Source organism: Arachis hypogaea, chromosome 20, assembly GCF_003086295.3.
Source record: "Arachis hypogaea cultivar Tifrunner chromosome 20, arahy.Tifrunner.gnm2.J5K5, whole genome shotgun sequence".
Lineage (NCBI taxonomy): Eukaryota > Viridiplantae > Streptophyta > Magnoliopsida > Fabales > Fabaceae > Arachis > Arachis hypogaea.
Window position 1 is genome coordinate 113,298,841 of NC_092055.1, and position 72,089 is coordinate 113,370,929.

At 34.1% G+C, this 72,089-nt stretch overlaps 3 protein-coding genes across 3 annotated transcripts; 1 reads left to right on the top strand and 2 right to left on the bottom strand.

The window, feature by feature from the left end:
* The first annotated feature begins 19,771 nt into the window (after positions 1-19,771).
* On the top strand, positions 19,772-20,834 carry LOC112784956 (chitinase 2-like). Its single transcript, XM_025828342.3, has 2 exons — positions 19,772-19,918; positions 20,008-20,834. The coding sequence occupies exons 1-2, from the start codon at positions 19,804-19,806 to the stop codon at positions 20,832-20,834; spliced, it is 942 nt and encodes a 313-aa protein (XP_025684127.2). The 5' UTR covers positions 19,772-19,803.
* A 2,182-nt stretch (positions 20,835-23,016) lies between these two features.
* On the bottom strand, positions 23,017-26,313 carry LOC112782793 (nicotinate N-methyltransferase 1). The gene is made up of 4 exons (XM_025825391.3): positions 25,656-26,313; positions 23,874-24,210; positions 23,593-23,657; positions 23,017-23,465 (listed from the first exon to the last, which is right to left on the bottom strand). The coding sequence occupies exons 1-4, from the start codon at positions 26,034-26,036 to the stop codon at positions 23,166-23,168; spliced, it is 1,083 nt and encodes a 360-aa protein (XP_025681176.1). The 5' UTR covers positions 26,037-26,313; the 3' UTR covers positions 23,017-23,165.
* A 3,189-nt stretch (positions 26,314-29,502) lies between these two features.
* LOC112784665 (nicotinate N-methyltransferase 1) lies at positions 29,503-34,998 on the bottom strand. Its single transcript, XM_025827957.3, has 4 exons — positions 34,552-34,998; positions 33,405-33,741; positions 31,169-31,233; positions 29,503-29,969 (listed from the first exon to the last, which is right to left on the bottom strand). Exons 1-4 carry the CDS (start codon positions 34,930-34,932, stop codon positions 29,670-29,672), a joined length of 1,083 nt encoding a protein of 360 aa, XP_025683742.1. The 5' UTR covers positions 34,933-34,998; the 3' UTR covers positions 29,503-29,669.
* Positions 34,999-72,089: the final 37,091 nt, after the last annotated feature.

The window sequence follows — 72,089 nt, forward strand, 5'->3', positions numbered from 1 at the left end:
GTGTGCGTACGCACAGATGTGTGCACACGCACATGCTCTATTTTTTTCAAAAAAAATTTAGAGCTCTAAGGCACGAAACTTGAGCTCAACAAAAGGGTTTCAACCCCAAAACATCTTATTCCTCAAAAACACATGACCAAAACTAAAATCTAATCAAACTAAGCTTGAAACTAAACTAAACCTAAGCTATCTACAAGAAACAAAATGCAATGAATTGAAACTATATACAAAGAGAGGTTAGGAAGGTGTTACCATGGTGGGGTGTCTCCCACCTAGCACTTTCATTTATTGTCTTTAAGTTAGATAATTAAATGAAGCTTTTGCTATAGTGGCTTGTGCTTGAATTCTTCCTTGAATCCCCACCAATGTTTGCTTCTCCAATAGCCTCCGGTATCCCAAATCTTGTGCACCCAATCTTCTTATTGACTCATGTGATTTCATCCAGGTGGCAAGCAATTAGAGTTCTCACTCAAGCATTCAAACACCCTCCAAGATCTACTTACTTGAGAATTACACCAACCATTAAAGCAAAACTTCAAAGACTCAACTTCTATGAACCTAGGATCATGTTTCCAACCACTACCTAATTTTTCTTTATTTCCCAATCCACAAATATTCCTAAGTTGACTATCATTTTCAATTAAACCATACTCAAGTGGGATAAGGAAGCTTAAGGTTAAGAATGTTACCCACTTAAATGAAGGAGGTGATAGTGACTTAGGAGGAGGGACTTCAAATAGCTTTGGCAAATGGCAATGTGGGTTCCAATCCCTTTTTCTCTTCTTGTATGATCTCTACATCTTCAAATTCTTTAACCACTTCTTCTAATTCCTTGAATTCAACCTTCTCTATTTGTAACTCATTATTCAACCCATCCTCTTTCCCTTGGAGTTCCAAACTCTCCTCCACTCCACATGCTTCAATTGAAGTTAATACTTCACTTTCATCAATGGAAGTACTTGAATTGTTGGAAGAGTGTAGTGAGGCTAAGTGAGATAGGGCTCCGGCTAAGGTAGCCATGATGTTGTCTTGCCTCTTTTGGTACTCTTCTTGCTCTTGAAGGAAGAATTGAAGTGCTTCCTCCGTTGAAGGTTGTGGAAAAAAAGGAGGTTCATCATGTGGGAGAAGGTCCTCATATGTTGAAGGTGGTTTGACATTGATGAGAGTATTGAGGTGGTGTAGGGTATTGGTGTTGGAATTGTGGTGGCTCTAAGTATGGTTCATAAGGTTGTTCATGAGGCACATAAGGTTGATCGTATGGTGGGTATAGGTTAGGCTCATGTGGAGGTGTTTGGTGATAGTGTGATGTGGCTTGTGAGTGAGGGTGATCATAATGTTGAGGGTTTGGGTTGTATTGGTGTGCATCAAGAGGTGGAAAGTAGCTATAAGGATATGGAGGAGGTTCTTGCCAAGAGGGTTGCCTAGAAGCATATGGCTCCTCACTCAATTGATCCCACAACTCATGATGCATTCCATTATTGAGGTTTTCACTTCCTACAACATCATAACAACCAAACTCCAAGCCAAAAAGGTGAGAATTCATAGAGTAAAGAGGAAATAAAAAACAAAAGCTAACAAGAGAAACTAAAACAAACTCCTAACAACTAACAAAAGCAAACAAATAATCAACCAAAAACAAGCTATTCACAATATTCACATAAGCACAATAGCCAATAATAAGCACACATTGCAACTCTCCGGCAACGGCACCAAAAACTTGATGGATAGGAATTGTGCTGGTTTAGAATTTCACTATAGAAAAGAGAACTTCTTCGTTGATAACATAGTCCAAACCGGCAATGGAATCCCAATATCAAAGTTTAATTCAAAGATGTCACAATCAACACAAAATAACTGGGCGTTTTTAAGTCCCGGGTCGTTCTCCCTAGGAATTGCAATAGAGTGATCAATTATTGGCTATGAGAGAATGGGGGTTGAGATTGCAAGATGCACGAAATGTAAATGACAAGAAATTAAATAAGCAAACATTAACTAAATATCAAAAGGAATCAAACTCAAGGCAATTAAGCAAAAGAACGGAAAATTGAGGTGCTAAGGAACCTCTTGGCAAGGATTGAGAGCCAAGGTTACCTATCCTAGCCATTGACCACAAATACACGATGATTATGAAGAGTCAATCCTACTTAGTCAACCCTAATATCGAGAATAAGTCAAATAGGCATAATTAATCTCAATTCATAAGTCCTAGTCAACTCACTAATTAACTTAGTGAAAGACTAGCGTCAATGGAAACCAAATTAATTAACTACCCTAATATATCAATCAAGAATGGACATCAATGACTCAAAGTCACCTAAGTCCTCAATTCTAAGCCAAGTGTGTGAAAAACTACACTAAAACTAAACCAAGCATTTTATCAAATACTTGGTGTGCATGAAAATAAAAGCATATTAAATTCCAATAATAATTAATTCTAAAGCTAGCAAAAGCAAGAAAATAATAATAACAACTCAATTAAATAACAATAAACAAAGAAACATGAAATTGCATTAATAGAAATTCAAATTAACAAGAGTTCATTACAATAAAATAACTAAATAAAAGGAATAACAAGTAAAACTAAAAGAAGTAAGAAGCTAGAAGAAGAAATAGTAAAGAAACTAAATCAAGACAAGAATTAAAGCATCAATCTAAGAGAAAATTAACTAAATATATCCTAATTCTAGAGAGAAGAGAGGGCTTCTCTCTCTAGAATAACCTAAAATATTTTACTAAAGCTAAACCTAATTGCCCTCCTCTTGCCTCCTCTTGAATTAGGGTTGAAATAGCTTTAGAAATGAGTTGGATTCGGTTCTAGAGGCCCAAAATTTGCTGCCAGCGAATTGCATTAAATGAGGTCACGTGTTGGAACCTGTGCGTACGCACAGTTGTGTACATACGCACACTTGCTAATTTTTCTACTTGTGCGTACGCACAGAAGGTTGTGCACACGCACATTTGCTGAAAAGCTCCAGACTTCATTTCTTCATGAATTCTCCACTTTTACATGCTTTTTCTTCATTCCTTCAATCTAATCTTTTCCTTACAAGCCTGAAATTTCTCAACAAACACATCAAGGCATCAAATGGAATTAAAGTAAATAAAATTTAGCAATTAAGGGCCTAAAAAGCATGCTTTCATAATTAGGCACAATTTAGGGAGAGAACACAAAAACATGCTATTTCATTGAATACATGCAAGGAAAGTTGATGAAATCCACCAAATTAGAGCAAATAAATACCATGAAATGTAGATTCATCACATCCCTGTCAACGGCGCCAAAAACTTGATGGATAGGAATTATGCCGATTTAGAATTTCACTCTAGAAAAGAGAACTTCTTCGTTGATAGCATAGTCCAAACCGGCAATGGAATCCCAACATCAAAGTTTAATTCAAAGATGTCAGAATCAACATAAAACAACTGGGAGTTTTAAGTCCCAGGTCATTCTCCCTAGAAATTGCAATAGAGTAGTCAATTATTGGCTTTGAGGGAATGGGGTTGAGATTGCAAGATGCACGAAATGTAGATGACAAGAAATTAAATAAGCAAACAATAACTAAATATCAAAAGGAATTAAACTCAAGGCAATTAATCAAAAGAAAGGAAAATTGAGGTGCTAAGGAACCTCTTGACAATGAATGAGAGTCAAGGTTACCTATCGTAGCCATTGACCACAAACACACGATGATTATGAAGAGTCAATCTTACATAGTCAACCCTAACATCAAGGATATGTCAAATAGGCATAATTAATCTCAATCCAAAAGTCCTAGTCAACTCACTAATTAACTTAGTGAAAGACTAGCGTCAATGGAAACCAAATTAATTAACTACTCTAATATATCAATCAAGAATGGACATCAATGACTCAAGGTCACCTAAGTCCTCAATTCCAAGCCAAGAGTGTGAAAAACTACACTAAAACTAAGCCAAGTATTTTATCAAATACTTGGTGTGCATGAAAATAAAAGCATATTAAATTGCAATAATAATAAATTCTAAAGCTAGCAAAAGCAAGAAAATAATAATAACAACTCAATTAAATAACAATAAACAAAGAAACATGAAATTGCATTAATAGAAATTCAAATTAACAAGAGTTCATTATAATAAAATAACCAAATAAAAGGAATAACAAGTAAAACTAAAAGAAGTAAGAAGCTAGAAGAAGAAATAGTAAAGAAACTAAATCAAGACAACAATTAAAGCATCAATCTAAGAGAAAATTAACTAAATCTATCATAATTCTAGAGAGAAGAGAGGGCTTCTCTCTCTAGAATAACCTAAATCATTTTACTAAACCTAAACCTAATTGCCCTCCTCTTGCTTCCTCTTGAATTAGGGTTGAAATAGCTATAGAAATGAGTTAGATTCGGTTCTGGAGGCCCAAAATTTGCTGCCAGTGAATTGCATTAAATGAGATCACGTGCTGGCACCTGTGCATACGCACACTTACTAATTTTTCCACTTGTGTGTATGCACAAAAGGTTGTCCACACGCACACTTGCTGACTCTCACTTGTGCGTACGCACACATAGTTGTGCGCACACATAGTTGTGCGCACGCACATTTGCTAAAAAGCTCCAAACTTCATTTCTTCATGAATTCTCCACTTTTACTTGCTTTTTTCTCCATTCCTTCAATCCAATCTTTGCCTTACAAACCTAAAATCACTCAAAAATACATCAAGGCATCAAATGGAATTAAAGTAAATAAATTTTTGCAATTAAGGGCACAAAAAGTATGTTTTCACAATTAGGCACAATTTAAGGAGAGAACACAAAAGCATGCTATTTCATGGAATAAATGCAAGAAAAGTTGATGAAATCCACCCAATTAGAGCAAATAAATACCATGAAATATGGATTAATCACATCCCCGGCAACGACGCCAAAAACTTGATGGATAGGATTTGTGCCGATTTAGAATTTTACTCTAAAAAAGAGAACTTCTTCGTTGATAGCATATTCCAAAATGGCAATGGAATCCCAACATCAAAGTTTAATTCAAAGATGTCACAATCAACACAAAATAACCAGGAGTTTTAAGTCCTGGGTCGTTCTCCCTATGAATTGCAATAGAGTGATCAATTATTGGCTATGAGGGAATATGGGTTGAGATTGCAAGATGCACGAAATGTAAATGACAAGAAATTAAATAAGCAAACAATAACTAAATATCAAAAGGAATCAAACTCAAGGCAATTAAGCAAAAGAAAGGAAAATTGAGGTGCTAAGGAACCTCTTGACAAGGATTGAGAGTCAAGGTTACCTATCGTAGCCATTGACCACAAACACATGATGATTATGAAGAGTCAATCTTACTTAGTCAACCCTAACCTCAAGGATAAGTCAAATAGGCATAATTAATCTCAATCCATAAGTCCTAATCAACTCACTAATTAACTTAGTGAAAGACTAGCGTCATAGTGAAAGACTAGCGTCAATGGAAACCAAATTAATTAACTATCCTAATATATCAATCAAGAATGGACATCAATGACTCAAGGTCACCTAAGTCCTCAATTCCAAGCCAAGAGTGTGAAAAACTACATTAAAACTAAGCCAAGCATTTTATCAAATACTTGGTGTGCATGAAAATAAAAGCATATTAAATTGCAATAATAATAAATTCTAAAGCTAGCAAAAGCAAGAAAATAGTAATAACAACTCAATTAAATAACAATAAACAAAGAAACATAAAATTGCATTAATAGAAATTCAAATTAACGAGAGTATATTACAATAAAATAACCAAATAAAAGGAATAACAAGTAAAACTAAAAGAAGTAAGAAGCTAGAAAAAGAAATAGTAAAGAACCTAAATCAAGACAAGAATTAAAGCATCAATCTAAGAGAAAATTAACTAAATATATCCTAATTCTGGAGAGAAGAGAGGGCTTCTCTCTCTAGAATAACCTAAAACATTTTACTAAAGCTAAACCTAATTTCCCTCCTCTTGCCTTCTCTTGAATTAGGGTTGAAATAGCTTTAGAAATGAGTTGGATTCGGTTCTAGAGCCCCAAAATTTGCTGTCAGTGAATTGCATTAAATGAGGTCATGTGCTGGCACCTATGCATATGCACAGTTGTGTACATACGCACACTTGCTAATTTTTCTACTTGTGCGTACGCACAGAAGGTTGTGCATACGCACATTTGCTGAATAGCTCCAAACTTCATTTCTTCATGAATTCTCCACTTTTACATTCTTTTTCTTCATTCCTTCAATCTAATCTTTGCCTTACAAGCCTGAAATCACTCAACAAACACATCAAGAAATCAAATGAAATTAAAGTAAATAAAATTTAGCAATTAAAGGCCTAAAAAGCATGCTTTCATAATTAGGCACAATTTAGGGAGAGAACACAAAAACATGCTATTTCATTGAATAAATGCAAGAAAAGTTGATGAAATCCACCCAATTAGAGCAAATAAATACCATGAAATGTGGATTCATTACATCCCTGTCAACGGTGCCAAAAACTTGATGGATAGGAATTGTGCCGATTTAGAATTTCACTCTAGAAAAGAGAACTTCTTCTTTGATAACATAGTCCAAACCGGCAATGGAATCCCAACATCAAAGTTTAATTCAAAGATGTCACAATCAACATAAAATAACTGAGAGTTTTAAGTCCCGGGTTGTTCTCCCTAGGAATTGCAATAGAGTGGTCAATTATTGGCTATGAGGGAATGGGGGTTGAGATTGCAAGATGCACGAAATGTAGATGACAAGAAATTTAATAAGCAAACAATAACTAAATATCAAAAGGAATCAAACTCAAGGCAATTAAGCAAAAGAAAGGAAAATTGAGGTGCTAAGGAACCTCTTGACAAGGATTGAGAGTCAAGGTTACCTATCGTAGCCATTGACCACAAACACACGATGATTATGAAGAGTCAATCTTACGTAGTCAACCCTAACATCGAGGATAAGTCAAATAGGCATAATTAATCTCAATCCATAAGTCCTAGTCAAATCACTAATTAACTTAGTGAAAGACTAGCGTCAATGGAAACCAAATTAATTAACTACCCTAATATATCAATCAAGAATGGACATCAATGACTCAAGGTCACCTAAGTCCTCAATTCCAAGCCAAGAGTGTAAAAAACTACACTAAAACTAAGCCAAGCATTTTATCAAATACTTGGTGTGCATGAAAATAAAAGCATATTTAATTGCAATAATAATAAATTCTAAAGCTAGCAAAAGCAAGAAAATAGTAATAATAACTCAATTAAATAACAATAAACAAAGAAACATGAAATTGCATTAATAGAAATTCAAATTAACGAGAGTATATTACAATAAAATAACCAAATAAAAGGAATAACAAGTAAAACTAAAAGAAGTAAGAAGCTAGAAGAAGAAATAGTAAAGAAACTAAATCAAGACAAGAATTAAAGTATCAATCTAATAGAAAATTAACTAAATATATCCTAATTCTGGAGAGAAGAGAGGGCTTCTCTCTCTAGAATAACCTAAAACATTTTACTAAAGTTAAACCTAATTTCCCTCCTCTTGCCTCCTCTTGAATTAAGGTTGAAATAGCTTTAGAAATTATTTGGATTCGGTTCTAGAGACCCAAAATTTGCTGCCAGCGAATTGCATTAAATGAGGTCATGTGCTGGCACCTATGCGTATGCACAGTTGTGTACATACGCACACTTGCTAATTTTTCTACTTTTGCGTATGCACAAAAGGTTGTGCATACGCACATTTGCTGAAAAGCTCCAAACTTCATTTATTCATGAATTCTCCACTTTTACATGCTTTTTCTTCATTCCTTCAATCTAATCTTTGCCTTACAAGCCTGAAATCACTCAACAAACACATCAAGGAATCAAATGGAATTAAAGTAAATAAAATTTAGCAATTAAAGGCCTAAAAAGCATGCTTTCACAATTAGGCATAATTTAGGGAGAGAACACAAAAACATGCTATTTCATTGAATAAATGCAAGAAAAGTTGATGAAATCCACCCAATTAGAGCAAATAAATACCATGAAATATGGATTCATTACATCCCTGTCAACGGCGCCAAAAATTTGATGGATAGGAATTGTGCCGATTTAGAATTTCACTCTAGAAAAGAGAACTTCTTCGTTGATAACATAGTCCAAACCGGCAATGGAATCCCAACATCAAAGTTTAATTCAAAGATGTCACAATCAACATAAAATAACAGGGAGTTTTAAGTCCCAGATCGTTCTCCCTATGAATTGCAATAGAGTTGTCAATTATTGGCTATGAGGGAATGGGGGTTGAGATTGCAAGATGCACGAAATGTAGATGACAAGAAATTAAATAAGCAAACAATAATAAAATATCAAAAGGAATCAAACTCAAGGCAATTAAGCAAAAGAAAGGAAAATTGAGGTGCTAAGGAACCTCTTGACAAGGATTGAGAGTCAAGGTTACCTATCGTAGCCATTGACCACAAACACATGATGATTATGAAGAGTCAATCTTACTTAGTCAACCCTAACCTCAAGGATAAGTCAAATAGGCATAATTAATCTCAATCCATAAGTCCTAATCAACTCACTAATTAACTTAGTGAAAGACTAGCGTCATAGTGAAAGACTAGCGTCAATGGAAACCAAATTAATTAACTACCCTAATATATCAATCAAGAATGGACATCAATGACTCAAGGTCACCTAAGTCCTCAATTCCAAGCCAAGAGTGTGAAAAACTACACTAAAACTAAGCCAAGCATTTTATCAAATACTTGGTGTGCATGAAAATAAAAGCATATTAAAGTGCAATAATAATAAATTCTAAAGCTAGCAAAAGCAAGAAAATAATAATAACAACTCAATTAAATAACAATAAACAAAGAAACATGAAATTGCATTAATAGAAATTCAAATTAACAAGAGTTCATTACAATAAAATAACCAAATAAAAGGAATAACAAGTAAAACTAAAAAAAGTAAGAAGCTAGAAAAAGAAATAGTAAAGAAACTAAATCAAGACAAGAATTAAAGCATCAATCTAAGAGAAAATTAACTAAATCTTTCCTAATTCTAGAGAGAAGAGAGGGCTTCTCTCTCTAGAATAACCTAAATCATTTTACTAAACCTAAAACTAATTGCCCTCCCCTTGCTTCCTCTTGAATTAGGGTTGAAATAGCTTTAGAAATGAGTTAGATTCGGTTCTGGAGGCCCAAAATTTGCTGCCAGCGAATTGTATTAAATGAGGTCACGTGCTGGCAATTGTGCATACGCACACTTACTAATTTTTCTACTTGTGTGGACGCACAAAAGGTTGTCCGCACGCACATTTGCTAAAAAGCTCCAAACTTCATTTCTTCATGAATTCTCCACTTTTACTTGCTTTTTCTTGATTCCTTCAATCCCATCTTTGCCTTACAAACCTAAAATCACTCAACAAACACATCAAGGTATCAAATGGAATTAAAGTAAATAAAATTTAGCAATTAAGGGCCTAAAAAGCATGTTTTCACAATTAGGCACAATTTAGGAAGAGAACACAAAAGCATGCTATTTTATTGAATAAATGTAAGGAAAGTTGATGAAATCCACCCAATTAGAGCAAATAAATACCATGAAATATGGATTCATCAAATCCCCGGCAACGACGCCAAAAACTTGATGGATAAGATTTGTGCCGATTTATAATTTCACTCTAAAAAAGAGAACTTCTTCGTTGATAGCATATTCCAAACCGGCAATGGAATCCCAACATCAAAGTTTAATTCAAAGATGTCACAATCAATACAAAATAATCGGGGTTTTAAGTCTTGGGTCGTTCTCCCTAGGAATTGCAATAGAGTGATCAATTATTAGCTATGAGAAAATGGGGGTTGAGATTGCAAGATGCACGAAATGTAAATGACAAGAAATTAAATAAGCAAACAATAACTAAATATCAAAAGGAATCAAAATCAAGGCAATTAAGCAAAAGAAAGGAAAATTGAGGTGCTAAGGAACCTCTTGACAAGGATTGAGAGTCAAGGTTACCTATCCTAGCCATTGACCACAAACACATGATGATTATGAAGAGTCAATCCTACTTAGTCAACCCTAACATCGAGAATAAGTCAAATAGGCATAATTAATCTCAATCTATAAGTCTTAGTCAACTCACTAATTAACTTAGTGAAAGACTAGCATCAATGGAAACCAAATTAATTAACTACCCTAATATATCAATCAAGAATGGACATCAATGACTCAAGGTCACTTAAGTCCTCAATTCTAAGCCAAGAGTGTGAAAAACTAAATTAAACTAAGCCAAGTGGTGCGGAATTTAAAGTTCACAAATTAACCGGCAAGTGCACCGGGTCGTACCAAGTAGTACCTCTGGTGAATGAGGGTCGATCCCTCGAGGATTGATGGATCAAGCAACAATGATTGAGTGATTGGCTTAGTCCAACAAACAGAAAATCGTGTTTTAACTTTCAAACGCATTAAACAGTAATTCAGGAAATCAGAAACAAGAAGTAAACAAGTGTGAATAATATATGGAGAAACAGTTAAGGCTTCAGAAATATCTATTTTCCATATTGACTTTTCTTACTAACTATTTTAATCATGCAAGATTTAATTCATGGCAAACTGTATGTGACTAAACCCTAATTCTTTAGACCTTTTTAGTCTCCTCTAAAATTTATCAACCGCCAATTCCTTTGTCACTTAATTCCAATTAGAGGGTGAAGTTCAATTCTAGTTTATATGCCACAGAAATACTAATTACCCAAATATTAAAGGATTATATGTCACATATCCCATTAAGTCCAGATAATTAGAAGTTTAGGAGAAATTGTTTTCAAGTTGTTGTTCAAGTAAAGAGCTCTTCCAAGTTATACAAGAACTCAATTAGAAAGAGGGTCATACTTCCGTTCCACCCAAATTCATAAGATAAAGAACGAAAACAATTCTTGAATTATAAATCAGTACATGAATTAAAATAGAAAAATAATAGTATCAATCCATACAATAGACAGAGCTCCTAACCTTAACAGTGGAGGTTTAGTTGCTCATGGTTCAGAGAGAAAACTAGGATTCTGAAAAACTGTAAATTGCGGAATGAGGTCAAAGAGAAGAGAAAAACCCGAAGGACTGATTCTTTTTCCTTTTATATATAATCCTAATTAATGTAAAATATATTTTCTAAAACTAAAATAATATATTTTCCTATTTTAAAATAAAATACAAATTTAATCAAAATTACTTAATCATTCGTGCAAGCTCTTGGGCGTATATGGGGACCACTTGAGATGTTGAGGTCTACGCTGAACTTGGGAAATGATGAGCGGATAATTTATACCATTTTGGCATTATTTTTACATAGTTTTTAGTATGTTTTAATTACTTTTTATTATATTTTTATTATATTTTAATTACTTTTTATTATATTTTTATTAGTTTTGATGCAAAAATCACATTTCTGGACTTTATTATGAGTTTGTGTATTTTTCTGTAATTTCAGGTATTTTCTGGCTGAAATTAAGGGACCTGAGCAAAAATCTTATTCAGAGGCTGAAAAAGGACTACAGATGCTGTTGGATTCTGACCCTCCTGCACTCGAAGTGAATTTTCTGGAGCTACAGAAGCCCAATTGGCGCGCTCTCAATTGTGTTGGAAAGTAGACATCTTGGGCTTTCCATCAATATATAATAGTTCATACTTTGCCCGAGGTTTGATGACTCAAACTGGCGTCTAAACTCCGGCCAGAGACCCTTTTCTGGACTAAAACGCCGGAACTGGCACCAGAACTGGAGTTAAACGCCCAAACTAGCACCCAAGATGGCGTTTAACTTTAGGAATAGCCTATACATGTGAAAGCTTCAAAGATCAGCCCAAGCACACACCAAGTGGGCCCCAAAGTGGATTTCTGCACTATCTGCACTTAGTTACTTATTTTCTGTAATCCCTAGTAACTAGTTTAGTATAAATAGCACTTTTTACTATTGTAATCGAACCTGAGGAGCTCTAGACGTTTAGTCCTTAGACTTGGAACATTTGAAGGCTGGCCATTCGGCCACGCCCAGACCTTTTTCTCTTATGTAATTTTCTACGGTGGAGTTTCTACACCTCATAGATTAAGGTGCGGAGCTCTGCTGTTCTTCATGAATTAATGCAAGTACTATTATTTCTCTTTCAATTCACGCCTAATTTTTCTCCAAGATATACTCTCGTACTTAATTCAGTTAAGTCAGAATGAAGAGGTGACCCGTGACAATCACCCACTATCTTCATTACTCGCTTAGCCAAGATCCGCGTGCCTGACAACCACAAGCAGTCTACATGATGTTCAACGTAGTCATTGGACGACAGCCGGAGTATATTATCTTGGGTCTCTAATTCACGGACCGAGTCCGTGAGATTAGGATCTTCGTGGTATAGGCTAGAACCAATTGGCAGCATTCCTGAGATTCAGAAAGTCTAAACCTTGTCTGTGGTATTCCGAGTAGGATCTGGGAAGGGATGACTGTGACGAGCTTCAAACTTGTGAATGTTGGGCGCAGTGACAGTGTGCAAAATGATAGAGAGATCCTATTCCGACGCTAGTGAGAACCGACAGATGATTAGCCGTGCGGTAGCTATACCTGGTATTTTTCATCCGAGACGAGAAATCCGACAGTTGTTTAGCCGTGCAGAAACCGTACCTGGTATTTTTCATCCGAGAGGATCATACAGCTTGCCATGGAAGGGAGCACGCATGGTTAGAAGAAGACAATAGGAAAGCAGAGGCTCAGAAGCAACAAAGCATCTCCAAACGCTTATCTGAAATTCCCACCAATGAATCACATAAGTATCTTATTTTATTTTATGTTTTATTTATCTTTTAATTATCAAAACCTCGTAACCATTTGAATCCGCCTAACTGAGATTTACAAGATGACCATAGCTTGCTTCAAGCCGACAATCTCCGTGGGATCGACCCTTACTCACGTAAGGTATTACTTGGATGACCCAATGCACTTGCTGGTTAGTTGTGAGGAGTTGTGAAAAGTGTGATCACAATTTCGTGCACCAGGAAACTTCAAGTTCAGTGTAGAGGAGGCAGTATTGATTCACGCTTTTCCCAAGTTCAGCGTGGGATGTGGCGTGTGCTTCCCTGGGAGTTTTCAAATCCACGCTGAACTTGGCAGGGGCCAAGTTCAACGTGGAGTGGGCAGAGTTTGCTGGAGAAGAAGTGTGCACTATTATACATCGTTGGAAATCCCTAGAAGTTAGCTTTCCAATGCCGCTAGAACCACGTCAATTAGACCTCTGTAGCTCAACTTATTCCTGGTTGAGTGCAAAGAGGTAGGGGTTGACAACATCATTTGCTTTCTTCCCTTTCTGGTACAAAACTCCGTCGAATCCATCCAAATGCTACCTGAAATAAATAGAATTGTACACAAATCAAAGTAGCATTCATAGTGGCTAAAAGGTATTTAAATTTTGATTGAACTCAACAATTTGAATGCAAATTCACTAGGAAAAGATAGAGAAGATGCTCACGCATCACCAAGCATTTTATCAAACACTTGGTGTGCATGAAAATAAAAACATATTAAATTACAATAATAATAAATTCTAAAGCTAGCAAAAGCAAGAAAATAATAATAATAACTCAATTAAATAACAATAAATAAAGAAACATGAAATTGCATTAATAGAAATTCAAATTAACAAGAGTTCATTACAATAAAATAACCAAATAAAAGGAATAACAAGTAAAACTAAAAGAAGTAAGAAGCTAGAAGAAGAAATAGTAAAGAAACTAAATCAAGACAAGAATTAAAGCATCAATCTAAGAGAAAATTAACTAAATCTATCCTAATTCCAGAGAGAAGAGAGGGCTTCTCTCTCTAGAATAACCTAAAACATTTTACTAAAGTTAAACCTAATTGCCCTCTCATTGCCTCCTCTTGAATTAGGGTTGAAATAGCTTCAGAAATGAGTCGGATTGGATTCTGGAGGCCCAAAATTTGCTGCCAGTGAATTATATTAAATGAGGTCATGTACTGGCACCTGTGCATACGCACATTTGCTAATTTTTCCACTTGTGCGTACGCACAGAAGGTTGTGCGCATGCACATTTGCTGAAAAGCTCCAAACTTCATTTCTTCATGAATTCTCCACTTTTAAATGATTTTTCTTCATTCCTTCAATTCAATATTTGCCTTACAAGCCTGAAATCACTCAGCAAATACATCAAGGCATCAAATGGAATTAAAGTAAATAAAATTTAGCAATTAAGGGCCTAAAAAATATGTTTTCACAATTAGGTACAATTTAGGGAGAGAACACAAAAGCATGCTATTTCATTGAATAAATGCAAGGAAAGTTGATGAAATCCACCCAATTAGAGTAAATAAATACCATGAAATGTGGATTCATCACTATATCAATAGCAGCCTGATTGATAACACAGGTAATTAGAGACATCTATTTCATCAGCCATGGAGAGATGTCTTCGAACCACCACCTACGCAGATTAACAATCCCAACCAGTCGAAGGAGCATCAAGTTGTGGATGACGGAGCCTCATGTTCAAACCCTCTGAAGTCAAGAAACAACTTTCACAATTGAAGGAGTTGAGCACCTTGTCGACATTTAAAGGCTTTAGTTTATCATTATACACCTTGAAATCGACATGCAATCGACATGCAGCTGTTCAACATATAAACTCGAATCAGCCTTGATCACTTTAAGTTTCCCTTTATTTGTCCACAAAAGGACACTTTGATGCACAGTCGATAGTATAGTCCCAGTACTATGGATCCAATCGTGTTCCAATAACGCATTATAACTGGCTTTCGATGATACAACCACAAAGACAATATTTCGATCGTAAGATCCAACTTGCATACAAGAGTCACTAACCCCTTTGCAGGAGTAGAAACTCCACTATAGTCAGTCACATAAATGTTGGTTGGGATCAGATCATCAGGATGCTTTCCAACTTTCATTAACATTCTCTCTGGCAATAAATTTATTGTCGCTCCCTCATCAATTAGAATCTTATTTACCTTAATTCCACTCATAGAAGTTATGATATGCAGGGACCGAAGATGAGACTTTTTTTTTAGTAGGCCTCTAGAAATACCCCAGCTCATCCTCATATCGAATGAATGAGAAAATCTCTTCATCTTCTACATCGTAATCTTCACATGGATTCCCCTTATATTCCTCAAAGTACTCATTTGGGATTATCGAAATGGTACTCACCATCTCATCATCACCCTCTTTGAAATACTCTTCATCTAAATCATCATCTTTCTCTTTGTTGACCTCTGGGGTTATCATCATAGCTTTGCCTTTATCAAGCTTAGCAAGAGATGGGATCTCTTTTGGGTATGTTTCCCCATCGACCGGAACTACTACCCGGGAATGAATAGAAGGAGTTTCCCCCTTGACTCAATCACCTTGAGATACCCTTGGTATTTGACGTCCACCCCTTCCTCTTTGGTTTCTTCTGGCTCGACCTCGGAAATAAGGATAACGACCTTGAGGGAGGCTTCGATGACCCCATTGTGGGTTACACCTGTATTGAACATCTTTATTACAAAATTCTCGGCAATTTCATATCCATTGTACACTTAAAGCCTGCGAATGGCTCAAGGGTGCAGAAAGATTTCTCTAAGGAACACCAGAACTCTGTCCCTTTACTCTTTGAGTTAGTTGCCTCTGTTGAACTTGCTCTTCTTTATGAGCTAACTCTTTCTTCATTCTTTCTTTCTCGAAAATTGCTATAGCTTTTGCATCAAATACTACATTACATCGAGGACATAGAGATACGTCCTGGTCTTTCAATTTTTGTTGCATTAAAAACTCCAATAGCCTATCACCAACTCTAGGATAAACCGCTCGAACACTAGACTCGAAGTCTCCTAGACTAGTATCGAAGTCATAAGAGAAACCAACCATATTAACATCAAAATATGGTTTAGCAAAACTAGCTCCAGCATTGAAAGGATTAGAATCAACCTTCATTTCTTTCTTTCCATCATCGAATTTCAACCTCCCTTCCGTGATTGCTTCTTTTATCAAGTCCTTAAAATAGACACAGTTATTAGTCTAATGGCTAGTTGCTTGATAAAACTTACAATAGGGTTTCCCCTTTAAATCTTTTATCGAAAGCAAAGTCCTGCCTTCTGGTAAGATTAACTGTTTATCTTTAAGCAATACATCAAATATTTTATCTGATTTCGAAATATCAAAACTGTATTTCTTCCCACTCTTATGTTTCGAATCACTTAGTGTATCAAAATTCGAAATTTTCTTAAGTAAAGAACAAACATAAGGTGGTCCTTTCTTTAATTCAGCCAAATCGACTTCCGCTTCGAAATCAGATTCCTCACTTGAGGATTTCATTGCAACATATGACACCTTCTCTTTTCGAGAAAAAGATTTACTTTTTAATTTTCTCTCATTTTGATATTACTCCTTTTCTTTCCTAAGAGTTTCAACCTGGCGTATCCTTTCAGCCAAATGGGCCAAATCAGGTATGTGGACATTAAGCAACTTTTGATGCATATAAAAATCTAGCCCCATCGTTGCCATCTTTACTACTTCACTCTCAGGGAGAGATACATAACATCGACTTCGAGCATTTTTTAAATGAATCATGTAATCATCAATTGTTTCTCCATCATCACATTTTAAAGCCACCAAGTCGATAACTGTTATGTTTAATTCTCCTCTATAAAATTGAGACTGAAAAGTACTTTCCAACTGTGTCCAAGTTGTCATCGAATTAGGCCTGAGATTTGAAAACTAAGTAAATACATTCTTCGTTAACGAAAAAGGAAAGAACTTCATTTTCAAATTTTCATCATTTGCCAAATTGCCTATCTCAACCAAATATCGAGCAATATACTCAATAGTTGATTCACCAACTTCTCCAGCAAATTTTGTGACTATTTTAGGATTTTTTTACCCCTCGAGGCACTTCCGCCATTTGAACAATAGTAAGAAAAGTAGAGACAAAATAGATTTGATTCATAAAATCCACATTGAATCCAACCCTATTGAGCACATCCTCGACCATTCTTGTGATCTGATAACGTTCACCACCTTGATTGACTCGCAATCGAGCCAACACATCATCAGCATTTTGGCCACAACGAACCATTCGAGAATTTTCCCTGCCCATGAGTACATCATCGTTTTCATTTTTAAATAAATTTTCAATGCCCTCATAATTTCCTCCCATATTCTGCTTATCACCCTCATCATAATCGACAATTCGAGCGATCTACTCTACTTGTCTAGCAAACCACTCAAACTTTGTCTCATGATCTACCATCATAGGGTTCAAGATTGTAGTCATTTGTTGGGTTAACCAGTTAACCAAATCATGATGAATTTCATCGACATGTTGTCAAAATGCTGCCACGGTTGAACATTATTCGCCCCAACTGTGCTTCCAAATTGAATTGGAGGAGAAAAACCACCTATTGGTGGAGTGTAACCTGGAGGAGGTCATAATGAGGCCAACCAGCAGTTACTAGGAGCTGAGTTTGTAATGTGTTACCACGTGGGCGTGTATTACACCCATTATTCCCTGTTTGGGAACTAGTAACCACCACACTTTTATTCAACACATTTTCTTCCGGACGTGAAGTAACATTCGCCGAGGATTGTGCAACTACTAGCATAGTGTCACTTGCAGATGAACCACCATTAATATTCAAAACCTCGTCTGCCATGAGTACAATTCTTTCAGTTTTTAATTGCATATATTATGACAACATATAATCATTTGACACACTTAAATTTTTAAACTGTCCCACTGGACATGTCAATTTGTTTTATTGATTTTTAGCAAATCAAAAGTGGTTTGATATCTAGTAGTCTGGGAACGAAACCTACTCCTCTGTGAGTATCAGTTTTCTAAAGTGCATCAAAGGACCTTTTCGATTGAATAAAACTAAAGAAAATATGAAAGATAAACAAAATAAATCTTGAAAATAAACTGACTGAATTTGAAATAAATTGCATTGAATTTAAATGAAACAGGAGAATGCTTTCGATTAGATCAAAGAATTTTTGAAATTGAAAATAAAGTACTGAAACGTAAATTAAACAAGAAAACTAAATGTTGTTCGAAAGATAAATTTGAAGAAAAATAAAGGTTACAGGAAATGTAAATGAAAATTTAAAAACGTAGAATGAAGCTTATAGAAAAATGACTCGAATACAGACTCAGAAAGTCTCTGGGATGTAAGTGTGCTTGAGTGTTTTTTTGAAGTAAAGTTCTAATCTTTTCTTCATCAATCTTTCATCTATTTATAAAAAATTCTGACCAATCAGATTCAAGAATAACTTCAACGCATGCTAGTCTTTGAATAACCATTCCCACTCTTTATATATAATGTGTGTAATTGCAAAAGGAGACCTCTTTAATAAAGACACTAAAAATGTCTTTTTTTAAAGTCGTTTACATATGTCATGTTATTATTTGATATTTTTATTAAACCGGTTAATAATTTATTTTTTAATAAACTAAAACAAAATCGGTTTATTATAGCAACAATAATAAATTGAATTGTCCGCATTATAATTATTAAACCCGGTTTGATCTGATCGATTTATACAATTTAAATCGAATCATGTTTAAAAGAAAGAAAAAAAAAGCATGACTTTATTCGAGTGAACCATCTCGTGTTTATCGCTTTATTCGAGTGACAATAAGGCATGTACTTATTGTTGAAACCACGTCATTATGATTATGAAGTGTATATAGCATGGTTAAATATGATTGTGTATGATTTCGTATTGTGGGGTTTATTTGATTCATAAATCATACAGGATATTCTCGTAGAAAAAATGAGAGGAATGATTTCTGTTGGAGAAGGGACAATATCTAGGGTTTTGCTAGACTTTAATTAGTTGTTTAGGCTGAAAATTTTTTGCTCTTATATAAGGCAAAACACATCAAAATAGTGGCAGAATTCTACTTCACAGGAATCATTCCAATTGAGAGTCCCTCGACAATCAATATAGTAGACCATTGTAAAACTATTTTAATTTCTCAGCTAATTAAATTTAACTATTCAAATGATCATTCATGCAGTGCATAAAAAATTGAATATATTAGTTAATGTGAGCATATGATTAGATTATAGTGAAAATTAGGTTTATTGATGTTACTATAAATTAGATTGTTCATTCAATGCACAATCTGATCCGGTCTAATTATGTAAATGGGTCAAATTGAACCAGATCTAATGGTTATGATATGGACAATTAAGTTTATTGATATTATTATAAAGACCAATTTTTTTTTTAATCTTTTAACTATTAAACTGGTTTATTAAATGCATCCAATTATAGTTTGACACCTAAACATCTTTAAAAAAAGTATTTTATGGTAACTTTATGGAAGCATCCCACCGCAAAAATCATCTTCGAATAACCTTCCTGAGTGCATCGACTAGCTCCTGTTTCTCATTTCTCGACAAATCTTTCTCGATATAATCCTTCATTCTTCGAAATAGAAATCCATTATATTTCGAATTTCGTATTTCTCGAATCAAAATATTTTCGATCAACACATAGATATCATTTTATTATAATATATATTTTTTTTCAAATTTTTTGCCGCACACCTGCATAATACCACCACCAAAAAGACAAAATTTGGGATAGGCAAATAGATCAGAAGTTGTTCCAAATGGACAACAAGGATACAGAGTTCTTGAAATATTCATCAAATATATATATTTTAGGACGGCCAACCTAGCCGAGGAATCATATATATAGCCATAGGTTATGGTTTACAGCTATATGCACAATTACACACACACCAATTCATACGTAGAATAATGCTCCAAAATCAAGCCTTAATATTCAATATGAATGATGAACATTATCATCGTTTGCTCCTCTTTATAATGGTAGTGATCGTATCCGCTGCGCCTAACCTACAATCTTGTGATGGTAGGCAACGTATCTTATTTATTAAATTCAGTCTTTTTTTTTTTCTTTTAAACCTTTCAATATCATTATTTACTTGATTAACATTTCAGGTGGAAAGATAATGATGGAATACATAGGAGCAACAGGGGCACAAGTAACATTCAATTCAGTTCCAATAGAAGAAGGGATTGATTTCCATTTCATTCTTGGGTTCGCCATTGATGCAGACGCTTCCGGCAATGCCCAAAACGGAAAGTTTTCGGCATATTGGACGGAATCGTTGACACCCGAATCTGTTGCAGCCATTAAGGCACGCCATACCAATGTCAAAGTCTTGGCTAGCCTCTCTGGTTGGAGTCTGCACGACAAAGTCATACGTTGGTATGACCCAAAAGACACTCACCTATGGATTTCAAATGCATTCTCATCTCTAAGGTCTTTAGCACTCACTTACCACCTTGATGGCATAGACATTGACTATGAAGTTTTCCCAAGAAATAAAAACTATACTAGTTTTGCTTATTGTGTTGGTGAGCTCATAACTCTTCTGAAGAAACATAGTGTTATTTCTGTGGCCACTATTGCTCCCTATCACCTAACTGTTGAAGCCTATATGGAACTCTTCAAAGGTTACAATAATGTTATTGATTATGTTAACCATCAATTCTATACCGACAAAGTTTTGACTCCTCAAAGGTACTTAGAAGATTTTAATATTCGAGTAACGCAATTTGATAGGAATAAGTTGCTTCCTAGCTATGAAGTCAATGGAAGGGGTATTCAGGGGGATGCATTTTTTGGAACTCTGAGTTTGTTGCAAGAAAATGGATTTGAGGTCGGAGGCATTATGATCTTCTCAGCCGATGCATCTTCTTCCAACAACTATTTATATGAGAGAAGATCACAAGCATTTTTGCTCAACTCTACCGCTACATGAAGGATAAAATAAAGAAAAAGTTGAGTTATATATTTATGCCTGCGGACCAAAGGAAAGATCATGAGTTCCATGATTGAGAGACATTAGTTTAGTCCAATTCTCCTGTTTTTTAAAAGGGAGCTACTCAGATAAATAAAGACGTCTAAATCGTTGTTTTTTAAAGATGTTTTCTAGTAATTAAAATTTAATACATATAATTAATTAAACCGTATTATTTTTGTTAAAATTAGGTCAGACAAATTAATTTAATTAAAAATATAGTAAATCAAATCTTGAATTGATCTAAATTAATATTATTTTTTATAATTACAATATTTGATTTACTATTTTTTCGGTTAAATTAATTTGTTTGGCCTAATTTTGCCAAAAATAACACGATTTAATCGATTATATGTATTAAATTTTAATTACTAAAAAACATCTTAAAAAAAGATATTTTAGACGCCTTTATTTGAGTGGTTCCTTTTAAAACATACTGAAATTGTCGAATTTAGTCTTGATATATGGGATTTTTTATTTAAATAAATAAAATAAAAGTAATAATTACCGAAATAAATAATTTTAAAAATATTTACCGTTTTGCATTCCCTACTCATATCTCGTTTACACTATAAACGAGATGAAATTTTATGTATCTCGTTTACATTGTAAACGAGATATGACCCTGCAGATCAGACTGCTAGACAACTATGCACTCCACCCACCCTCCAAACCTCCCTGAACACAACAAAACAGTATTGCTTAGACCATGTCATAGACCTACTTAATATATCGCATTGACACCCATTTTTAGCTTGACGACACTGCACATGGTACTTTAACCGGTGCGACTCGATCATCCGGTATTCGGCGCTCCTTCGAATACTGTAGTTCTTCACACCCTGAAGCACTGCCTCTCGACTTCTAAACTTGTGACCGACCCGAAACTCTACACCGTCGTCTAGGTTGTAATCCTCTTCCTCCGTGTCAAGAAACGGAGTCCTCTCGTGCATGGCGTCCATATCCAGACTGTGATAGTGAGATGGAAGTGCCGAAAGCGTCGGAATTGGGAGAGGTGGAGGGAGGACATGGCGCGCCACAGTCTGAACAGGTGTCTCCGGAACATACTCATCCTCATCCCCACTATCGGACAAGTCGCTGTCCATACTGTCCGCTACGTAATCCTCGTCTGACTCCTCCTCGCCCTCCACTGCCTCATCCACTGGAATGGTGACATGAATGGGCGGTGGTGCGAGGTGTCGGTCGTCCTGTACATAGGTCGAGTGTACGGAACTCCCATCACCACTGTGTCCCACCTCTGCTGAAAGCTCCATTACCTGCTCCACCATGATCCTCCCATGGATGTCGACCATCAGTCGCACATGCTCGTCCCCAAGAAGTCGGAATAGTCGAAACCGGAAGACTCCGTTACCCATGGGTGCCAGCAACCTATATGCCACCCTTCCGATTTTCCTCGCTTGTGTACCACCGAGCTTGCTCAATATCAAACTCTTCAAATCGGACAACGTCTCCACACGCTGAGTGCGAAACAATATCGGATCCTCACACTCAAATGTCACCCCGTTGTCGCCATTTCTCATTCGACAATTGGCATATATGTATGGACTATCACTGGCCATTATTTGTGAAAAATATGAGACACAAAAAGGATAGAAAAAATTTGTGAAGAATACCAAGGATTACACATCCTTTTATAGCTATTGGAATTGTCTTCCATATATCTCGTTTACACTGTACACGAGATGAAATTTAATGTATCTTGTTTACAGTGTAAACGAGATAAACGTGGTTTAACTGACGTGTCATATCTTGTTTACACTGTAAACGAAATATGAGTAGAGAATACAAAACGATAAATATTTTTAAAATTATTTATTTAAGTAATTATTACTTTTATTTTATTTATTTAAATAAAAAATCCTGATATATGACTTTAGAAAACTTAAAGTTGTTAATGTGTAATCTATCAGTATATGTATATATTAGACAATTAATTTTTAACACTTTAGACAACACTATTAGTTTAATAGATTTAGCTAAAGACACCTTATAGTAGTGTTAAATGTAAAAAAACTTATATTGAAAAATTAAAATTTTTAAACTTTCAAAGTATATAATGTTCAAAAACTAGAATTTTTTTAAAAATACTAATCTCTTCACTAATATGCTTAAAACACTTAACTTGTTCATAAAAACCATTATTAGTACCCAGTAGAATGTTCTTAATTCAATTATTCATGCCCATTATTTATTAATTCACGATTCGCCAAGGACATGATTAACATGACACTACTACACATATAATACTAAAACATGATGTGAGCCTTTTGATCATTTCTGAAACTCAAGAACAGACATGAAAGGATCAACATAGAAGGCACGGCAAGAAGAGAACCCAGCAAAATTGGCAAGATCTTTGAATTGTTGTTCGGTTCTCTGCTTCCCCTTAGGATTGTACATTGTCATGTTGTACACGTCAGCACCAAGTAATGTCCTTGTTCTTTGACTTTCATCCGTTGACTCTGGCAGCACGGGCTCAACAACAATCAATTTCCCTCCATTTGGAAGTGCCTTGTAACAATTCTCAAACACCTTCTTGGTATCCTCGTCCGTCGATGTTGTAACTAGCCACTGAAACATTTGATGTATATGTATTGAAATTTTCCATGTTAACATCGAATTGTAACTATTTCAAGTTAAAATTGAATCTAGGAATATTTGTTTGTAATAAGACTGAAATTGAGAGAGTGAGAAAGACCTTTAAGAATATAGCATCTCCATTGGGAACAAATTCATGGGCGTCACCACCTACATGGATTATTCCTAAAATGCACAACGGGACACACATGTTAATTAACTAGTCACAACAATGTTTTTTTATTAATGTGTCAAATTTTTACAAATTTATTATCAAATTACCATTTTTTTTTAAAAAACTAATTATCCAAATGCCATTACTAGAACACAAACACCCCAATCCTATTTGAATATAGATTAAGCCATGTCCATAACTAAAAATGAAATAGGAAACAAGAGAACCTGGAAGAGGTGGTGCATGAGCAACGACATGGGGCAAATCGAAGTTGATGCCCTTACGGATATTAGGGTACCTTTGCATAATCATTTCTAAACAGTCACCATAGTTGCCACCAACATCAACCAATGATTCAACACCATTGAATCCATCATAGTTCTCTAGCATTTCCCTCATGAATGGTACGGACACACTACGCATAGCCTTGCCAAACAAGTTTATCATATTCGGCCTTTTTGAGTAGTAGCTCATCGCTCCGTCGCCGTTAGCCTTCTTGAACGGCACCGTTGTTGGATCCTCCACTGCCTCCGCCACGAATGGCCAAGTATTTATCAAAGCATCCTATAATGCCATGCATAATTGCATATTCCCAAAATGGTACATTTTTTTTTTATTAAATGTGGTTATAACAACATTAAGCGATATTATGTCGATGTAAAATTATATATGTGAAGGGGAAAAATTCCGAAAAAATAATGATACTTTTTGTTAGATTAATGTTAGAGAATCCCATTTTTTTAGTTATTCTTTTTAAAATTATTTTATTTATTTTAAATTTTAAATTATACTCTAAATCTTTTAAATAATAAAAAATTTTAAAATGAAGAAAAAACTAATATTAACCAACCAAAAATTACTTCTCATGTTTTTTAAATCAACTATGCTATGTGCACACTAAAATCAGCTATTAAAATCAGTTATCAGTATAAAATACATGTTGGAATACGAAAACACATTGAAAATAAATTAAACCACATATATATTTATACACAAATATATTAGTGACTAATTTTAGTGATTGATTTTGATATACAAATAATATTTTTAATTTTTTATTAACTCTTTAAATTTTGGTACAATAAGAATTTATTTTTTTCTGGCAGATATACATTAGTATTTCTTGATAAAATAACTAGACTTCTCTGTCAGGTACTAACTAGTGTCTATCAAGTAATAGTTAGTATATTAAAAAAATTTCACATAAAATGCTGCTAAAAATTTAAATATAACATTGTTTATTTTTATTTGATAAATTTAATCAAGGAAAATTAAAATGTCAGGTTATGCTTGTACTTCAACCAAAACGAAAATGTAATAATACTTTCATTTTTTTATTATTTTATTAAGTGATCAATATTTTTTACATTTATTTTATATTTAAGTTAATACTAACTAAATTCTCATATTTTCTCTTAAAGGTATTAAATCTCTAATAGTTTTTTTTAGTGCGTTAAAAATATCAAACCAATTTTTAAGAATTAAAACAAAATAAAACATGTCAAATATAAGTCAATAAATATTTTGTTTAGACTAATATTAGGTAATCAATTTTTTATCAATATTAAATAATTTTTTAAAATTATTTTATTTATTTTAAACTTAAATCTTAAATTATAAATTAATAATTTTAAATTCTATTTTTTTAAAATTAATTAATTATTAAAAAGAATTTCTTTTATTTTTTAAATATATAATGGAAGACAGAATGCAATGTGTGGATGATATTCAATCCTTTAGGATTTGTGGGGGATATACAATCAGACTACCATCATATCACACACACATACAGTATCACCATATCATAGATTATAAATTTGCCCGTGACTACCGACGTATAAACTTATAAATATCTTAATATTTTATATTTAAAAATCTAAAATATTTTAAAAAATTCAATTTCTTTTCGAAAAATCCCATCTAAACACGCCCTCAATGGCGGTAATCAAAAGCTTTAACATAAAAAATAAATTAATTAAGGGGCAAAAAAGACAATTTAGAAAACAAACCTCATGATGCTGGAGCATGTAATAGGCATAGGATAGACCTTCATCATCATCAACAAGGGTTTTACCAATGTCAGTTAGGGTATACTTCCTCTCACCATTTGGGTTGAGATGCTCAAAAAAGATGTTAAAGCTTGTGAGCAAGCGAAGCATGCGTTGAAGATTGTGTGGATCAGCGCTACCATGGGGATGCACACGTGTGATAATTTCCGAAGCGGAGAGAGGAGTGTTGGAACCTTGTTGCCAAATGGTTTGAGGGACTTTCAGTTTGATTATGGCTACCAGTGACATAGGAACACTAATCATGTGTGCCAATTCGAAAATTGCGAGCCTTTCTTTACTTTGAGACTCTGGTTTCGTAACACCACCATTTGGCAACTCCATTATTATTGATTTGAGGATTTCGTTTTCTTCCTCTTTTTCTCTCACTTTCTCTTTCCCCAAAATCCAAATGAATTTTATTATTTTGTGATATATATACTATTAAAGGAAAAAAACACACTTAGGCTAATGCTTTTTTATAGATTGAAAAATTGTTGTGGTTTTCTATACACATCACATCGACCGCTCACGCCCTGCATTGATTCGCGAAACATATTTTTTTTATTTTTATTTTTTAAATATAATTTTTATTTTAATTTTTTTATATCTTAAAAAATACGATTGCATTTTAAAAAAATAATTCGTTATTAAACGTTGAAAATAAAAATATATCTAATTAATTTATTTTTAAAATATATTTTTAATATTTTAAAATATAAAATTATATTTCAATTAAATATACAATTTTAGTTATTTAATATTTTTATTAAGATAGTAATTTATTTTTATACGTATCAAACATGAAATAAATTATTATCTTAACATAATTAATTGTATTCATATAGATGTATTAAGAGATAAGATTAGAAATATTAATAGTTATCCCTTTATTCATTATAACACATTTAATTCAATGAATACGTTCCGTTCTGTATCAAACAAAGAAATCAATAAATAGTCAAATACACTTGTTCAATTCTAAATTTTAAAACTAAATTGACTATATTTTTATGGGTTCTTTTCTCTCATTGCATTGTTTCTAACATTATTTACTGTACTTGATTTATTTAGCTGAATAATATCTATATTAAGAAATTATGTCATTTCTTTTTGAAATTAATTAATAAAATTTTATCTTTAAAAAAATTGATTATATTAAAAACAATTTCACTACGTTATTAACAAAGATTCTACCAATTTCTACCAATTCTTAGTTATAGTTGTGTTTAATAAAAGTGTCTTTATAGAAACCAAGTTGGGTTGGTCTAGTGGTTAGCTCACTAGTCCACTTAAGCAAGTGTTGGGGGTTCGAATCTCGCCTTGTGCATGCAGTAACCCATTAGCCAACGGCAAACCCTTAAATGGAGCTTAGTACCGCGACGGATTAGTCCTTGACCTGCCGGGTTGGAGCTTAGTACCGCGACGGATTAGTCCTTGACCTGCCGGGTTGGGGGATACCGTGGGAACCAAAAAAAGTGTCTTTGTATATGTGTTTAATAAAAATATTTTTTTTTATAGTTGTGTTTAATAGAAGTGTCTTTATAGATGTATCTCCTGGATGTATTTTCTTATACATATATTTAAAATATAATAATTAATTATTATTGACAATAAATTGACAGGTAGTATATTCGTATCCTGTACTTTTTCTATTAAAAATTTTATCTTTATTTTTTTAAAAAAATGTCTATATAAACTTGTTAGAAAATAGAAGACCTCGCAATAACATTTGGTGGGAGAAAACGGAGGAATTGGCACATTAAATAACTAATGGTAGAAGAAAAAAAAATCATGCATAAAAAGTTAGAAACTGATAGTAGAAGGAAGAGGAGAAAAAAAAAAGTCCAAGACTAAGAGAGATTCTAATGTTAAACTCAAAATCCAAAATCCTGTGTTTTGGATTAAAAATATTTTTAAAAGTGATAATTAAAAATTCTGAATACAAGAAAAATACGTTTTCAATTTTATTCTATATTTAAAAAAAATATTTTTAATAAAATATTTTTAAAATATTTAATCAATTATATTTTTATGTTTTATTTTTATTTTTATTAAAAATGAATATGAAAACGCCCAAACCAATCACTTTTTTTAATGCACATCATCGATTAATCTTTTTATATTAATATAATTTTTAATAAAAAGATATATAGGTTTAATTTGTTTGTTAGATATAGAAGCAAAAATTATAAAATATTTTAATAAAATGTATATGATATTTATTTAATTTTTTATTTTCTTTTCTAATATTAAGTTATTCATGTATTTGTTTTAGGGAATAATTTTGATGATTAAATTAATGTTTCATTTTCAATAAAAATTAACTAACGTTATATGTATTTAACATTAATATATATGTAAAATTAAACTCATGCTAAATATATTTTCAAATAATAAATAGTATCTGAGTATGATTTCTTTCCCAAACCAAAATCATTGAAATCAATAAATGGTTAACATTAAAATGAGACTTACCATTTTCGGGAATAGAATTTCTTGCATTAAATACTAAATGGTTAAATCCCATTATATATTCAATTTTTTGGTAATTTCTTTTTGGAAAAAATAGTTAAAGCCCAAACCAAAGGACCACGCAGCAAAGTGAAAAAAATAATCATTACAGTAGCATGCTGCACTCAGATTCAAGTCCCAACTTTAGCTGGATATAGTTTAAAAACTCATAGTCTAAATGGAATATAAATTATCAATTTAATCAAACATATAAAGTATCTAACCATTATCAATTATCATTTTTATTGAACCGAATTTTTCTCAATTATTGTGTCCACATCATCTTCCACTCCTTCAACCCACCAAAGATTATAAAATTAATACCAATCAATAATGTTGTTTTCTTCTTCCCACTTCAAGTAATCAAGTTCCCTCGCCACTAACAAACAAACCGCTTATCTTGTTTACACAATATATTTACAAATATGATACGTGATACACGTGTAATAATAAATGTGTCTTATCTTTTTATTGATAGTGTGAATAAAATTTATATAACCTTATTTCATTTATATTATAAACAAAATAACTAAAACAATATAAATCAGTAAAAATATTATAAATTATCTATTTTAATAAATAAAATATTATTTTAAAAAAATTCCTAGAATACTTTATAACAAGTTAAAATTAAAAAATAAAACAATATATTATAATAAGTGTCGTAGTTGAAGCATTTTTCATATAACAACAAAAAGGACCCTAGCAGTTCACCAAAAAAAAAGGACCCTAGCAAAAAAAATTTTGAGATTAAAGGGAAGGATTTAAAATTTAAGGTAGAGTAGTATTATTTTTGTATAAATGTTTGGGTTAAATTTTAATTTAATTTTTAATATTTTATTTTGTTCTAAAAAAATTTAAATAGGTTCAATGTGATTTTACTGTTAAATTTGATATTAATAATTAATGAAATGAGTAACGTAGACATTAATAAAGTCATTAATTAAATTATATCTTCTATAATGTGTTAAAAAAATATAACTAAAATTTTTGTGTAACACTTCTCCTTAATTTTTTTTATAAAATTTCATATTCTAACAATCAATCATCGTTTTAAAATCAAAGAAAATTTTTTTATATCAGTGATGTGATGGTTCGTAGATTGATTTTACTTATATACTGAAATCGAATGCTATTAGCTTTTCAATATGCGAATTGTTTGCATCAAATTTAATTGTGAGACAATATTGAACCCACTTAAAATTTTTTTGGGATTGAAATAGAACATTTAAAAGTTTTTGAAATTGAAATAGAATATTTAAAACGTTAGAGATTAAATTAGAATTCGTCCCAAAAGTTAGAGAACAAAATAATACTTTATTCTAAAATTTATTAGGAACAATCTCAAGAAGTGTATTCATAGTTACTGTTCCTAATAATAATTATTTGTGCCCATTATTTTTGATGATTCATCATAAGTAGGGACTTAATAACAACATGCATCACATACGTTACTTGAATGGATCATTTGTGAAATTCAAGCACAGCCATGTAAGGATCAATATAGAAAGCACGAAAGTGAGAAAATCCAGCAGAAGTAGCAAGCTCTTTGAATTGTTGTTCAGTCCTGTGCTTCCCCTTGGTTCTATACATTGTCATTATGAATATGTCACCAGCAAGCAATGCTCTTGTTCTCTGGCTGTCATCCGTCATCTCCGGCGCCACCGGCTCGCAAGCGATCACTTTTCCGTTCGCTGGAAGCGCCTTATAGCAATTCTGGAAAACTTTCTTGCATTCCTCATCTGTCCATGCTAACAGGACCCACTGCATGCTCATACGTGCATTACTGATTCATCAGTTGATGTATTCAAATAAATTTCTTATGTTAAACTTATTAGAGAAATTGCAAATTTTGTTATATAGATATAGAAGTTAGTTACAAAATTTCTGCCTTAATTCTTTAGTACTATTTGCATTGTTTATTAATGATTGGCCTCTGTATTCATCATTTGCTATAAGTTCTTTAAGAGATTACTTCCTCTAATTTATAACAAATTTATTTTTTTTATACATATTCGTATATTTAAATATAAATTAACCTAAAAATATATTTATGAACTAGGTAAAGTATAATTTAAATTATCAATCATTTAGACAGTAATAGTTTGAATTTTCTGAAAAAAATATAATTGTTTAGCACTTAAAACCAATCATTTTATAAAAATGATTTTGCTAGAGAACTAACCTTTTCTAATCAATAAACAGCCAACAAAATAATGAATAAACAAATATTAAAAAGGAGAAAAAGATAAATTTAAAAGAAAAGAATAACGTTGGTGGCTTATTGTTGGTTGAAAAAAAAAGTTAGTTTATAATCTCTTCCCCATATTTAAATGAAAACTAATTTCAAATTTTATTTAAGCTGATTATTAAAATGTTTCGATTTTACGTATGCTTTATTATCTAAAAAAAAATTATACTCCTCTTCTCTTGTGTTAATGATACTTTTTTTTTCTCTATTTATAAAATATATATTTTTTTGTGAGAATGAAATCATCTATTTTTAGTCCATTTGATCAAAATATTTTACAACAATGATTATAATAATTATATATATAAATTAGTAATGATTATTTTATTTTTTCAAATTATAATAGTAATAATAATAATAAATATTTCTTATGATTATAATAAATTTTATTTATTTTTAACATTTTATCACATAATATAAAATATTTTAACATCATTATAAAAATATTTAAATTTTTATATATTTCATAATTAATGATACAATATTAAAAATATATAAAATTCTTAAATTAACAATAAATATATATTCTATATTATTATAATTATTATTTAAATCAACCAAATAATTATCAACAATTTATTCATATAATTATAATAATTATTAAAGGATATGTATTTTGGTCAAGTAAATTATTTTAACCTTTCAAAAAGTAATATGTATTAATTATAAAAAGGGGAATTTCATTTTCTATTTTCTAAATTAAGAGGGACACCTTTATGAAGATGGCATCTCCACTAGGAACAGATTCAAACGCGTCGCCACCCACATGAGTTACACCTACAATATAGTATGAAAATTTTAAGAGTAAATTAATATCCCAAAAAGTAAAGCAAAGTGACATAAACCAATATAATTAGTAGGCAGGTACGTAATAATTAAGTGAAACTAAAACTTTCTACCACCACTTTAGAGTTTAAGTTCCACTTTAAACGTGCATAATGCATGTATAGGTAAAATTAATTAACTAAAAAATATATTTAAAGAAAAATTATAAATGACCAACATTTTTTTTTATTTTTACCTTATTTTTAAATCAATACTAAATACTAACCAACTTTCTCTTTTTTATACTAAAATGTCGGCACCTAAAATTTCTCATATTTAATTTGTAATTCACAACTTAAGGTACATGAGTCCATTTATCTTATGCATGGTTCTAAAAATTGGACCTAATTGACTGATTAGACCATTCCAACTGCAAATTGAACATTAGTACAGTTTGATTTATTGTAAAAATTTATCAATCTTAAAATCGCTTGTAAACTACTGAATCAGTCAATTTTTAGGTAGACAAATCGAACCAGGATTCGATCGATTCTCATGAAACGTCATCGTTAAAACCTGACCTCAATTCCTCATTTAAACCTGACCCTAATAATCTAGTACACTCTCCACTTCTCCAGCATTGTTATAGCTCTCTCCACTCCAGTTCAGAGTCCAGTCTCTCCCTTAACCCTCACTCAGACTCAGCTTCTCTCCACTCTCCTTCTCAGTGCCGCTCAGCCCTTCCACCGTTGCCATTCCTAGCTCACCCTTTTCCTCCCTTACGGTCACAGCGGCCGTTATTCATTGCTCATCGTCTATCGTCGCACTTCGAAGCCGTCGCCCGTCGTCCTCTTCGAAACTCGCCCATCGCTCGTAGTCGCACTTCCAAACCGTCGCCCATCGTCCTCCGCAGAACTCGTAGTCGCTGTCGTCCTCCGTGATGCAATCAGCACAGTAAATAGTTGCATTCCTCCACATCCTTTACCCAGCTCTCTAAAACTTTACTTCTAGAATGTAGATGTCTCAGATAAATTATTTGGTTTTATTTTTCTTATTTACATTTAGCTGTTGAATTTTTACTTTTTGTTTTTTAAACATAATTATTTGTTTTAATTTTTTTGGATTTGATTATTTGTTTTTAGTTCTGTTATTATTTTTTATTCTGATTTTTCGTTATAATTATTTGTTGTCGATTCTAATTTTTTGTTTTAAATTTGGGTTCTATGTTGAATTTTGTTTCTGAATCGATTTTTTATTCTAATATTTTGTTATGATTATTTTATTTTCTGTTATGCTTTTTTTTAGAATTTTTTATTTTAAATTGGTTTTTGAGAAATACTAGGGTCATTAATTTTGGTGTTTTATAATTATCAATTGGCCATCAATAATATTTTTAATGGTGTGAGATTACATCTATTTTAATAATTAAATACTAGTCAAAAACACAAAAGTTGTTGGCCTAAACTTTTCCTTGATTTTTTTAATTTTGAGTTTTGGTTATGAAGATTCTTTTGGATTCTGATAGCAAATATGTTCTTGTCATCTAGCAATAATGTTTAACACAAAAATGTTTAAAAAATATTATTATTCGCAAGATTGTAAGCTGTTCACTTAACTTTAGAATATTTTGGGTTCTCATTACAACAAATTTGTATTTATTTATATTTTATTTGTTATTCTATTAAGAAATAATTTTTTTTATTAAATCAACGGTTCAATCAGATATACCAATAAATTACTAAATCAGTAATTAAAATGATTCGATGACTAATCTGAAATTTTAATTTTATTCGAATGATAAACTTTTAAAAATTCTAACAAACATAGAAAATAATGACTTTTATACATAATAGAAATTAAATTAAGAGCAATGTTATATGACTAGTAAATATTATAATTTTTTACTGACACTTAATCAACAATAATTTGTATCTATATTTACAAATATTTTACACATAAGAAATATATAATTTATAATTATATTTATTAAAATTTTGTACACATAAATTAATATATTTTATACCCATAAATTAATATAATTTGTATTTACGTTTTTTAAAATTTACACGTATGAATTTATAAAATGACAATTTAGTATTTTTACACTAAATAGTGATGACAAAAAAATATTAAAAGTTGTTGACTTCTCTTAAATTAATTAGCACACATATATAAATATGCACCTGGAATCTGTGGTGCATTGGCCACCATATCTGGAAGATCAAAGTTGATGCCCTTACGCACATTTGGGTATTTTTCCATGATCGAGCGTAAAGAGATACCATTGTTGCCACCAACATCAACCAATGTGTCCACACCTTGGAAGCCATCATAGGAATCCAAGATGTCCTTCATTAAAGGTATGGACATTCCACATAAGGATTTAACAGCCAATTTCAATACATCTGGTCTCTTTGTATAATATGAAATTGCACCCTCTCCGTTTGCTTTCTTGAATGGCTCCACTGTTGGATCCTTCACTGTCTCCTCCATCAATGGCCATGCTCGCATCAATGCATCCTAGTTATTATGTAAATACAAAGTAAAATAATAAGTAGTTCTAGCTGGCCTCTTTATTTGGGTGTATATTATATTATTCACCATTTAACATAACATCAGCTAATACTATAAATAGTCTGTTATACATGGAGAGACTTAGAGCGTGTTTCGTTTGTGTTTTTATATTGTATTTTTATTTGTAATGTTTTTTATTTCAGAATTTATGAAGGAAAATGTAGGAGATGAAAATTAAATAAAAAATAAGATTTTATTATTTTAATTATTTTTTTATAAAATTTTAAAAATAAAAAATATTAAAAATAAAAATACAAATAAAATATACAATTAAATACCATTTATATAAGTTCTTAAATTTAAATTTGAATCAATACTAAAATTAATCCTTAAAAAATTTTAGATCAGATAAATACTTTAGTTCTTAATTAATAAATTTTTATTCTCTAAAAATTTTAAAAAATTATTTTTGTCTGACAGATTAGTTTTTTTATCATTTAAAAAAAAGTTTAATAATTGTCTTATAATAAAATTTATTAAAAAATTATTTGTTCTATACACATATTAAAAATTTGACTGAGAATGAAAGAAAAATCAATCTATCTATTGAGAATAATTTTTTAGAACTGATAGAGAAAAAAATTTGTTAAGAATAAAAATATTCGATGTAAAAATCCTTAGAACTAATGGTATTTACTCTTCAAATTTTAATGTGGTCAATATAAAAATTCGTATAATAATAATAATAATAATAATAATAATAATAATAATAAATTATGTGTTAATAAATAGGTGAGAAGTTAGAGAAAAACTAACCTGATGGTGCTGGAGCATGTAATATGCATAGGACAAACCTTCAGCATCATCAATGAGAGTTTTGCCAATATCAGTGAGTGAATACTTCCTTTCACCGCTGCTATTAAGGTGTTCCAGGAATATGTTATAGCTGGCCAGCAAGCGGAGAATGCGCTGAAGGTTCTCAGCGTCATAGGCGGCACCACCGCGGGCGAGAATTTGAGAGGCGGAGATGGGAGCGTTGGAACCGCCTTGCCATATGGCTTGGGGGACCTTGAGATTGATGACGGCGACGAGGGACATTGGGACACTCATCATGTGTGCAAGTTCCAGAATTGCAAGCCTCGCTTTGTTTTGAGACTCACAAGTGGTGGTAGTAATCCCATTCATCTTCATCTCCATTATTAGTACCTACTCCTCCTTTCTTCTTACACTCGTCTTTATTTTGTTGTGTGTAGTACCAAGATAACATTATCCACGTATTTATAGCTGCCGAGGATATAAATATGCTTTGTTCTATCACCTTTCATGAGTGAAGAAGAATTTGGGATAAATATGCTTTGTTCTATCACCTTTGATGTATCCGCCTTTAAGTTGAGCAATGCATGATGTATTATCTTCGAACAGGACAGTTGGAGCTATCTTATGATCAATCAGTCCACATGATGACAGGATATATTGGATCAAACTCCTCAGCCAAAAACACTCGCGACTTGCTTCATGAATTGCTAGTATTTCGGCATGATTAGAGGATGTTGCAGCAATCGTCTGTTTCGTGGACCTCCATGATATAGCTGTTCCACCATATATGAACAAGTATCCTGTTTGAGATCTCCCTTTATGTGGATCAGACAAGTATCTGGCATCTGCATAGCCAACTAGTTGTGACTTGGATCCATATGGATAAAACAATCCCATATCAACCGTTCCATGAAGATATCGAAAGATTTGCTTGATTCCACTCCAATGTCTTCTGGTTGGAGAGGAACTATACCTTGCTAGTAAATTCACAGCAAATGATATATCGGGTCTTGTATTATTAGCAAGATACATTAGTACTCCAATGGCACTCAGATATGGTACTTCAGGACCAAGTATATCTTCATTTCCTTCTTTAGGACGGAATTGATCCTTCTCCACATCCAAAGATCTTACGATCATTGGGGTACTCAAGGGATGTGACTTATCCATATAAAATCTTTTCAAGATCTTTTCTGTGTATGTTGTTTGATGAATAAAAATCCCACTTTTTATATGCTCGATCTGCAGGCCGAGACAAAACTTAGTCTTTCCAAGATCTTTCATCTCAAACTCTTCTTTTAGAGTTTTTATAATTGTTGGAATCTCTTCAGGAGTCCCAATAATATTTAAATCATCAACGTACACAGAAATTATAATGAACCCAGATGTAGTTTTCTTTATGAAAACACATGGGCAGATATCATCATTCTTGAATCCGTTTTTGGCCAGATACTCTGTAAGACGATTATACCACATTCGTCCGGATTGCTTTAGACCATATAAAGATCTTTGCAATTTGACTGAGTATAACCCTTGCGAATATTCATTGGATGGTTTAGATATCTTTAGTCCTTCAGGGACTTTCATATAGATATCCCAATCTAATGAGCCATATAAATAGGCTGTTACCACATCCATTAAGTGCATATGTAGTTTATGATATGCGGATAAACTGACCAAATAACGCAATGTTATCGCATCCACTACAGGGGAATACATTTCTTCATAATCTATACCAGGCCTTTGTGAGAAACCTTGTGCCACAAGTCGGACTTTATAGCGTATAACTTCATTTTTCTCACTTCGTTTTCTCACAAATACCCATTTGTATCCAACAGGTTTTACATCTGCAGGTGTACGGACTACAGGTCTAAAGACTTCACGTTTTGCAAGTGAGTCTAACTCAGCCTTCATGACTTCTTTCCATTTTGGCCAATCATTCCTTAGTCGACATTCTTCGACTGATCTTGACTCAAGATCCTTGCTTTCATGCACGATATTTAATGCCACGTTATATGCAAATATTTCATTGACAATTGTCTTATTTCGGTTCCATTTCTTTCCTGTAAAGACATAATTTATCGAGATCTCGTCATTTTCAAAATTTTCAGGTACCTGAACGTCTTCTGGCATTATATCAGAATTTTGGACAACTGCAGGTGTCTTTACTATGTCTTTTTCAACAGGAATATTTACCTCTTTTCTCTTTTGAGGATTTTTATCTTTGGAACCGACAGGCCTGCCACGCTTCTGGCGTAAATTTGCTTCAGTGGCTATTTGTCCTACTGGGATATCAATTCGAATTGGGGCATTTTCTGCCCTTCCACGCTTCTGGCGTGATTTTGCTTCAGTGGCTACTTGTCCTACTGGGACATCAATTCGAATTGGGGCATTTTCCGCTGGTATATAAGATTTGGTTATCCTCTTTGTATCAGAAAATGCATCAGGCAATTCATCTGCTATTCTTTGCAAATGTATAATCTTTTGAACTTCTAGTTCACATTGCCCTGATCGAGGATCTAAATGCATCAATGATGATGCATTCCAATTAAGTTCCTTTTTAGGAAGCTTATTCTCTCCCCCTAATGTTGGAAAATTTGATTCATCAAAATGACAATCCGCAAACCGAACTTTAAATACATCTCCCGTTTGTATTTCAAGATACCTCACTATAGAGGGAGAATCATATCCAACATATATCCCCAATTTTTTTTGGGGTCCCATTTTGGTGCGATTTGGTGGTACAATGGGAACATATATCGCACACCCAAATATTCTTAAATGGGAAACATTTGGCTGCTGGCCAAAAGCTAATTGCATAGGAGAGAACTTATGGTAACTCGTTGGCCTCAAACGAATAAGTGCTGCGGCATGTAAAATAGCATGCCCCCAAACCGAGGTTGGGAGATTTGTTCTCGTAAGCAAGGGTCTAGCAATCAATTGGAGGCGTTTAATAAGTGATTCTGCTAACCCATTTTGTGTGTGAACATAAGCTACTGGGTGTTCAACACTTATTCCATTAGCCATACAATAAGCATCAAATGCTTGGGAAGTAAATTCACCAGCATTATCAAGACGAATTGCTTTGATTGGATTTTCTGGAAATTGTGCTTTTAATCGAATAATTTGAACCAGTAATCTCGCAAACGCCAAGTTGCGAGAAGATAATAAGCACACATATGACCATCTCAAAGATGCGTCTATCAGGACCATAAAATATCTAAAAGATCCACATGATGGATGAATAGGTCCACATATATCACCTTGAATCCTTCTTAGGAATTCAGGGAACTCAAATCCAATCTTTACTGGTGATGGCCTTAAAATTAACTTCCCTTGAGAACATGTAGCACAACAAAATTTACTAGATTTAAGAATCTTCTGGTTCTTTAGTGAATGTCCATGAGAGTTTTTAATAATTCTCCTCATCATGGTTCTTCCCGGATGGCCCAATCTATCATGCCAAGTTATGAATTCATTTGGGCTAGTAAACTTCTGGTTTACAATGACATGTGATTCAATTGCACTAATCTTGGTATAATACAATCCAGATGAAAGTGAGGGTAATTTTTCTAATATAACTTTCTTATTTGAATCATGAGTTGTGATACATAAATACTCATGATTTCCCTCATTCATCGTTTCAATATGATATCCATTTCGGCGAATATCTTTGAAACTCAACAAGTTCCTCAGAGACTTGGTAGATAATAGTGCATTATTTATTACAAATTTTGTTCCTCCAGGAAACAAAATTATAGCTCTTCCGGAGCATTCTATCACATTGCCTGAGCCAATAATAGTATTAATATACTCTTCTTTTGGCACAAGATGAGTAAAATATATATCACTTTGAAGAATAGTGTGCGAACTTGCACTATCCGCAAGGCAAATATCTTCAGAATATATCCTTGCCATTTCTCTTCAAAGACAAATAATAATAATAAAATAAATAGAAGTACATGCACAGTAAAATTATTCACATGAAGACTTAACAAACACATACATATATCAAACTATTCCATCATTGATCAAATAGCCAATATTTCCTTCAAAATCCTTAAAGAAATTAGATACATCATAATGAGTGGTGGAATTTTCATTATTTGAAACAAAATTTGTTTCCTTTCCTTTGTCATCCTTTTTCAAAGATTCTTGATAAAGATCAACTAAGTGCCTTGGGGTACGAAAGGTACGTGACCAATGGCCCTTTCCACCACAACGGAAGCATTTATCCTTAATTGATTTACTTTGCCCATTGTTTCTTTCTTTATCTCACTTCTGGTGAGATCCTTTTTTATGAACATAATTTCTTTTCCTTCCATAATTTTTCTTGTTATCAAAATCTTGCCATTTGCCTCTTCTGGGGTTATAATTTGCCGCATTTACTTCAGGAAATGGGGCGGCGCCACTCGGCGCGCTTCATGATTTCTTAAAAGCAACTCATTGTTGCGTTCAGCAACAAGAAAGCAATAAATTAGCTCAAAATATTTTTAAATCATTTTTCTCGATACTGCTACTGCAGGAGCACATTCGAGGCATGGAAGGTTAAGAAAATTTTCTCTAACATATCGGGCTTGAGAAAGTATCACATGATTGTACCTTTCTTCAAGGTCTTTCCACAGATCTGCAGGATCTTTTAATGTGGGATATTCATTTTTCAATCATACGTCAAGATGACGACGAAGAAAAATTATGGCTATGACTTTATCCTTTTGGGATGTATTATTTTCAACCTCAATGGTATCTCCAAGATCCATTGAATCAAAATGGATTTCAACATCTATATCCATGATAAATAATTATTTTCAGATATATCAAAAGTATTATATTCAAGATGAAAGAGTTTCGACATAATAAAAATTTGTTACCTGAAATCTTCCTAAATTTGGCTAGAACTCCGTGCTGATAACGTGTTGTAAAATAACTAAATAAATACGGAATAAGTAACAAATATAAAATATAAAAATATAATTAGATAACTCTAGGATTACTATTTACCATAATTACTATAACAATATAATTAATATATTAATATTGTAGTAAAGAATATAAGAGAGGAAGAATAGTATAAGAAAGAGAGAGTGAAAAATATTTTATTGCTGTGTCCATATCATGCACTGAGGTTGTCTATTTATACATGTAAGGAGGCTATTATTTTCAACTATCATTAAATGTAATGACTTTGATAATGTAGCCATTCAGCATAGAAAAGATGATATGCTCATGGTCATCCATTTTCATCCTTATCGCAACAGTTTTCGATTTTACCAATAACTTTGTAATTTATTGACAATAACTTCTACTTTTGCAGCGTCCATCAGTAACTGACGGTAAGTAGCATATGTGTAGTGTAGAATAGATTGAATATCTAAAACAAATACCTATTAATTTTAAGAGTAATGTTAGAAAGGCCAACACTTTTAGTATAAAAAAAAGAAAAATGAACAAGAAGTAATTTAAATATAAATTAAAATTAAGAAAAAAATTAATCATTTAGAATTTCTCTAATATTAAATGCGTATATAAATTGAAAAATTATATCTTCTCACCTGATTTTTTTGAAGAGAAATGTATAATATAAGCAATTAGCTAGAAAGTACATAGATATAAATAATAATCGGGTTAGGTATGCCGTATGCATATAGCTTATTTAATTGATCAATAATGCAATTATATTATGATGAATTATAGGGTAAAAAACTAAATATACAAGTTTACAGATTTTTTTTTATAAAATAAAATAATACTTGAGAAATTAGAGTCTACATTTTGAATAATAATAATATAATAAAAAATAACTATAAAAAAATTTATATTCTTTTTTTATATAATTTTAATTTGTATAATAGAGTGCTCTATTATATTATTATTATTATTATTAAACACAAGACCTATTTTAATTAGAGTGTAAAGTATTTGTCATCCTGATTAATTTTATATTGGGATTATTATACGTATTTAATGAATATAAAGTGAGTTAGAATATTTATTATTTGTTATAATAATTATAAATTATTATTTTTAAATAAAAAACTGAATATACAGCGTGGAGTAGTATCTCACGATCAGTACTATCCCTTGCGTGGTACATGTTTTCTTATTTTTCACGTGTTAACCGAGCAGGAAAAAAAAAAAAAAACCCATTATAGACCATTTAATCACATGAAAAATATGAATCAGGCATCTTTAACTTTAGTCATTATACTAGCATTATTTATTCAAGGCATCTTTAACCTCCCATACATTATGCCAGCTTGAAGTTGTTCTTGCTTAAAGTCAAGTGAAATGAACTTAATTTAAAAAATTAGTTAACAAATGAAATTATCTCATATTTATAAAAATTGGATAAATTATATTTTTAATATAGAACTGGCATATAGAAAAAATTTTATTAACAACGATTTCGCTACAAATCTAAGTATTTTTGTAAATTAAATAAAAAAGATATGTAAAATAAAACCGTTTTCGAAGTATAATAATTGTTGCTCATCTTATGTATGTTTTCAAAAATCAAAAGTTTAACATCCAAAATTCTTTTCAAAAGAGAAACCAACTAATTATTGATGTGAGGCTAAAAGTAGGTTCAGAATTTCACGAAATGAAATGGACGTTATAAGTATATTCTCAAACCAATTGACCTTAATCAAACTTTAATAATACAAGGATTTGTCACAATCCAAAACAATTAATAACCGGGAGTTTGAAGTCTCGGGTTGTCTTCCCTCAGACAATGCAAATGAAGGTGTCACTTTCTTGGTTGTGAAGAAAGGGGGTTTTGAAGTATGAAACGGAAAATGTAAAAAGAACTAAAGAATAAAAGAACTAAGAAATGATCAAAAAGGTAATTAATGCAATTTAAAGGAAGATAAGATTAAAACTTAGTGAAAATGCTATAAATACATGAAAGAGCCTTGACTTATGAATGAGAAAGAAATCATATTATCGTCATAACCACAACTATGGCAACCATGATGAGTTAATCTCACTTCGTCAACCCCTAGCATCGAGGAGTAAGTCAAGCAAGCATAATTGACCTTAATACATAAGTCCTAGCTAACTTACTAATTACTTAGTAAAAAGCTAGCGTCAATGGAAACAAGAGCCAACTAACTACCCAAGAATTACCACTAAATGTCGGATATTATGACTCTAGTATCCTAAGAACTCATTTCCTAAGTTAAGGTGTGAAAATCTACTTAAAATTACCAAGTAACATTTTCACAAACACTTGGTGGGCAATAAAGCAAAACATAGAAAATTGCAAAGGAAAATGGAAACTAAAACCAAACTATTCACAATATCCATAATAGAAACTAAATCAAGCATATAGAAATCATAAAGCATCAAATTCATAAATAAAAGATTCAAGAAACCAAAATTGCATATATTAACAAAATACTTGAACCATAAGAAAATGTAACAAGAGTATTGAAATTAAAGAGTACTTACAATGAGATAAGCAAAATCCAAGACCAAAACTTGACTATAAAATGCTACAATGAATCCTAATTAATAATCCTAAGAGAGAATTTTCTACACTACTCCTACTCCTACTCCTAATTATGTGTTTTCCTATCTAAGTGAGCTCCCTAAGCTAATTGCTTTGATATGTCTTCATTTTTCTTTGATATAGCACTCCAAAAGGCTTCAACAACTCCAAAAATTGGGCCAAGAAGCCCCCAAAAGCATGAGCCACGTGCTTCATTAATAAGGTCACGCGCAGGGACTTGTGCGTACACACAGATGTGTGCGTACGCACACTTGCTGATTTCACCACTTGTGCGTACGCACAGGAGGTTGTGTGTACGCACACTTGGCTGTGTGCTTCTCCTTTGTTTTCTTCATGTGTTCTCTTTCATTGCATACTTCCTTCCACTTTTGTCTAGCCATTCTTGCCTATTAGACCTGAAATCACTCACAAAACATATCACGGCATCGAATGGAATAAAAGTGGAATTAAAATGATCAATTTAGGTACAAAAATGCATGTTTTCACATTTAGGTCCAATTTAGGGAGAAATCACAAAAGTATGCTATTTTGTGAGTTTATATGATGAAATCCGTCCAATTTAAGAAAAAAAATTATCATCAAATATGGACTCATCAATTCCCCTACACTTAAACAATAGCATGTCCTCATGCTAAACAGTAACAAGGAGAATTATCAAAGGGTAAACAACTTATTGAATGCAACTATCTATATGCATGCAAGTATACTAAATACTATATATGTCTATCTATAATATAGCTTCCTATTGATTTGGTGAAAACAAACAACCAAATTTTCAAGTAAGAATATGGACATATAGGGCTAAACAAAGAAATTGTTCAATGCAATCACTATCCAAAGAATTGATTCGAATTCAAAATAAAGCAACTTGCAGTAATACGTAATATGAGGTGTGGAAACATAGAATTGAGTAATCAAACCTTCACTAGGTATATATACACTCTCAATGCTCGGTGTTTAGGGTTTCAATCACTCAAGTCTCCTCTAATCATGCTTTTAAGGATTTTCTATTCATATAACAATCAACAAGCATGTGATGCATGAATGCAATTATCATGAGAACTTCATAGAGTTGTAATAGGGTTAGGGTTAAGGTGGGATAGATATGGCTAAGTGGACTAAATTGAATCCTTGATTAGTTTAGGTATCCAACTCAACCTATATCAATCCAATAACAAAAATATGCAATCCTAACCTTCCATCATCTCTTTTTACATGCACTCATGTATGCCCTTCTATTCACATCTCATGCATTCATTATTTATACTTTCTTTTTCCTTGGGGAAACTATTGTCCCTTTTTTTTTAAGAAATCAAATGCATATGGTTTAAGAATTTATACATAAATGCACCCATTTTCAAAATTTTTCAATGCATACCCAAAATACTCTTATTTTTTCTACCAAAGTTCCTCCAAAAATTCCCCCACACTTAAATAAAACACACACCCTCAACCTAAGCTAATCAAAGATGCAATTCAAGGTAGTTCATAGTTTTTCGCTTGAGATTGGTGACATGGTAATAATTAGAATAAAATGGGATTAAAAAGCTCAATATTGGCTCACAAAGGTAGATATACGGGTATGGCCATATAGGTACGTAAGCTTAACTTCAAAAAATGGGATCAATCATACTAAATGCATTCAAGACATCAAATCGGAAATAAAGAATCAAGCAAAACTAATATCACAATCATAGAAGGAGTATAGCACACAATGAACAAAAATAGTGGTTAAAATATGCAACCACACATTATAGGCTCAACAACTCACAAGGTTGTTAGTTCTATCTCTCTTCTATATTCTACAAAAATTCATTCAAGCAAGTTTAAAAAAGATTTTGCAAATTAATTCAATAGAACGCCCTAAAAACAAAGTTCTTGAAAATTTTTGTTGTTTTTCACCAAAATCATTTCTTATATGTATGCATGTATGTTGTGATGGATGCAATTTTAAAATTTTCTAGTTCTCTTCCTAATTTTCAACATCCAAAAACCATCATGAACAATCAGGACAAAATTGAACTAGGCACTATGCTATTCACATCATCCAATCACAACTAATATATAATATATACCAAGTAAAATAAAGTGCAATATATATATATATATATATATATATATATATATATATATATATATATATATATATATATATCGGCCAAAATGAAAATGCAATACTAGAAATAAACTAGAAGCAAACTAACATATATACAAACGACCAAAATAATAGTATATAGCATAAGACAAAGTACTATAAATATCCACAAAAGCATAATAAAAACTAAAATGAACTGGATGACAAAGTGTTTAGGAGAGAGTTTTTACACCCAAAAGTAGCGAATCCTCCCCCACACTTAAGCATTGCACGGTCCTCCGTGCCAAAAAAATAAAGATAGGAATGACTAGCTCTGTGAAGCCCCACCGTCTGGCGGTGGTGGGTGCTGTGGTGGCTGGTAGACGATGATATCTCGGGTTGGCTCAGTAGTAGTCTCTGCAGCTGCCTCTTTTGCTGCCTCCTCAGCTGCCTCCTCCTGTGCTGCCAGCTCAGTCTCAGGCTCTGGCTCTGGTGTGTGCAAAGGAGGTGGTCCAGGGTCTCGTCCGTCAAGTCTCGCCACTATCTACTGAAAACGATGCTCACTGTGACGGAGCTCTTGAAGAATATCCTGAACTAACTCATAAGTGGTCCGAGGTGCCGGTGCAGGTGCTGAAGGTGCTAGTGGTGCTGATAACGATGATGGCCCAGTAGTCTTCCTCTTCTTCTGTGGCGGCCCTTCCCATTCCCCGAATGGAAAAAATGGGAAGTTATTGATAAGGCGAGACATCCGGTCACCCGGTCTTCGCTCTACCCCATATAATGTAGCCAATCTCATGATCATTGATGGGAAGGGAATATTATATTTCTGCTGGTGGTTTACCTTCCACATTGCTTCTCTGATAAGGGGTAGAACATAAATCTTCTTACCCTCCAAAATAGCCCAAAGAAGCACCGCCACTCGGACTTGGATATGCGTAGCATGCGTGCTCGGCAGTATATAGTCCACAATGATTTGTTGCCAAATCCTCGTCTCAGGGTGTAGATGAGAGCACGCAATGCTAATGGGGGCGGCGTTCTCTCCCTTACTATACTCCCAACAGGCCTTAGGTAGGCCAATCTTCTTTAGAACTGTGTCTAGTGAAATCTTGCCCTGAATTAAATTTGCCGCTATCTTGATATAAGCATCACGGCTCGGCAGAATGTGCGGAAGCTGAGGGAGAGCCTCAAATGCATGCGTTGAGGTGTCTAACTGCACCCCTCGGAGGAAAACTGTTTCGGTGTCTGCCCTCAGTAGATTTGCATAGAACTCCTTAACCAGTTGTTTATTTATCTCTAATGGATCGAGTTCTATGAACTTCCACTGATAGTAATTAAGCCGGTCATGGATAGTGTTCGCATATTTTTCGGTATATCCAGTTTCCTTTCATAATGGAAGGCTTTCTTTTCTAGCTTTTTATAATGTTTATGGGCCTTTTCATTTACAAAAGTATCCAGCTGAGTACTTGGATTGACATCAGCGGGAGCCGATGAAGAAGCCGGTGCTTTGCCCTTTTGATGCATCTTGAAAAAGAAGAAAAACGGAATACAACTCAGGAGAAATAGATAATCGGCACAACAGCAAAAGAGGGAATACTAAAAATGCAAATTAGAGCCAATAAGGTAAATAAACACTTATTTGAGGAAAATAGGTTAAAAAGTGTACTATTATCAAAAGAAAGTAAGGTTTTCCACAATCAAGAAACCTAGGTAATGAATAAAGGAATGAATGACAATTAAAGCACAATCAACTTAGGTAAAAGCAATGAAAGTGAATTGACTTAAAAAACTTGGTTATTGCAATTGTGTAATGAAAGTGTAAGATTTAGTAAAAATTGGCACGAAGACAATAACCAATTCCATACTAGAAGAGCTTGCTTATTCATGTCAAAAGTGAAAAATAATCAGACAAACACAACCCTTGTTCAAAAAGCAATAAACTTTGATGAAAATCAATTTGAATTGCTCAAAAACTCCAAGAAACAAGTGACTATGTGTGTGGTCATTTATATTAAAAAACCACATGAATAAGTAATTTCATCCAATTCACTTAAATTTCATCCAATTTCTTCTTAAATTACACCAATCAATTGATTAAAGCTGAAAGTTCAATGCAGTTTGGTGTTCAAGCTAAAATATCAATTAAGTGTATAACAAAATTCAACCCCAATTATCATAAAAAATCACATAAACTGCACAATTATGAATTATAATGCCTAAGAAAAATGAAATTTAAAACACATGCTGGCCAATCATAGGATTAAACAAAAAAAAAAAAAAAATTCTCTCAAGCAATTCATCGAACATGTGGTATGCAGGATTCAAAAGCAGCAAATTCAGTTCAATAGAAGTAGCAATCAACCTAGAAAAATTAGCCAATAAACACATTGCAATCCAGAGAACAGAAATTAACTAGCCTAAGTCTAACAAGACTATCAAAAGTAAAATTAAAAAGCAATGAAAATTAAAGAAAGAAGGAAACAGACACAGGGGAGGGGGACACGGAACCTGCGTTGACGAAAGGAAAGAGAAGGGTGGAGAGAGGGAGCAGTGGTGGTGTCGCAGTGGCACAGAACTTCGCCTCCGCTGGTGTCACGCTAGAGCTCTAGAGAAGCGCGAACTGGAGAGAGTGCTGGAATAAGGCACAGCGACAGGAAGAAATAGAGAAATCGGGAGAGAAGGAGAAGAAAGAAGAGAGAGAGAGAGAGAGAGAGAGAGAGAGGGAGGTAGGCGACGGTGGTCGCCGGTGGTGGTGGTGGCTGTCGGACAGAGGTAATGGGATGGTGTGGTCTGGGTTGAGGGAAGAGTAAGAGAATGCGGAAGAGAAAAAAGGGTTTGGGGGTGATGGTGGCCTAGCGCGATAAGTGTTCCCCTTTTCGAATGAACATTCGAAATGGACCTTGTGCGTACACACAGAGTAGTGTGCGCACGCACACTCGGAAAATCAAAGGGTATGCACACGCACAGACGTGTGCGAGAGCGCTGCCAACGGAAGGGGTGTCGAAAGCTGTGCGTATGCACAAGGCTGTGCGCATGCACGGAAAGCTTTTTTTTTTTTGAAAATAGGGTGAGGTGTGCCTGTGCACACGACTATGCGTACGCATAGAAGAGAAAAAAAAGTTAGGGTTCACACACACAAGCTGGTGCGAGCGCTCTGGACAGAAATGGTGATAAGGGGTGCACGTACGCACAGGGCTGTGCGTATGCACAGATGACAAAAAATGGGGGAAGTGTGCGAACGCACAGATTGCTGTTTCTGCAAAATTTTAATATCTCTAAGGCACCAACATGACTTCTAAAATAGTTTTTTATGCCCCAAAACGTATTAAAACCCCAAAAACATATTATTCCATTAAAAACACATTATCAAAACTAACGTATAATTAAACTAAACCTTTTGTTTTTATTATTTTAGATTATAGAATCGTTTGCTTTAATTAACTGACAGAGACGTATCATATATCCATTATTTTTATTATTCAATTATATAAATAGATATATTTATTGAATTGATATATCAATACGCACTTTAGAAATCGACATAGATTACTTGTAATTCCTTCATTCATTATTGCCAAATCAATTGAAAAATGAATCCATCAATACAAAAGAAATTAAATAAAGAAAGAGTCTTTTTTTTTTATTTTTTTTATTTAATCGTTTTTTATATTATACTTAGAGATCCTAATAAGGATCTAGATCATTAACAAGATTTGAATTTTATATGTATATATGGTCCGTAAAAAAAGATCTCTAAAGATTTATCACATTTTATTTTCTCTCATATCTGAGCATATCGGTCATTTCCGGAGAACAACAAATGGTTATATCTTTTTATGGTGGATCGGCAAATTATTGGGCCGAGCTGGATTTGAACCAGCGTAGATATATTGCCAACGAATTTACAGTCTGTCCCCATTAACCACTCGGACATCGACCCAGGAAGAATTAATTTGATTCTTTTTAGATGATCCATGATCAACTTCCTTTCGTAGTACCCTACCCCCAGGGGAAGTCGAATCCCTGTTGCCTCCTTGAAAGAGAGATGTCCTGGACCACTAGACGATGAAGGCCCACTTTTTCGACCGCCGTTATGCTATGTTCTTAGTATAAACAGTTTTTTTTAATTGTCAATAGATTGGAATGATATGATTCGCTCAGAAGGATCTCCCCCCCCTTTATTCAAAACTCCATACCATATATTTGGGAGTTCATCATCATGATTTCTAAATCGTTCATTCCAATCGCCAATCTATAATTCCAAAAAAGTAGGATATTTCGGGGAGTGGTTGGTTTGCTAGAAAAGGCGTAGCATGGGTTAAAACTTTATTTTTTTATTTATTTTATAAAAATAAATATATCTCTGTCTCATCCTAAGCCGGAAAAACCACGAATAAATATGAAAATCGGGGTAAAAGGATATGGATCAACAAGTTATTTTTTTCAATAAGAATCGATTCAAGAGCAGGAAAATTGGAATCCATTTTGCAACGATTCAATAAAATATTGATTTGAATTGGTGGGTACATGTATCAATACCCAATACAATGAATTTCGTTATGATGAGGATAACCTGAATTCGAATCGCTTTTGAATTTATTTCAAATTCTATTGATATGATAACATCGATATCATATCATTGAAAATCAAATCTAATATCAATAAACTTTTTTATTAACTATATATTTTTTCACTAGGTAAATTAAATTTTTTGTCCTTTAATGAGTCGATATGTAGATAATAGATATATCTATGTGCATATATTCTAACGGATATTCTAATATTATCTATATTAAGAAGTATATTCAGTAACAAATATCTGTACTAGACTCATATTGGCTTATTGTTGAATAAGGAATTGAATCAAACGGAGCCCTTTTAACTCAGTGGTAGAGTAACGCCATGGTAAGGCGTAAGTCATCGGTTCAAATCTGATAAGGGGCTTTGAGCCCGACCCTTTTTCATTCTCATAAAATAAAACTTCAGCAGTAGTATTGGTCTTTTGTAATTTTCGTATTTGAAGGTAGAATAGAGATATTGTTGCTGTTCTTTTTTCGAAAAAAAAAACTAAGAGTATAATTTTAGTAGAAAATAGAATTCTGAATTGTAATAAACTATTGTTATCATTCTAATGAATGATAATCAAATTTTAGTAAACAATTTTTACTTAGTCTATTTAGTACTTAGTCTATTTATAAAGTAGAACATTTTTTTTATCAGTCTCTTTTTTTTATTTAATGAATAATGATATCTTCTTTATATTGCTATTTTCGATTATTCCAATAATAAAATTTCGAAACATTAAAAAAAAGTAAATGGACCTAACCCATTGAATCAGAACTATATCTACTATTCTGATATTCAAATTCGATATAGATGAAATTGATCTTTTTTTAGACTTCTTTTTGATTTGTACTTCGTAAGAATTAGTCGATATTTACGATTAAATTCTCCCGTTCCTCAAGATTCTATAGGAATATTTTTATATTCCCTTTCTACAGCTTATTCCAAGCTCCAAAATACAAGTTATTTTTTTTAACACAAGAGAAGATCAATTTCCATTTCTATAAAATGGGACATGATATATAAAAAAAATACATCAAATCATGGCTTCACGTATCAAATATTTTCTTTTTCTATCGGTGCTTCAGGTATATTTCCGGCAACTAATGACTGGGAGAAAGAGACTTTTCACTTACAGTCTCTTCTCTTATTATTTCTATTATTTTATTTAATATTAATTAAAATATTTTAATTCAATTAATATTAATTACTCGGATAGATAGATAGATAGATAAAAATATCGAAAAAGTAAATAGAAAAAATATTAGAAATTTCTCTTTCTCTTACCGTGATCTACAAAAAAGTAGATTTTGGAGTTCTTTTTAACTGAAAGAAAGGAAAATAGAACAAAAATAATACTAAAAGAAAAAATCTTGAAATAAGATTCAAATAGAAAAGTAATAAAAAATAGAAAGTACTAAATAAGCCAGTTTCCTAGACATAAAAAATTAGAAGAATTTTGAAAATATTTTTTTATTTATTTTTTCAATTTCACAAAAATATTCAAAGAATATTATTCTTTGATCAAAGGAACGGAGTGTGCCCGGGCTCCGCTGGTAGCGTGAATGGGAAAAGGTATCATTTTTCTCTTGAAAAGTTGTTAAAAAAAATTTCTATCAGATTTATGAGTAAATTTATGAGTCATAAGACAATTAACCATTCATGACTTAGGGGATTTGATTTGGAAGAATAAAAAAGGAATAGCCGGATTGAGTTCATGGATTCAATTTAACCTAGGTATCCATAGAGCAATAAATAATTTTTATATCCGAAACACATTAGAAAAGAAGGGAAATCTACGAGAAAAAAATCATTATATAAATGAGAAAAGTCTCCAAGGTCCCATCCCCAAAATGCTAGGAAGTGTTCGAAAAAGGTTGAAGTAGTTGAATAGGAGGATTACTATGACTATAGCTCTTGGTAAATTTACCAAAGATGAAAATGATTTATTTGATATTATGGATGACTGGTTACGGAGAGACCGTTTCGTTTAAGCGAATGCGGAAGAGAGAAAAGGGTTTGGGGGTGATGGTGGCCTGGCACGATAAGTGTTCCCCTTTTCGAATGAACATTCGAAATGGACCTTGTGCGTACACACAGAGTAGTGTGCGCACGCACACTCGGAAAATCAAAGGGTATGCACACGCACAGACGTGTGCGAGCGTTGCCAACGGAAGGGGTGTCAAAAGTTGTGCGTATGCACAAGGCTGTGCGCATGTATGGAAAGCTTTTTTTTTTTGAAAATAGGGTGAGGTGTGCCTGTGCACATGACTCTGTGTACGCATAGAAGGGGAGAAAAGGGTAGGGTTCACACGCACAAGCTGGTGCGAGTGCTCTGGACAGAAATGGTGATAAGGGGTGCGCGTACGCACAGGGCTGTTCGTATGCACAGATGACGAAAAATGGGGGAAGTGTGCGAACGCACAGATCGCTGTTTCTGCAAAATTTTAATACCTCTAAGGCACCAACATGACTTCCAAAATAGTTTTTCATGTCCCAAAACGTATTAAAACCCCAAAAACATATTATTCCATTAAAAACACATTATCAAAACTAACGTATAATTAAACTAAACCTAGGATCCAATCAAACTAAGCAAATCAAAGAGACAAAATTCAATAAGCAAAGACTAAAAGAGAGAAGAGTTAGAAGGATGTTACCATGGTGGGGTGTCTCCCACCTAACACTTTGGTTTAAAGTCCTTAAGTTAGACTTTTGAGTGAAGCTTGTGTCATGGTGGCTTATGCTTCCACCCATCCTTGAGTCGCCACCCATGTTTGCTCTTTAAAAATCCTCCGAGGTCCCATATTCTAGTTTTTTGGTCATTCCCTTGTTGATCTCCATGTTTCAAGTCAGATGGAAAAGTTTCTAAAGTACCCTTAAAGCATTCCAACACTCTCTGGAATCCACACAATTGTGCTTTATACCATACTTGAGTCCCCATTCTTGAATTGAGTTTCTTGATAACCTTGGACTCCCTTGGCAACCAACACCCATTTCTTCATTGTTGAACACTTCAAGAAGGATATTAAGTTGGTGATCCATTTTCAAGATAGCAAATTGATGTGGGCCCATGAAGCTCATTGAAGATATTGTTACCCACTCAATTTGTTCTTGGATTGGATTCACTCTAGTAGACTCCACCTCTTGGTTGTCAACTTCTTTCTCACCAACCTCTTCCCACTCTTCCTCATCACTTAAGTCATATTTGAGAGGTTATGTAAAGTCGACATCAACCTCCTCTTCAAATCAAATGGGAAAAAGCTCATCAAGATCAATGAGGAGATTGACCAATGTGGACAAAAAACATTAATGATAGAATCAGAATCCACATCTTGATCAATCACCCTTAATTCTCCTGTTACCTCTTCCAATGCACTAATCTCATCTTCCTCCTCTTGTTGCGGTTCAAACCTTAGAGCCTCTTTGTCCACTCGAGATTCCATGTTCTCCTCTTCACTACACTCTTTGGATGATCCCCCATATTTCTCTAGGGGAATGTCTTGATTGCTTAAGTGTAGTAGGGCTTAGCGGTTCACCGCTTCGACTATGGTTGCCATGAACTCCACTTGCTTCCTCCAGTATTCTCGTTGCTCTTGGAGAAAAGCTTGAAGGTCTTGTTGTTCTTGGGACAAAAGTTGGAAAACTTCACATTGGGGTGAAAAAGAAGGTTCAATAGTTGGGAGAAGGGTTGTATAGTTAGAAGGTATGTCCTGTGGGTGAGGGTATTGAGGTAGTGTATAAGGAGGTGATGGTTCATATGGTTGGTGGCAAGGTGTATAAACATTTGAATTCCATGAAGGTGGAGGGTGTGGTGCTTGAAGTTTTGGTGGTTTAGGGTTGTGTATGGAGTTTCGTTCATATCCTTGGGTTTGGTATGCACGTTGGGAAGGGTTTAGCTCATTGTAGCATGGGGGAGATAGTTTCCATGAGTGTCGCTCATACGCATACGGTTCCTCCCTCAATTGATTCTTCCACTCCATGATGCAATCCCAATTTGAATTCATCATATCCTATAATATGATCACAATCAAACTCCAAGCAACAAGGGTGATAACTCATAGAGAAAGTAGAAAATAGAAGCAAAAGACATCAATAAACAAGAAAAACAAACACCTAAATACTAACAAAAATAACCAAACAACTAAAAAGTAAGATATTTATACTATGAACATATTCACAACAACCAAAAACATGACACCAATTGCATATGTCCAGCGGCAATGGTGCCAAAAACTTGATGTGAGGACAATGGTACGTTCAGAATTTCACGAAATGAAATGGGCGTTGCAAGTATAGTCCCAAATCAACAATTGACCCTAGTCAATGTTTAATTCAAGGATTTGTCACAATCCAAAACAATTAATAGCCGGAGTTTGAAGTCCCGGGTCGTCTTTTCTCGGACAATGCAAATGTAGGTGTCACTTTCTTGGTTGTGAGGAAAGGGGGTTTTAAAGTATAAAACGAAAAATGTAAAAAGATCTAAGGAATGAAAGAACTAAGAAATAATAAAAAAAGGCAATTAATGCAATTTAAAGGAAGATAAGATCAAAACTTAGTGAAAATACTATAAATGCATGAAAGAGCCTTGATTTGGGAATGAAAATTAAGGAATCCTATCATCGTCATAACCACAACTATGGCAACCATGATGAGTCAATCTCACTTCGTCAACCACTAGCATCAAGGAGTAAGTCAAGCAAGCATAATTGACCTTAATCCATAAGTCCTAGCTAACTTACTAATTACTTAGTAAAAAGCTAGCATCAATGGAAACAAGAGCCAACTAACTACCCAAGAATTACCACTAAATGTCGGATATTATGACTCTAGTATCCTAGGAACTCATTTCCCAAGCTAAGATGTGAAAATCTACTCAAAATTACCAAGTGACATTTTCACAAACACTTGGTGGGCAATAAAGCAAAACATAGGAAATTGCAAAGGAAATGGAAACTAAAACCAAACTATTCACAATATCCACAATAGAAACTCAATCAAGTATATAGAAATCATAAAGCATCAAATTCATAAATAAAAGATTCAAGAAACCAAAATTGCATATATTAACAAAATACTTGAACAATAAGAAAATGTAAGAAGAGTATTGAAATTAAAGAGGAAATTAAAGAGTACTTACAATGAGATAAGTAAAATTCAAGACCAAAACTTGACTATAAAATGCTACAATGAATCCTAATTAAAAACCCTAAGAGAGAATTTTCTACACTACTCCTACTTCTACTCCTAATTATGTGTTTTCCTATCTAAGTGATCTCCCTAAGCTAATTGCTTTGATATGTCTTCATTTCCTTTTGATATAGCACTCCAAAAGGCTTCAGCAACTTTAAAAATTGGGCCAAGAAGCCTCCAAAATTGCGAGCCATGTGCTTCATTAATGAGGTCACACACAGGGACTTGTGCATATGTACAGATGTGTCCGTACACACACTTGCTGATTTCGCCACTTGTGCATACGCACAGGAGGTTGTGCGTACGCACACTTGGCTGTGTGCTTCTCCTTTATTTTCTTCATGTGTTCTCCCTCGTTGCATGCTTTCTTCCACTTTTACCTAGCAATTCTTGCCTATTAGACCTGAAATCACTCACAAAATATATCACGACATTGAATGGAATAAAAGTAGAATTAAAATGATCAATTTAGGCACAAAAATACATGTTTTCACATTTAGGTCTAATTTAGGGAGAAATCACAAAAATATGCTATTTTGGTGATTAAGTGTGAGTTTATATGATGAAATCCGTCCAATTTAAGCAAAAAATTATCATCAAATATGGACTCATCAATTATCCAGGGACTTAGAAAACCTTTTTCTTTAGTTATAAAATTCTTAAAATCTTTCCCTAGACATCATGAATGACCAACTTGTCCCAAGCATAGGTTTATTAAGTCTATGCTGAACCAGTTTAATTTTTCATATAGAACTAGATTTCAAACACAAACCAGGCATGACCTCAGGCCCATTACACACGGCCTCAGGCCCAAACAACTCAATCAATATCAAACTCACTACAATCTAACCAATTACAGTCACAAACATAAGTAATGAGATTCAAACACAATCAAGAGCAGTTACCTCATGTATAACAACTAGCAATTAAACAGAATTATTCACATAGGCAAATCAATTACAATATGCACACCCAAACAATGTCATATAGATGCATATGATGAATACATGACTTATGACTGATGAGTCTCATTTGTCGGTTATATAGCCAACCCGACATTTCTGTTAGCTAACCCGGGCATCGTGCTCTTGAAAATTGTTGAGCGGTACAGTACTACATACGCAAAGCTCTCGTCATCTTCTTCAATTCTGTACCATTTGTTCAGTGAGTACTCCCAATTTTTGTCGCCCATTTCTCTGTTAAACTCTATTTTTTAGTTTGGAGTTTGAGGTATTGAAATATTGTGATTTTGATGCTTTAGAGGAAGCTCAAGCACAATCTCTAATTGGGTGGAGGCTTGGGTGTTGCGGAGCTTTTGAGTTGGAGGAGGATTGATCAAGCTTAAAGGTTTTGGTTGGAGCTTGATTTTAATTTGGTGAGAAAAATTCAAGGTTGGAAAAAACCACCGTCAAAAGGTACGGGTTTGAGTTTCGCGTAGACATTATGTAAAGTTATGTAAATACTAGGTTAATTACCCTGAGATAGGATTGAATATAATTGCTTGTGTTTGTGATTAGTTGGTTGAATGTCGATTGATAATTGTTGATGGAAATGATTGATGGATTAGTGTGAGTTTTGTGTGGAATGATGGTTGAATTGTTGGTATATATATGTGTGTGTGTGCATGATTGAATAGATAAATTGTTATGCTGGATTGCTTATGAATGGCAATGGAATGAGAATTGTGTCGGAGGTCAAGATTGGGTAAATTTTGGTAAGTTGGTTGGTATTGGTATGAAGATGAGGTTGAATTAGATGATTAATTATGGAATTATGTCAATTGGATTGAATAATGAATTTTTTAATGGAATTGATGTGAATTCAAAAATGATTAATTAATGAGAATTGGGTGTTATAGGTCTTGAATGCTTAATATGAGATTTGGGTGTTATAGGAATTTCTTAAATGCATTCAAGATTCTTAAAAATCATTGTTTTCTTAAACAAATTTCAAAACCGAGTCACATAGAACAAAATCAATCCATTCAAATTAGAACCACCTTCTGGTTCACTTTTAAAAGTAATTTTCTTACTTCTTTCAAAACGTCACAAATGGAGTTATTCAATCAAGGTCCAATTTTCTTTGAATCCATTAAAACTCCTCCGAATGTGATTCTTTAATCAAATTCAAAAATATAAACCGTTCTCACATTTAAAACAACCTAAAAAGATAAGTCTTTTCTAAATAACTTGCACTGACAAGGATTTGAAGAACTACTGATATCACAAGTAAATAAGGATATACAAGCAATGAAGAATATTGGGACGAAAATCAAATCACAAGTTTAAGAAAGGATCTCGAATTAAAGAAACTCAACAGGAACAAAAAAATAGTACAGCAGTTTGGAACAACAAAAAGAAAGCATCTCCTTTAAGTTGGCCTAAATTTAACAAAAATTACTCATACAACGTGCACGTGAATCACACGCTTCTTTTTCTTCATGTTTTTTCTTTCTCTTCGTGCATTTTTCTTATCGTTATTCTTTTATTGTTGTTACTGTTGATGTGTTTTTTTTATTTCTCCTTTTTTTTCTGGTGTTATTACAATATTATTTATTTATATATTTATTTATTTTTATTCTTGTTAATTAAGAGGATGAAATAGAAAGAATTATGAAAATGTCAAATAAGAAAAAAATATGAAGAAAAAGAAAAAAATTGGAGAAAAAAAAGAGAGAAAGGAAGAGTAGTTTTGAATTGTCTTTTATTGATAATATGAATTTACACAATTATATAATACTGTTATGATGAGATGGTATATCTAGTGAGAAAGATGTCTTTATATGAAAAATGAAAGGATTTAATTATTAATATTAGCTCTAAATAAATGATTAAGATTAGACTATAAAATTTAGAGAGAGAATGTGTGTAATTAATGTGCTTGAAATAAGAGAGAAAGGGTCATTAATATTCTTGAAATTAAAAAGAGAAAATAATTATTTTAAAATATATTTATAATTTTAAATATTTTAATTATATTATTTAAAATATAATTCAATATATGAGTTATGAAATAAAATAATAAGAAATTTAAAATATAAAATATATACCTATAAACTACGATTTAATTATATTAAAAATATAATTCAATATATGAGTTATTTAAAATATAAAACAAATACTTATAAATTATGATTTAATAAATAAGATTAAATAAAATCTACAAATTATATAATTTGAAATAATAAGGGTAATTTACCTTTATAAACCAAACCAACCCCAATATTACTCGTATCTCACAAATGTAAAAACGTTACGTGAATGTCTCGCTGCATGTTTATATGTAAATCGAATTTAATGAATTCGAATTAAGGATTATAGTACTAAATCGAATATATTCGATTCAAATTACTTGAATTGCTTGGCCACTACTAAATCAAATAAAGTAGATTCGATTTAGCATCGTCCTTAGTAAATCGAATGTATTAAAATCGATTTACAATGGGCTGGCATGTATTTAAATTTCGCCCATAGTAAATTAAAACAAGTGATTTCGATTTAGTTCCAATAGTAAATCGAATGTATTGGCTTCGATTTACTACCATTGAGGGTCTCTAGTAATTCGAATCAAATGGATTCGATTTACTTATGTTGTGTCTATATATAAAATTCGAATTCAGCTAATTCGAATTACAAACCAACATTTCAACCCCACCAAACCCCACCACAAAGAACCCTCCTCGAAAATCTTGGAAAGAAACCTCAGAAAATTCAAATCTGAACACATAGAAGGCGATCCAAATTGTATCTATCCGTTAGATGGAGTCATGCATATTGCTGGTGCCGTCCATGAAGAGGTTAGTAAACAAAAATTTTTATTTTGAACATAATTTAGTCATGCTAGTAATGTCAACATGCTTCTTGTAGTAGTTGTTTATAGTCATTAGTTAGAAATTAGAAAATTAATTTTTTCAATATAATCATTGGTTAGAAGTAGTAAGCTATTAGTTGGTTAGATTTTGAGAACTTGAAATGGTACCTAAAAGTGTTAATTAGGATGCTGATTGTAGGCTATGTTAGATTTTTGAAGTTATTGGTTTTATATTCAGCGAGATTTAGTTTAGGATTAGGTTCAATATAACCCAAGTGTTGCAGGCATGATGCTGATTGAGTTGCTTTGTATTGTGTACATTAAAGATAATTTTTTTTGGAGTAGTCACGTACGTAAGCCCTTTTTGTTTTAGCATTTTCTATTTTGTTTGAAAGTGTAAGATTATATGTTTGGGTTAAGTTTTTTTATTGGAATTGCGTCATGTGTAAATCCCGTAAAATTAGCGAATAATTAACTAATAAATTAAATTTTAATAAAATAAATTAGAAATATAAATTTTATATTAAAATAGGATAGAGCTAATTAAAACGAGAATTTTGACACTAATTTCAAAGAATTTGGTCCAAAATTGGGCCAAACCGGGCGAACCGGATCCAAAATCGGCCCAAGGCCCAATTCAATCCAATAACAATTAATGAATGCAGCTTCCCATTCCTCCTTACTCTACACTCACGCTAGAAACATTCTTGGAGGAAGGAAGGAGAACCTAAAACCCTAACCTCCAATTCAAACCACCATATCTCACTACTCTGAGCTCTGATCGCCGCATCGTTTGTGACCACGCATTTACCGCGTCGTGCTCTACGAATCTATCGGAACAATTTCGTTGGTAAGCCACTCTATCACCCCAGTCTCTCTACCCCCTTTCTGTTTTCAAAATTATTGAAGTGGTGGTAAGATTTTGCTTGCTTGATGTTATAGGACCCGATTAGCTTGAGAAAAACATTTACTCTTACTTATATGACGCTTGGGTAAGGTGAAGATACTATAACTCTAGCTAATTTCTTGAATTGGTGTATTGGGTATTGAATTTGGGTATATGTGTGTGATATATGTGAATTTTGGTGTATATGTATATATATATTGGAGCTTGAATTGTGAGCTTTGGATCTTGGTGGAGGTTGGGTGATGTTGCCTTAGTGATTTTGGACCTCTTGGGGCTGTGTTTGGTGCATTAGCGGGTTGCCTTGGGATAATACGTGGAAATTGACTAATGTAAGGTTTAGGTTTCTCTTATTTAATATATAATATTCTGTGAAAACTTAGGCTAGATGACCATGGGATAAGAATGAACGTATGTGTATGTTAAGTTGCTTAGTGCCTTGATAATAATTGTTGTTTGATACTAGATAGGGAAAATGAATGTTGAATGATGTGTTAATGATGATTGGCAAGTTGATGGTAATGGATTTGCATGGAAAATGGATTATAGATGATCATCTTGCTATAGGTATGAAGTTAATGTACTAAAATTGTTGAAAATTGGGATTTGATGGGTAGTGGTTGAATGTGTAGTGATGTTGCTATGATATTGTATGAGTTGGAGCTGAATTTGAATGTTGTAGGTTAATTTTTGAAAGGTCACTTGATAAAAATGGAGGTTTTGAGGTTTTGTGAAAAATTGGTTTTTGGCCGAATTTTAGCGAGACATAACTCAGCTTCCGGATCCCCAAACTATTTTAAATCTATTTTATATAAAAATTGTGTCCGTGAAGTTTACGCCATTCAAAGAACGGATGAAAAATGTTCTAAAATGAAAAAGTTATGCGCGTCGGAAGTTTGGGGTTTAAAATGAGCATTCTGCAGGTTTCAGACTTAGCCAAAATTCTTTATGAAATGTGCGCCCACACGTACGCGTGACCTGGGATTTCTACATATGCATACCCCTCATTCGTATATGGTAGCCACTGCCTCGCGTACATGCGTGCACGAACGAGTCTATGTGTACGCGAAATGGGCCAAATTGTACGCCCACACGTACGCGTGACCAGGGGTATATGTGTACGCAAAAATCCTCATACGCAACCATGCACTTCTGTTTGGTGCACATGCCTCCATGTGAAGAGGGGATGCGTATGCAAACTGGTCCGTTTGCACGCCCACACGTACGCGTGACCCCCTGTTTTCAGCAATGGAGTTTTTGTGTTTTGAAGCTTAATTTTGAACCTCCAAACCTCTGTTTTTACCCTTTTAGCCCTAGAACATAATGATAAGCCTAGTAATAAGTTGGAGCTAGGAAATAGAGGTAACTTGGGGATGAAGTAAAGATTAAAAAGTGATGAGTTGTATGAGAAGAATATGTATGCAAGAAGGATATAAGTTGCCATGGCTATGACGACCGATGGGGTAATGAATATGATTGATTATAAATACTTATGTGGCTTATTCATTCAATGTTATCGGAGATACGAGTTTCCCTGGATAAAGTATCATGGCTTGCCACCATGCGTTCTAGGTTGAGACTCGATACTCTGTTGACTCTACGTCTTAAGGGTGACCGGGCACGTATAAATTCCCGGAATGATAACCCCCATTGAGTAAAGTTATATATATGAATGTATGAATTATAAATGTAAAAAAGAAAAAGCTATGCATAGACTCATGGGATGCGCGACGGGGGTCAGTCCAAGGACAGGCATAGGACGGGCATACATCATGTGCATATTGTCTGATTTGCTTGCTTGTGAACTATATGGGACTGCTTACGAGATTATAATATGCTATTTGTTATAATTGTTATTCGTATTACTTGTGAACTACTTGTGTTTGCCTTGTTTTGCTTGTTTGTCTGTGCAACTCATAGGAGACGGAGGAACGGAGGAAAGGTGGAGAAGTTTAGTGAACAGGTTAAGTTTAGTTAGGTTTGAGAACCTTTAGATGACCACCCACTTATGGCTTATGTTTTTAGTTCCTTAAGCTTTATATCCGAGTGACGGCATTCCCAAGACCTTATATCTTATATGCGTGGTACCTTTACCAAGCTGAGAATCTCCGGTTCTCATTCCATACTGTGTTGTTATTTTTCAAATGCAGGTCGGGCGGCACCTCGCTAGGCATCTGGAGCTTCTGCAACGAAGTGGTTTCTTTTGGGGTTTCTTTTGATATTTTGATATATGTATATATAGATTCTCCTCTTATATACTTGTTTATTTTGCTCCTCCTAGAGGATTATGGAGAACTAGGGTTTTATCTATGTATTTTGGATTTTGGGATATGTATATATGTATGTAAATATTCTCCGGCCAGCCTTGGCTTCGCAGGCTGAGTTAGGAGCTTGATATTTTGTACTATTGACCCTCTACTCTTGTCTTTTATATATATATGTTAGTGAACTTTAGATTTCTTCGCACGCAAGTAATCTTGTTCCTGAGTGTTGCGCTTTTTATTTTGCGATTTTGTTTTACCTTTTTCAAGGCTCCTAGTATACTATCTCCTTTTCATTATATATATATATATATACCACACCACCCCTGTTTTACGGCTTAAGCGTAAAGCTCTGTGTGGTAGGGTGTTATATCATGCATTATTTAGCGTTTTGGATTGGTTCCTATGAACAATTATTTCATGGTTATTGTAAACGATTTTTTTTATAAATTAGTGCGTGCAATGCTCAGCGTTTTTAGAATTTTATTAATCGAACACTATTTTGTTATGGTTGTGATAAACAATTTTATATCGTTGTCCAGCTCCATCGATGTATCACCAGCATGAAAAGGCAACACGGTATGGCATTAGATGACAGGATCGTGCCGTACTTACAGATGGCCGGTTTATACCATCTTGCAAGGCTGAACGAGACTTAGTTTAGATTGGATGAGCTATTAGTGAGCGCATTCGTGGAGAGATAGCGTCTGAAGATGCATACTTTTTACTTGCTATTCGAGGAGTGCACAATAACGCTGCAGGATGTAGTGTACCAGTTAGAGCTACTGATCGATGGTCAGTATGTTAGCGGATGCCTCACAGACTTTGAGCGACAGATCGAGGGTGGCCGCCCAGCGTGGGCATGGTTCGAGGAGCTGTTGGGTGTTTTTCCTCCTGCGAACTGTATCGACAAGTTCACGGTGAACTGCACTTGGATGAAGGAGACATTTAGTGAACTTTCGCAGGGGCAGATGATGAGACAGTTAGGAGGTATGCCTGGACGTATATCATGATGCTCTTATTGATGCAGCTATTCCATGATAAGTTTGGTACACGACTTTACATTCATTGGCTACCCTACGTCGCCAGGCTAGAAGACATGGGTTGGTATAGCTGGTGGTCTGCTGCTCTGTCATGGTTATACCAGTGCATTTGTTGTGTGGCCAACAGGAATGTTGTCAAGTTTGTCAGTCCATTTCAACTACTACAGTCGTGGATCTTCTGGAGGTTTCCTGGTTTTTGGGCGAATGGATTTGATGTCTTTCATCGGCTATTAGCATCGAGGTACTTGCTTTTAGGTTATGCAACATGTTTTTAATAAGTTATCGGTTTACTTTCTTGTTGATAAAATGTTTTGGTTTTTAGATGGTAAGGTTATCAACCGACGTTGAGCAACAAGGGCCTTGAGTCGCGCATTAGAGGCTGAGGATAGAATTACTTCAGTCTGGGGAGTGATTATTTATGGTTTCGATTTGTTCATTGCTAATGTTGTGATTGCACTGTTTACTGTTTATGACTACTAACGATAAGTACTTCTTTTTACAGTTCCTGTGGATGCCATATAGCTTGCCTGATGTTATTCAGGTGGTCCACCCCGAGATATTGGAGCCACGACATATGGCATTGTGGAGGGTTGGGACTGCATTGATCTATTTTGCTGTCATAGAGTGGCATTAAGTGGATCGGGTGCTGCCATAGCTTGGTGGCGTACAGCATCGATCCCGTGCCACACTGGACATAGATTTCTTGATGTCAAAGGATGGCAGAGGCAGAGATTGGTAGTTTCTTGATACGTTACAAAGTTTGCACATTCAGTGGGCTAACCGTGTGCAACATGTGTTATATTTTGATGTTGTTCCAGACCCATCACCTTCACATGCGTACTTGGAGTGGTGGCATGAGCACGACAGGAGATTCTTATCGCCTAAGCTCCTCTTCGGTGACCCCAGGGTAGCTACGATACCAGCCGAGGTGATGCAGCGAGGTCCCGGACATGTTCCTGATATGGACTAGGTGCTTGATATCCCGGGCAGACGTCGTGTTGAGCAAAGACGTCATGTTGGGATACGTTCAAATCAGCGTGAGTGGAGGTGGCTTGACGATGCCATCGATGCGTTAGAGGGGAGGGGTCGTGGACGGCGAGGGGGGAGGGGTTGTGGCTGTAGAGGAGCTAGAGGTGGTGGTCGATGTAGAGCCCGATGTGGAGGGAGAGGCGAACAAGACGAGGATAGCGGTGAGGACGAGGGTGGTGATGGGGAGATGATGGAGGTGACAACGGTGGTGAGGGAGGTGGTGGTTGTGGTGGTCGAGGGTACGACGGTAGTGACAGAGGTGGTTACGGGGGCCATGTTGGTGGAGGTGATGGTGGTCAGGGTGGGAGTAGCGGAGGTGGTGGCAGTCATGCTGGAGGATGTGAGGGCCAGGCTGTTGGAGGTGAGGCAGGTGGCTAGAGAGATGTATATGGTTGCGGTGAGTGTATGGAGGAGATGAGGCAGGTGGCGATGTGGTCGGACGAGGATTTGGTGATTATTTCATTGGGGTTCTGGTGTGCATGTACACAAACCCCACACTGTTCGTATAGCAGCAGTACCAGCAAGTGCACTGGGTCGTCCAAGTGATACCTGAGCGAGTCAGGGTCGATCCCACGAGGATTGTGGCTTGAAGCAAGCAATGATTGTCTTGCAAGTCTTAGTCAGGCAGAATCAGAAGTTTGTATATGGAGTTGAATGAAGTATCATGAAACTATGAAAGCAATAATAGGAATAGAGTTGATAGTCGGAGTTGCTTTGTCTTTCTGAATGAACTCTAGTATTACTGTCTTCCTTGCTTGTGAACGATCTTCTTCTATGGTAGGCTATAAGTGATCAAAGCCATTGTCCGTGGTCATTGATCTCCTTTGCTACAGGTCAAATGCCATTGCCCGTGGTCATTCAATCTGACGGAGGGTGAAGCTCTTAGCAAGTCATTCTCTTGGCGATCCTACTCAAAACATCACAGACAATGTCGAATCTTTCGGATCAGAGAACGTTGCTTCTTTGGATTCTAGCCTATACCATGGAGACCCTAATCTCTCCGCTGAACTGGTGTCTCAAGAAGTCCCCAATGAAGTCGTGGATTAACCGTCTGAGAGATGTATAAACATAGCTGTTGGCTCGTGCTTTCCTTCCAAGTATTCACATAAATCCAAGTAGACGCGGGTGTTTGTCAGGCACGTTCATCTTAATGTGATGAACAGAGCTAATTTGTCAGATCATCCTATTCACCACGATAAAGATTGGATATACATCTTAGAGATAGATCAAACACGGATCGAAGAAGAAACAGTAATACTTTTATCAATTCATTGACTCAGCGGGGCTCCTCCCCTCATCCTAAGAGGTTTAGAAACTCATACTGAAGTAAAATACAATGTAAAACGTGTATGATGTGTGAATATGGTGATTAAAAGGTCTGAATTACATAAATAAAATCCCTTAAATACTAAACAGATGACTAGTAAGGGTAAAATAGTCTATTTAATGCTAAAATCCACTTTTGGGGCCCACTTGGTGAGTGTTTGGGCTGAGCTTTGATGAGATCCATGTGCTATGAGGTTTCTTGGGCATGGAACGCCAGCTAGGAGATCCTCTTTGGGCGTTTGTATATTGGTCTCTGCTCTTTGGGCGTTGGACGCCTGGAAGGGGGTAGGTAGCTGGTGTTGGACGCTAGTTTTGGGCCTTCTAATCTGAAGCAAAGTATGGACTATTATATATTTTTGAAAAGCTCTAGAAGTCAGATTACCATAGCCATTGAGAGCGCTCTATTTGGACTTCTGTAGCTCTAGAAAAGTGCTTTCGAATGCAGGCAGGTCAGATCCGGACAGCATCTGTAGTGCTTTCTCTGTCTCTGAATCAGACTTTTGCTCCAACTCCTCAATTTCAGTCAAAAAATACCTGAAATTGTCCAAAAATACAAAAACTCATAGTAGAATCCAAAAATATAAATTTAACACTAAAACCTATAAAAACTCAATAAAACTAAACAAAAACTACTAAAAACTATATGAAAATAATGTCAAAAAGCGTATAAAATATCCGCTCATCAGGTTCCTACCAGTGATGTGGATTTCTACGAGAGTCAGACGTACATTAGCCCAGGTCAGATGCTATTAGACATGCTTGGCAGTGAGAGCCTTGATGCTGAGTTCGGTGGGTCTCGCTTCCTTGACGAGATCAACATGATCATGCATGAGGATGAATTGGCCAGACGCAGATCGCTGGTAGCTGGATCCTAGTCACACCTTGATGTGGAACTGAATTGAGCCTCCTACTGGACCTGTGGATGACACATTTGCGTTGGGTGGCACACCCCCCTTAGCATTCGCCGCACCTACTCCAACACAGCCCGGTCCATCCACCTCACAGAAGCGTATACCAGTTGAGATGGAGCAAGCCGGAGACAAAGACAGAGACGGAGATGGAGACAGAGACGGAGATGGAGACAGAGACAGAGGACAATGTCCCTCTGACCCAGAGAGCACGACAGATCAGGCGCCCCCGACACTGCTTCACCGGATCGCATCTCTTTTGAGTAGTGAGTAGTGCATATTTAGGTTTAGGTTATGTATTTCAATTTGTGTTATGTATTCCATGTAGTTATGTATTCGTTGTTGTTATGTATTTCATGTAGTGATGTTATGTAATTCAGACCATTTTGCTTGATGTTATGTATTCCACAATATACGATCAAACTATCTTATAATACGAGTCCACAATATGTAGTATAGCAACATTAAAATATACCAGACAAGAGATACTAACATTAAAATAAACCACACAAGGGGCACTAACTTTAAAATAAACCATACAATGGAGACTAATATTAAACTAAACCATATAATGGACAACAACATTAAAATAAACCAACATGAATCTAAGGCTCCATTTGGTTGATGTATACGATGAGACATAGACACAAAGACACAGACATTAAAGACATGGACATAAAATATTTGTGTCTATGTATTGTGTTTGGTAAAAATAAGGAACAAGACACACATATTTAAAAAAGACTGAATTGCCCTTCATTCAACCACAAGTTTTACCACCATCACTGTACACCCATTACCCTAAACACTGCATGTCATCACCATTAGATTTTTATTTCTTCTAATATTTTTTATTTTTTTCCAATATCATTTTAAATTATCATTTAAATATTAAATATATAATTTTCTTAAAAAATAGAAAACTAAAGCTCAGAATTTATCAAAGATTAATCAAAATTTAAATAAACAAAAAAATTAAATGTAGAATATTTTTTTTTGAAAAAAATAGAAGGATAAATTTAGTTGTAGAATCTAAAAGAGGAAGAGGAAAAAAAAAGGTTTTGAGAAATAAGAGGATAAATTTTAAAAATTGAATAAGGGTAAAAGAGTAAAAAATTAGTATCTCACAAGTTGTGTCTCAGTGTCTCATTAAATTGGAGGTACACAAATTTAGTGTCTCTGTGTCCATCCGTGTCCTCCCGTGTTCTTTGAAAATCTGTGTCTTACCAAACCAAACGGCAAACATGTGTTACCATGTCCATGTCTCAATCTGACATGGACATCAACCAAACACTACCCAAAAGACAAAACAGTACAATAAGTAACCACAACCCTACACATTACTGTTGGATGTAGAACCGATGTTCACTCCTCCCTGGGCACACCTCCTATGTGTGTGGACGACTGTCGGCAAAGCTCACATTTTTTAGTCTTGTTTGGGTCAGACTTGTCCATGGTAGTCCGAATCCTGGTAGTCCTGGGACACCTTTTAGACACACGTCTCTTGGTGGGATCAGGTATGACGGTCGGACCATCATACGGTAGCCAAAACTCCTCCGAAATTGGAGGTGTGAATCCTATCCGATAGACATCAAACACCAAGCTAAGTTGATACACCTCATGGACATAGGTGGACCAAGTCAGACGTGCATATGCACAACATCCTAAGGCATGGAAACATGGATAATGAAGTTCTTGGAAATAGCCGCAATCACAGGTCTGGTCTGTGAGGGATATTTTATAAGAGCCAAGTGATAAGCCCCCGGTCAGAATGGTCTCAGCTATAGTAAACTCAAAGTTGTCTTTGTCGTACAAAGTCATGGTAAAACACCTTGAGGCCTTCAGATTAGCTTCTATTGCCTTCATCATATGCTGATTATACTGCTGTCCGGTTCCTAACTGTGCCTCAGCCTCTCTTCCTTTGCATACAAATAGCCCAACCAATCTCCCATAAGTGGATTTCACCAACGCACACACTGGAAGGTTTCTTACACCCTTTAGTATCGAGTTTATACACTCGGAGATATTCGTAGTCAAATGTCCGAATCTCCGACCTTCGTCCCGATGCTAAGTCTACTGTGCATAGTTAATCTGATTAACCCAATAACAGATTGCAGGATCTTTGGATCGGAGGATGTTAAACTAGCAGTGAAACTCGACCTCAGTCTTGCCATAAACAATATTTGCTAAAAACTTCCGTGCATCCTTGCCCTTGGAACTCAGGAAAAAATTCACCGCCATGTGATGAATACAAAAAGCTCGGTATGCATTAGGTGGACGACAGCCACCATCAGGAGCCTCCAATGCAACCTTTATCCCATGTGCCTATCTGATATTACTAGAATACCTAGTTGAGGCGTTACATGCTATTGAAGATGAGATAAAACGAATGACCATGACTCTACATTCTTACCCTCTATAAGTGCAAATCCAATTGGAATGATATTGGCGTTGCCATCTTGAGCAATCACAACAAGTAGTGTACCACCGTATTTTCTATATAGGTGGGTCCCATTGACACTGACCAATAGCTTGCAATGCCGGAAGGCCTCGATACATAGTGGGAATGTCTAAAAAAGCTTATGGAAATAAGCTGATGAGTCAACCACTTGCCCACCAACCCACACAGAACTTGTCCTCATCACTGCGACACTACCTAACATCGTGATTTGTACACTCAGTACCCATCATAGAAAATCATTATATGACTCTTCCTAATAATCTCCGTAAATCTGTGCTACAACCTTCTGTTTAGCTATCCAAACCCTCCTGTAAGTCGGTCTAAACCCGAAATATGCTTCTGTTGCATTCTGCAGTACCTTGATCGAGACGGTAGCATTAGCTCTAATCATGGGCAGTATGAGGGCTGATATCACATGATAATCAAGCATCCTGTGATCACTAGATACTGATGTGGCCAGGCAAGTATGAGGGCTGTACTATTTTACCTTCCAAATACCTCTGCACTGGTAGAGACTGACCCGAATGAGCCATGTGCACCCGTTGTCGAACTTGTTGCAGTTCCCATAGTACTTGCGATGATCGGATTCCAACATTTGTACTCAACCCAACGACAAACTCTATAAGTCTTCACGCTTAACACGACCTCCTCTTTATTCTGAAACTGCTGACCAACTTGGAATTCAGATACAACTCCTGTATTCTGTGTATCTCTGGCCCCGAAATCAACAAGTACTGCCGGATCTCCCTGTTGTGCCATGGCATCCAAGTCCAAAATTGAAAACTGTGGGTGGTACTGATGAGTTCCTGAACTAGATGCTCCTTCACCCACAACCGGAGTAGTCCTTGCGATATCATCATCATTGTCATCAGCTATCGTGGCGGGCTCCATATCATCATCATCATCATCATCATGCAGTGCATCCTTAACGCCACCCGGTACTCCACCCTCCCAAAAAGCTGGGACCATAATAGGAGTACCAAGCGTCGCGATTGCAACCTCACGCAGCGGTCCAATGTCACCTATTCCTCCATCACGACTGCGGTTCAGATTAGCTGCAAAGGACGGAGATGCAACTAAAATTGCCTCATGTATAATCTTTGGCACAGCTGACGAGGCACCAACAGCTATGGAACTAGAGCAGGCTGGCAATGCTGAGGATTAAGGATTCTGGTTTGAACCTCCAGAAACATAGACCACATCCACAAGCTTCGCCAACAGCTTAGGGGTCCTCACCTCGAGAAACTGACGACGATAATGGAACAGAACTTGCAAATCTTTGTCATTGCCTATGACGAATGAATCATACTTTACATTATCGCGTAACACAAAAATTAGGATTCTGTAGAATAACTTCTCCACCTATTTCACACCATGCAGCCCCACTTTCTAGAGTATAATATTCTGCAACTCGGTGAAACTCGTTGAAGGTTTGAAGAAAACACTCAATGGTCCTTATCAGTAAATTTAATCCCCGATTGCGTTTTCTTTTTAATCGACCCTTTATAGTGCACCAAAAATAAAAAATTCTCATCACTAGCCATTGTGAGTCCCACTATGGTAAAAAATTCACGTTCACCTTGAATTTATATATGTTACGAATATACTAAATCGAATTAATTCCTTTCGAATTATACATATAGAATGTTACATAGTAAATCGATTCTAATGGTTTCGATTTACCATTACCCACTACTTAATAAAAATCAACTTTAATAGCTTTGATTTACTAAGAGGACTAAATTGAGCCTGATTGATTCGATATAGCATGGTGCATATAAATTGAAACTTATAGATTTGATTTACTGTTAGTTGTGCTAATTTGAATTCTTTGAATTCAATTTATATTTGAACTACAAAATCAAGTAATTCAAATCAAGTAGATTCGATTTACTACGAACAATCCTAATTCGAATTCGATAAATTCGATTTACATAGAAATATGCAACAAGACAATCATGTAACATTTTTGCATTTGGAGATACAAATAATATTGGAGTTGTTTTGGTTTATGAAGGTAAATTATCCAAATAATAATTTTGATTTCTTAATCTAACAATAAATTATATTCATATTTCAAAATAATAATAAAAAGAAAAAATGACTTAGGAACCCCAATACAAAGTAAACGACATTATTTATATGCGAAAAGACATGAATTGAGCACTAATTCTACTGTCTTTTGATTTTTCACCTCCTTTGAGGACTACCTCAACTCCACCATTAATCTCAATCTTAATTCGTCCATAAGTTTTTGTCATTCTCTCTTCCGATTTGCTTCTAACTTAATCACAGTAGGATATACATAACCAATTATTTTACATTCTTCTATTGACATCGTATATTTATTTTAATAGGTGAAGGAAGCATAAACGTACGTCTTGTGAGCTATTCCAAATGTAGAATTTGTTTACATAAGTGAAACAAGGTATAATTATTTGATAACTCATTTATTTATTTATTTATTATTATTATTATTATTATTATTATTATTATTATTATTATTATTATTATTATTATAAGTGAGTTATTAATTCATTTTTTTAATTTATTAGTCATATTTTCAATGGATACACAAAACAATAGAATTAGTCACAAAAAAAGGCAATAGAATTGATACGACAACAATAGTGCCATGGGTTCCAAATTGTGAGGATGAATCGAAGCGTCTGACTAGCATGGTATTTGATACATTAGAAAAAGGAAAAACTTCAATATAAGGTATGCTCATCTTGCTAGATTTAGTATATGCAAATCGTCTGTTACAAGCAAGGCATTGTGTGAAAATATTTTCTTTGTTCAAAACAAAGATTTAAGGAAGAAAAAAAAAGTTGTTGAATCTGAATTGTTAGTTGAAGAAAAAGACTTGCCATAAACTAGAAATAGAAAATTAACAAGAGAATGGTGCAATACTTTAATAGCTTTTAAAAGAATTGAAGAAAAATTTGTAGTTAACAGATTTCATGAAGGCCATACACATGCCTTAGCTATACCTAAGAAAAGGTGATTCTTAAGAATAATGTAAATACTGTTCATAAAAACTTGTTGGTTTTGTATGGCAAAGTAAATTTAGGGTCTGAAAAGGTTTATTAAGTATATAAAGAGCAAGTTGTGAGTTATGACTTATGAAGTCATAGAGTGTACAAGAAATTATTGCAAATACACTAAGAAAGCGACACATCAATGAATAAATATAGATATATCATAACAAATCAATATTGTCACCCTTATGTAATATGCACCGTGCATTTCACGCTCTTCGATAGAATTAAAGATAGATCTACTTCATGGTGATAATGCAATTTTAGGATCAAATAAAAAAATTATGTTTGTCAATTCTTAAAAAAAAAAATAACGGATGTAATTTTATAACTAAAGTAACTCTTCATTCTTAGTTTAAAATAATAAAATAAATTACTTATCACAATATTTATTTCATAATTAAATTAACTCTTCATATATTGAATTATATTTAAAATAATATAATTAAAAATTTAAAATTTAAAATATATTTTAAAATTAATTATTCACTCTCTAATTTCAAAGATATTAGACAGCATTTGTTTTTTGGTATACATGTCTACAGGAGTACACAGAAGTACATGTATGGTGTTTATTTAACGAGACAAAAATTATGAAAGAAAAACATATATTTTGTGTCTCTAAAATGTTGAGACACAAATTTCTAACTTTAGACACCAATTTGTTTACAATTTTATCCTTCTACTGCCTTCTACTGCCGCTAGTCTGGAGCTTCGATGGTACTGCTCCCAACCTCTCCTTGGCAAATTCGTCTTCTCCAAAGAGAGCGTCCCCTCTACCTCACCCTCCCTCATGTACCTCTGTTCTTGTTCCTCTTCAAGATTTGTGCAGATGGAGAACAACCACATATCTACAGTTCTACATCTCTTCCCCTCTTTACATCTTTGTTGTCTCCTCCTTTGGAGAACAACCACTTGTCGTCTCATCTGAGTTTGAATTTTTTTTATTTTTATCTTTTATTTAAAAACTAAATCTGTGAATTTTTTATTTGAGTTGAAATTGAAATTTTTGTTAATTTTATATTTGTTGAATTTAATTTGAATTTGTGTAAAAATAGAAATGGATGCTTCTGAATCACTCCAGAGACCACATTGCTATGAATTTAATTTTATTATTATACATATTAAATTTTAGTTTGAATCAGAGCTTTGTAGTTTCTGAGTTTGGTTTAAAGGTGGTGGTAGTTTTCGATAATTTTAAAAGAAGAATAAGATAGACAGAAGCGATGATGGTGATTCTAAAATAATAAGGATAAAATTGAAATTTTAGTATAATAATAGATTGTGTATTCTATCATGTCTAACTTACCAAATACAATATGAAAGTAGTATCTTCTTATGTCTATGTACTCTTGTGTATCTATGTTTATTTCTCATTTATGTTGAGAAAACAACTAAACACATCCTTAATGACC

Bases quoted from the DNA above. Each gene is read 5' to 3' on its own strand.
- LOC112784956 (XM_025828342.3), top strand. From the start codon at position 19,804: ATGCTCCAAAATCAAGCCTTAATATTCAATATGAATGATGAACATTAT. The intron at 19,919-20,007 runs GTAGGCAACGTA...TTAACATTTCAG, and splicing joins TAACCTACAATCTTGTGATG to GTGGAAAGATAATGATGGAA.
- LOC112782793 (XM_025825391.3), bottom strand. From the start codon at position 26,036: ATGGAGTTGCCAAATGGTGGTGTTACGAAACCAGAGTCTCAAAGTAAA. The intron at 24,211-25,655 runs GTTTGTTTTCTA...ATGGCATTATAG, and splicing joins ACATGCTCCAGCATCATGAG to GATGCTTTGATAAATACTTG. The intron at 23,658-23,873 runs GTTCTCTTGTTT...TGTGCATTTTAG, and splicing joins TCATGCACCACCTCTTCCAG to GAATAATCCATGTAGGTGGT.
- LOC112784665 (XM_025827957.3), bottom strand. From the start codon at position 34,932: ATGGAGATGAAGATGAATGGGATTACTACCACCACTTGTGAGTCTCAA. The intron at 33,742-34,551 runs GTTAGTTTTTCT...CATAATAACTAG, and splicing joins ACATGCTCCAGCACCATCAG to GATGCATTGATGCGAGCATG. The intron at 31,234-33,404 runs GTGCATATTTAT...ACTATATTGTAG, and splicing joins CAATGCACCACAGATTCCAG to GTGTAACTCATGTGGGTGGC.